Source organism: Gymnogyps californianus, chromosome 1 (assembly GCF_018139145.2).
Source record: "Gymnogyps californianus isolate 813 chromosome 1, ASM1813914v2, whole genome shotgun sequence".
NCBI lineage: Eukaryota > Metazoa > Chordata > Aves > Accipitriformes > Cathartidae > Gymnogyps > Gymnogyps californianus.
The window spans coordinates 132867941-132937851 of NC_059471.1; the positions used below are offsets into that span (position 1 = coordinate 132867941).

The 69911-nt window shown below is 42.9% G+C and overlaps 1 protein-coding gene across 1 annotated transcript; it reads right to left on the minus strand.

Annotated features, from left to right (window-relative positions):
• Window positions 1-2907: 2907 nt before the first annotated feature.
• On the minus strand, window positions 2908-50918 carry CLCN1 (chloride voltage-gated channel 1). The gene is made up of 24 exons (XM_050895489.1): window positions 50853-50918; window positions 44698-44940; window positions 37984-38137; window positions 37325-37456; window positions 35621-35749; window positions 35384-35517; window positions 34951-35028; window positions 30607-30685; window positions 27662-27787; window positions 22087-22171; window positions 19438-19539; window positions 16908-16992; window positions 16343-16492; window positions 13608-13677; window positions 11904-12014; window positions 11561-11774; window positions 10698-10831; window positions 9949-10175; window positions 9722-9827; window positions 7942-8024; window positions 7142-7180; window positions 6380-6484; window positions 3796-3882; window positions 2908-3306 (listed from the first exon to the last, which is right to left on the minus strand). Exons 1-24 carry the CDS (start codon window positions 50916-50918, stop codon window positions 2908-2910), a joined length of 3138 nt encoding a protein of 1045 aa, XP_050751446.1.
• Window positions 50919-69911: the final 18993 nt, after the last annotated feature.

Below are 69911 nucleotides of genomic sequence, written 5' to 3' on the forward strand. Positions count from 1 at the left end.
GGAAACATCTTCAGCCGTTGCAAACCATCTTTGCAGTATGTTTTTTGTCCCCTCCTGGCTCCCTATACACATTCATGTATGCATACTTTTTCCCAGGTGAGAAAATGGTGCAGATGGATGCTGCTTCTGCTCCAGGGGTAGGGGCATACCTAGAATGGATCTTGAGTAATGCCTCCAAAGAGCAGCAGTAACACCCACCTTTCAGCTTCCCCACAGCGAGCAGTCCGGCTCCTCATGGTAATTCTGGGACAGCTAAAGGCAATAGGAATGGAGAGAGATGTGTGTGTGCATGTGTGGGCACACATGTGTGTGCTCTTGTACTCTCAGGTGACAAACCTCAAGAAACTTTCCAGGTTAGCTTGTGTCATTTTTGTTCCAGCTTCACCTCCCCCAGCTCACAATCTGTCTGTCATGACTCACATGCTCTCTGGCTTTGATTTAGACTCCATCTGCTTTCTCAGCTAGTCAGATCCCAGTTCTTCTGTAACACACCGTAGAAGTGTGGGACTGGAGCAGAACATATATCTGTATTCAGGAGAGAGGAGCAGGAAGTGTATTGACTCCAGCCTCAAAGTTTCTCCTTGTCTCATTTGTCTCAGTGCAAGCATTTGGCTAAGCTGCAAAATGTAAGTCTGTACTTGCTAGTAATAAGGCTGGGGCTGACTTGGAGAAACTTGTGCTTCCTGAAGGTGTGTGGACCCTCAGATCAGATTTGGTCTCAAGAGTGTTGCCACTCACCGCACATTTATGGGTTTTTAAAAGGAAAGTCCTTTCTCCCCTGCTTATTTAAAGGACTATCACAGTTTCCTGAGAAAAAATAGCAGTTGTTTTGCCTCTTCTCTGCAGGCAGGGGAAGGTGACAAAAAGGTAGCAGGGAGGCTGTGTGCTAGTGCCTGGCAGCCAGAAATGTGCCACAACCCTCTGGTGGAGGCAAGCAGCAGATGTGCGCAAGAGACTTGCCCTCAGATCACCACTGTCTTCTCACAAGGACAGGGTGACCCTCAGAGGACTGAAGATCACTTAGGCAGGGAAAGGCTGTCCCCAGTTAGCTTATAGAGGGGGATCACGTGTCAAAGACAATACAGAGCTGGTAGGCTCTGAATTTCAAACAGCAAAAAAAAATCTCTCCCTCTTCAAGAGGCTAGCTGGGGAGATTTCTCTGTACTATAAGCTTGTCACAGACTCTCCCACCCATGAGCATCATCAGAGAGGAATTGGTGCAAGGTCAATCCTTGAAATTAAAGCCAGGAGGGAATCTTCCTAGGGAGACTGGGTTAGAGGTAATGGTATTTTTGACTTGCTCCTGACACAGCTTATGAAAAACCACCTGTTAAGGTGAAACTGGTCACTCTAAGTTAGATAATGCTTTACTAATATCAGGAAAGGGAATGTGGCCCAACATCCAGGAGAATACCCCCAAGAACATATTCTCAGAGCCTGCATTTCTTCTCTGTTGCTGGTACGTGGAAACACATCCAATAGCCTGCTTGGGACTGCATCGAAGTGCCGTGACACACCAAAAATATGATAGAAAGAGATGTAGAATGTTAGAGGAAAGCTACAGAGTACACAGAATTTGATTTTGCCTGTTTACTGAGAAAACCTCACAAGGACAGTGAGTTAAACAAAGCAGCATCTTATCTTTGGATGCTAAGGTTTTGCATGCATGACACGAACTGACAAGACATCTTTTTGCAAGATACAGATCAAGATCTGCTCCAGATTTAGAACTGGAATAGAGAGGGATGCTGCAGACAAGGGTTGAGGTCTCTGCTGTTAGTCACAACGGAGACAAGCTGGCAAAAGTGAGAGCTGGAATTCTCAGATCTGAGGTATGCAGAAATATGTGGAAAGTAGGCAGGGTAGAATTACCATGAAAGAAAGCAGGAGTTTTCAGAGACAAACATGTTTTCAAAGTGTAGAAAACATGGCTTCCCTCTGCTGTATTTCTTGGCAGCCTGCTAACACTCCATAATTTTTTTTTTTTGAGTTCTTATATTTTAAGACTATAACTTTGTAAAAATTATGAACAGTGATTCAGAGAGACAAACACAGGTATTTGAAATATAGGTGCATACATGCTGTTTTACTCCTCTTCCTCCAACACTGAGGATGCCCCCACTTAAGATTTTCCCATTCTATTTAAAAATTCCAGAGACGATGGGAAAACAAAGAGGCTTTCCTCCCTTCCAGTGCTTTTCTTAGAGCTGAATTCAAGACATGAGACATAGACCAAATATTTTCCTCCCATCTGTTTTTAGGGCACGGCTCAGCTAAACGACAGAGAAGCAGCTCCTAACTGCACCCCCATCCAGGAAAATCCCAGAGTAAAAATTGGGAAAAAGGAAAAATGTTCTACATGGGAATGTTGGGGGGGGGATGTGAGATAAGAGTTAGTGAAAAGGAGCTGCAGCAACGTGGACAGGACTGCAGTCAGAAGCAGCAATATGCTTCTAGGCTGGAGGTCTGGCTGTGTTTACACTGGTGCATGCAGGCCAGATGTGACTGGAAGGGTGACACAAATGGAGAATGAGAAGAGCTGCTCCTCCTCCACTTTCCACTTGGCAGACTGACCCAGAGCATCCTGACTGTGTCCAGCAGTATTCATGTCCTGTTACAATCCCTTCTGCTATGTTATTTAGACATGGCAGAAGCCTAAGCATTATGAGCCTGCCCTTAGCCACCTTGCAGTCCACACCTGACTCCTGCACACGCCTGTATAGTCCAACAGCCTAATAGTCTTCACACAGAAAGAACACAGCAGAAGAAAGGGTCAGTCCGATGCCCCTTCTCCCAGCTGAATCAATCCTCTGTGGGGATTGCAAAGAACATCCAAAAGCTTCTCTTTGAGGAGCAAACACAAGAAGACTGGCTCAACTGAAGAGTGTGGACTACTCCTCACACCAGCTATAAGGGGACATCCTCATCCTCATCTTCATCCTCATCCAGGTCAGTGGAGCGTAGGCTTATGTCCTTAAGGATGTCTGAGATGTTTTCAGCAACTGGCCCTGTCAGCTCCATCTCTTCCAACTCAGTATCAGTGGTATAAGTGGAGCACAGGACTTCCCCCTCTTCATGCAAGTGTGAGGGCTGGGGCGAGTGTGAGCAGGGAGGCAGTGGGCTCTCTGTGCCCAAGTCTGCTGCTTGCTGTGCTGCCACCATGCAGTTGTCCTGCCGGCTCCACACCTGAGTGGCCTGACTGGCCTTCTCACTGCTGATGGAAGTCCGGTTGGTGTCACGGAAACTGGCAAGGGGTGGGCGGAGGCGAACCCCAGAGCGTGTGGAGCCCTCTATTGCCTTCTGGAGCTATGAGAAGAGAAAAAGTTCAGGAAAAAATGGATGAAAGGGAGGTTGACCCAGCTCTACCCAGCAGAAGTTCATCTACTCTCCAGGGTAAAGGGATCGCAAATAGAGAGAGTCACAGCTCTACCTCTGGGGCCTGTGGAGATCATCTTTTACACTAGTGTTGTAATTTTTCATTCCACAGTAAATAACAAATTCCACACCACTTTCAGAGACAGTAATAGCCACTCAGTTAAGAGCCCTGTGTTCACGAAAAGGATGAACCATCTAACATCCCTGTAAACAACACCTGCTGCCTCCTCTGAAATACAGTCATCCATTCCTCTACAGGGCTTCCAAAGGGTTGACTCAGAATTCAACACTGGATTGAAAATGTAGCAATATCGCAGTTATATATATTCCCAGCTGGATCCTCCAGCACCTTTAAGTTATTGCAATGATCCACAGGACATTTGCAGTTGATTAGGAGGAGATGAAAGGATCTGTACTTACCTCTTCCAAAGCCAACACTCCCCTCAGCTTCCCCATACTGGTTACATAGGCATGGCTGAGACCCAGTAATGAGAACAATGTATGCGTCTATGAGCAAAAACACAAAAGACTATTTCAGGGACTTTGGAAACTGGTAACATGATACTTGGTGCTAGAGCTGGGACTTGGGATTTAGAAATGGGAATCACAAAGGTGCACAAGTCTGCAGTTATCCCAGTGAGAAACTACCTCTTCCCTTCCCCTTTTGTAGCTAGCAAATACTACCCTTTGGTTCTTCTGCTGTGCAGCCGTAGTTGGGAGTGTGTTGATGATGGAGAGCACATTCTCAAGGTCACTCTCATCCTGCATCAGGCAAACAGATTCACATGGAACACCCTGTGTATTTGGGGACTTATGCAGTTCCTGTTTCATTTTGGTGCTGGAAATTAAACTATCATATAGTAATATGCAAAGTCAGAACCTGCTTAGGTTATTTATTCCAGTGCTTTCCTTAACAGTGATTTCTTTTTTCCTGTTCCAGAATATTTCCTGTCAAAACTTAAGCTTGTTGCTGCTTATCCAGTGCAGTGGGAACACTGAGAACATGTGTCGTGGTTTAACCCCAGCCGGCAGCTAAGCACCACGCAGCCGCTTGCTCACTGCCCCCCACCCTGGGATGGGGAGAGAATCAGGAAAAAAACTCGTGAGTTGAGATAAAGACAGTTTAATAGGACAGAAAGGAATGAAAAACAATGATAATGATAATAATAATAATATGACAATAGCAATACTAAAAGAATTAAACTATACAAAGTAAGTGGTGCACAATGCAATTGCTCACCACTCATTGACCGATGCCCAGTTAGTTCCCGAGCCGCGATCCCCCCTCCCAGTTAACTCCCCCAGTTTATATACTGGGCATGATGTCATATGGTATGGAATAGCTCTTTGGCCAATTTGGGTCAGCTGTCCTGATGGTGTCCCCTCCCAGCTTCTTGTGCCCCTCCAGCCTTCTTGCTGCCTGGGCACGAGAAGCTGAAAAATCCTTGACTTAGTATAAACACTACTTAGCAACAACTAAAAACATCGGTGTGTTATCAACATTCTTTTCCTACTAAATCCAAAACACAGCACTATACCAGCTACTAGGAAGAAAATTAACTCTGTCCTAGCCGAAACCAGGACAACATGTTACTCCCTTTCTCTTACAAAGCCTTCTTAGAAGGACAGACATCACACTGTTATCAGTCTTCTTTTCTTCAGCCTAAATATACCCCATTATTTCACTGCTCTGCATAGATCAGGCTTTCTAAAACTTTCAGCATTCTCAGTGGTCATCTGTGGCTTATTTCCAACCTCCAAGTTCTTTAAGCTGAACTCTAGCTGGACTTTACCTGTGGCCTTACATGAAGTCATTCTTTCACAGCTAGTGTTTGCCTTTTTTTTAACATCACATGAGATATTGAATGTCATGTTCAACTGTAAACTACGGAAAATCTCATTGCTCAGGAACAAGACATTTTACCCTAATATAAAAGAAAATCAGACTGGTTAAATACAATTTGATCATGATAAGCTGTGATATTCTTGCCATTGTCAGTAGTCTCACATTTAGCTCTAACTATGCATACCTCAGATAGTTTGATTATTTATTCCTGCATTTTTGTGCATCCAAGTTAAGTTGCCTTGTCTGTTATTTCAGAGTTTCTCATTTGCTCTTTTTTACGAGAGGTATGAAACTTTCCCCACTTGCAGTCTTCAGGTATAATTTCTTGTAACCTGTATATTCTCAAAGATAAATGCTAGTGGTTTCAGATTACTTCAGCCAGCCCTTTAGAAAACACCAAACTCATCTTAAGTATATGCTAACCTGTTCTTATTTTGCTCAAGGCTGAGATCTTACCCCTTTGGTAACAGTAATTAATTAATTTTATGCAAGGCATATGCTGACTGTTCACATTAAATGAATACTGATAAAAACATGCACTGTGCACTTTTGCTTCAGTAGACTGCTTTCCCTTTCCATTGAGTGAAAGCCCAGTCCTCTCTTACTCCTGATAGACAATGATTGCTTTTATCCCCAGTCATCCTGTGCTAACTCTAGAAGTTATATGGTCCAGCTTCCTCTCTCCTTGTCCTTCAGTTCAATGAAGAGCCTATGATATAGGGTAGTTTCAAGCAACTCCTCTTCTCATGCACTGAGGCAGACTCTACATCCTGACAGAAACACTCTGAGAAATCCAGGAGTACTCATTCCAGTGCTGCACACTGACAAAGCAGAGTGTAAATCTCATTGTAATGCCCCCAGCAGCAAGGCATACAATGGTTCTGTTAATGTAGTGGCTGAAAAATCCTATGTGGTGTCCAAAAGCTGTTTTAATAAATGCACTCAGACTTCTTATCATGTAGCCTTTTATTTTGCAAGAGATTGGAGGTACACGCAGAAGGTTATAGGAACAAACTGACTTCTGTAGCTGGATGTGGAAGTAGCTGGTGATAGTAGTTGTAGGTGAAGACAAGGAGAAGAAATAAGTAATAGACTAGACTTGCAATGATAGACAAGGTGGAGAAAAACAGTGTATGCCTCAGAGACATCTGCACCCACCTTGTGCAGGGAAGTTCTCTCCACCAGTTGGAAAGGGGAAGGGTCTATGCGGCAGCTGTCAAAGCACACATTCTTGTTCAGCTCCTCCTGTTCCCAAGCATCTATCTGACACAGGAAAGAAGAGGAATCACTCTTACAGTAATCAGCAGTGTTGCTGTCTTGTGTACCCAAACCAGTCCCATTCTCCTGTTAATGCTTCTTCCTTCCTATGTAGATCATTCATCTTGCCCATTATATCACACCCCTCAGGTTTCCCATCCCTTCCTTGCCAGATGTCGAGTCCCTATGGAAACAGAGCAATTCCAGTACCTCAGAGGTTTTCTGAGAAGGTGAGGTTTTGCTCCTTCCTGCTTAAAGAGGGAGTGAACATCTTAGCTTTCCTTTCTGAGTGCATCTTCCCCTTGTCATTGCAAGATAATTGTTCCTTTGTGTAAAAAATGAAGGAATAACATAGACCCACAGAAAGATTCAGGTGAGGGGGGACCTGTGGAGGTCTCTAGTCCAAAAACCTGCTCACAGCAGGCCTGACTTCAGAGCTAGATCAGATTAGTTAGAGCCTTACTCAGCACATCTAGCAGAACAATCTCTTCTCTTCTTGGGTGAGCCTTGCCCACTATGCAACTCTAAGAAGAAAATGGCTTTACCTATGGCTTTATATGGCAATCACTGAGGTTGTCAGAGTTCAGGAAGCATTGCAAGTGATAGGAAATGGGCAAAAGAAGCACTCAATTAACCTCACTCCCTTTCTGCACCCATTCTTACCTCTTCTGGCCTCATTGTGTCAATGACTTGAACCGGCTCCTGTAGGAGAAAACACTGTTCAGGACAAACAAAGAATGCACAGTTTCACAGAGTACAGAAAGAAAACATTTGCACAGCCTCCTCACCCCATGTGGTTCCCTTTTTGTTCCAAATAATAGTATATTACTAAGTGTTTAGATTTTCTTTGTACTCATACACTATAAGGTGTACTCTGTACTTGCTGTGCTTCCCTTGCCAATGAAGATTGACTATGGAATGCTGGTGGAGCAATTCAGGTGCCTAAACATGGTCATCTAGTACCGCTTTAGATGCTCTCAGATATCCCACATGGGGTCCAACCACTGCCCTAGAGTGGATGGGTCTCCCATAGGCTCTGTATGATATCCACCAACCCTGTGCAGATATGGCAGATACCCAAGGACATCTAACGTGGCACAAGGCAAAAGCATTTTTTCATTTTTATCTGGCCAAAACTGTTTGCCAAATGGAATAGGACTGCACTTTATTCCAGGTTAGCCAAAATAGCATTAAGTTATTCACTGAGAAAAAGATGCCCACACTCAGTCATGATGGTAGCCTTGACACCTGAGCACTGATGGCTCTTTAGGAAGATGCACACTCCTTTACAGTAATCACACCCCTTCTCCTTGGAGAGAGTTCCCCACTGATGCTGTCAGAGTTCAGGACCATAAGTATGTCCACGCTTTGGCCAAATGCTGAATGGCTCTGAGTAGTAGGTTCTATTTCCGTTGCATTCCCTTCCCTCTTCAGGGTATTACTAGGCTCTCTGTATCCCTAACCTGGACAGCACTCTCTGTTTCAAGTGGACGGTTGTAATGGCACAAGAGCTGCTGGATCAGTTGCCTCAAACTCCTGAAATTGCCTGAAGGATGAAAACAAACACATGGATAAGAGAGAAGAACAAGTGAGAGACAAAAATACAAAGCCCCATGCCTATCTCCTTGCCCAAGGCAGGCTGGGAAATAATATGAGGGACATAGTAGATGGTATATGACAGGGCCGAGCCAGTCACAATCTAGCATTCAGTTTGTAAAATGGTGTCTGGCACATGCCAGAATAAATATTCCCATGCAAATCTTTTCCTCAAGGAGAGGAAACAAACCATTACAAAGTAGCCCTTGCAGATAATAGATCAGTGTCCCTGAAGAAAAAAACCTCAAAACCCAGAAGCAAGACTACTAGCACAGCAAACAATCTGATAGGGATAAAATGCTGTGACGAGAGGTTTCTGCAGTCCACAAAGAGAATGTGGTTTGGAGGATGAGTATGGAAAGGGGAGGCGAGAATTTGGAAATTACTTCAAAGACAAAACATATGAACAGCCTGAATGTGACAAGTACAAAGGGGTGAGAAGTCCATGGGTTGTGCCAGCAGTGTAATGGTGGGAATGAAAAAGACTGCAGAATTATTCTTCCAGGCAGGATAGTCAGGAATTAGCAAAGAGAAGGAGATAGGTTTTGGTGCTGTTGTGAAGCAAACGAGGCTGTGGAGGAAGGGTGGTCAGAAACAATGATGACAGCTGTGAGCCAAACTAAAAATTATGGCAGGGAAAGCCTCATGAAGTCACCCCTGCTCCACTTCCTCTTGTCACTCCTGGATCACTCAGTACTAGCTTCACATAAAACGTCTCACACACTGTCCTTGTTTTGATGTGATTCTTTTTCTGCTTTGGTAAGGAAGGTGGGTGGCTGTCCCACCACTCTACTGCCCTGGAAGCATAAAGTGGATTTTCCTATGCCTTAGAGGTTTAGTCATACATGAGTGGCGTTAAGGAAATAGAATGTGCTATATGCTATATTACATGCTAAACTTTGGGTGCCTAAAAGCACGAGGCAGAGCCCTATCCTCTATACTCAATTCTCAAGATTGGGCTGCACCTCTGTGAGTAAGATTACTCACTCTGTGAGTGAGTAATCACTCTCTGCATATTTCAAGACACATAAAGGAAAAAAAAAAACCCACCATCATGCGTCAAATATACATGATATACAAATCAGAAATGAGCTATGAGTACAGTCTTGGAAGGAAAGCTAATATAGGCTAGGGTGGCACACAAAGAACACAATACATCAGTATTTATCCATCATATTAATGTAGCTGAATCAAAGAGATGTGTGTGCAAGGGAGGAGCTGTTCAGTTTTGGAGATGGCTGAGCAACAGCCTAAGATACTCAAAAAACAAGTACAGATGTTTAGCTCTTAGGCTGCTTTTCTCACGGAAATTCATTCACGGGGTGAAGAAGACAAGAGATGGGACCCTTCCATGCAGACTCTCCAGGAAATGTCCGAGGAGATGTTATTGCAAAGGATGGAGTGGGGAGTACTGACAGAGAGCGAGCAGCCTGAGTGGGCCTACTTTTGCCATGCTCTCACAAACAGAAGATATTTCCAGGTATGTTACACTAATGTTGAGGTGCACTAACAAAGGACCTTTAATACAGGAACAGCAGAGAAAGCTCCTTCTCTCAGTCTCTGGGAAATCAGCACCTCACACAATTAGCATGAAAGCTTCCATGAGCTGGCTAGGATGTGACTGAGGTATGCCAGAAGTTACCATACCTGTGAGTTGCTGTGGCTCCAAAGTTTCACGTATTTGTTTAAGAGGACTTGTCGGGCCATTGGGCTCCTCTGGGTAACTGGGAGTGGGACTTGGGGGCCGAGGCAGCTGTTACGGAAAGGAGAGAAAATAAAGTCCACCCTGTGTCATTTCTTTCTCAGCCTCTCCAAATGCCTTACTGCTTCTTAAGCAGTCTCTGTGTTGCAGTCTCTCCACTTCTCTCCCTCACCTCTCCCTTCTCATCTGTATCCTCATCCTCATCAACATAAGCAAAAGATTCATGCTTCAGCTTTGGCAGGCTTGCCCACGGTCCCTTGCTGTGCCCATCGTAGGGTGCCTCAGACAGCTTCTGCTGCATTTCTCTGTTGAGGAGCCGTCGCCGTTCTGGGCTTAGATGTCTCTCGAGGAGAGCCTGCAGTTCAGATCGCTCTACAGACCCCAGAAGAATCATGGTCTCTGCATAACACAGAGCAGAGAAGCCATTAAGCCACTTCAAGGTTTTGAATGTCCCTTGCCACACACTGCCCCTTCCTCCCTCCAACCTCTTCAAAGTGCTTGGACTCGTACTATCCAGAGCTATAGAAGAGTCATTGACCAGACTGGCTAGTTCCTGCTAATACACTGTGGGGCTGTGGGAAGCTCACCATCCCTGAGTTGTGCCACTCCTCAGCACCACATCAGAAGCAGGCTCTTTACTTATGCAAGATCCCTCCCTCTTGTCACAGTTCAGTCCACAAACTTCCCACACACCTCCCGTATGTGCTATATCTGCTTCACTGCCCACACTCCAGCTTACCTGTCTGACCAGCTGAAACAGCCTTCTCTCATACATCATCCATAGTGGATGATTTTTAGGATGATTTTTTTATGTAGTGGGTCACACTGCCTCCTTCACAGCATGTAATTTGAAAGCTAGTTTCTTTGGCTCTTTAAGCTGAGACAGTCTTCAGGAAGGACCAGTTTCTCCACATGGCTTACCTGGTGAGTCCACCAAAGGCAAAGTCTTAACAGTGGTGCTTTGGAGCAGAGTTTGCAATTCTCGGTATTTACAGTTGGAGGAGACGAATTTCACATCTTGGACCATAATATCCTCAACAAAAATATTGTATTTGCTGTGAATTTATGGACAATAAGGGGAAGAGTTAACATACAAAAAATGTCTAGCAGATAAATTCCTTAAAGAAATCTATAAATGACCACTTTTTTAAAAAGTGTTCTCAATACAGTTGCTAAATAATCTTCTGTGAGAGTAACCAAAGAGGACTTTCCAACAGGATCAACACACATTAACTGGATTTTCATTACAGTTGTATTCTACTCCATTACTCCTCACCATAAAAATACACATATATATACACATATATGTATAGATGTTTTATATATACATACCTATGTATATTATATATACTAGAGAGAGGAAGACGTATATGAATAACTGAATTTTGTTTTAAGCAAAATATCCAAATAAAATGATATTTCAAACATTTGCTGGAGAAAAAAATCCAAACTCCACTGAATTCAGAAAAAAATGGAAATGAGTCACTGATTTTTAAATTTTTAAACTGAAACAATTTGGCAATATTAATACAAATTCAGTAACATTGCAGATTATTCAAACCTGTGCTTTCAGTGAAAAAAAGAAGAGGACTTTTCTCCACTTCCGTGTGTGAACCCTAGTTCTACTCCACCACTTGTTTTTTCTTGCTGCAGGCCTATTCTGCCTTTTTATTTTCTTTGTAGTACTATCCCCTTCTCATGACCTTTTATTCTCCCATGGTCTCATCCTCTTCTGCTTTATTTTTTTGCCACTTTCCACCTCCACCTCTGTTTTACTACTATACCTTATGTGATTCCAGCCCAGGTCTGGCAGGTAGGGCAACTTCTTCACCTGGATGATGCTATCATAGAGGCTGGGCTGCAGACTCTGGGCCACCATGTTGGCAAGAATGACAGCCACCATCATGGGGAGGATGTGAGAGATCTGACCTGTCAGCTCGAAGCAAATCACAGCAGTGGAGACAGTGTGGCTCACTGCTCCTGTTAGAGCTGCTGCACCTTTCCCAGGTAGGGTGGAAAAGGAATAGGGAGAGAAGATGACTGTCATATAGAAACAGCATGTCATGTCAACCAGGAAAGTCATGGGGATGGGACCAGGAGAAGAAAAAGACAGACATGGAGACTCACCAATGACAGCATACCCTCCAGGTAAGATCTGATAAACAATACCATCAAAGAGGATCCCGCTGGGAAAAAGTGATGCCATGATTTCCCCAATAAGACGCCCAAATGCAGCACCTGGAAAATATCACTGACAATTATGGAATTAACATCTAAGGAACACCCAGTCTGTGCTGTGCAGCTGTACTGGGCAATCACTTGCGTATTTTCTAACAGAAACAAAATCAAAACTTAGATTAAAATGACACTGGGGACTAAAGAGTAGTTCTCAGTTACAAAATATAGAAGTTAGACTCCAAGAGGAAAAAAAGGTACTAAGATATGTAAATACAGTTGACCCCTCATTCTTCCACTTAGGCACACCAGGCACAGTGGTATTTGTGATTCCCAGGTAGGAGGAAATATTTTCAGAATATGTACAATGTCAGTCCAGCTCACAGTTGAGGCCCTTCACACACTCAGTCTATGAAAGTCCAAACACTAGAATCACAGCTTACAGAAGAGTTAATGTGGGAAGGGACTTTTGGAGGTCTTGTTCTGACCCCTGCTCCCACAGGGCTAATTTAAAAGGGAGATCAAGTCACCCAGGGCCTTGTCCAGGCAGGCTTTAAAAGCCTGCAAGAATGGAGATTCTCCAGCCTTTCTGAGCACTTTAACCAAGGAAACAATTTTTTTCTTATGTCCCATCAGAATTTCTCCTGTTGCAACTTGTGCCTTTACCTCCTATTTACTGTATGTCTCTAAGAGGAGTCTTTCTATCCTCTCTATCCCCTGCTGCATTAGGTGGTGAAGGCTGCAGTTAGATCCCCTCTTGGCCTCCTCTTCTGCAGGCTGAACAAGCCCAACTTCTTCGGGCTCTCCTTGTTTGTTTTGTGCTCCAGCTCCCCAACAATGTCAGTGGCCTCCACTGGACTCATTGCACTTTGTCAAAATCTCTTGTATTGGTGGACACAAAATGGCACAATATTCCAGAATTGTGTCCAAAATGCTGAAGGCAGAGAAATAACCAATTTCTTTGCCTTGCTGGCTAGGCTTTTCCTAATACAGCCTTGTTTATGGTTAGCCTTCATCACTGCAAGGGCATGCTACTGACTCATGGTCAGTTGCTGCCTGCCAGAACCCCGAGGTCCTTAGCACACACCATTTCATTTAAGAGCTCTGGGTACTTAATACTGAACTTCATGAGCTTGTATGCTTTAGTCTAACATAGCCTCTCTTTCTTAACATTAGCATCATATTCTTTTTATTTTTTGGTCTTGGAATTAAAACCAGTTAAAAAAAAATAAACTCCCGTATGTTACCATATTTCAGTCAGAAGAATGAATAAGAGGTGGAATACATTGTAGGTACTAGTTTTGAGGTTATCTCTTCTAGTTGGCCTTCAGGGGTGATAATACTAACTGTAGGATGAAAGTTTCTCTGTAGGTGAAGAGGCAGAGAAATTAGAAGGCCAGCATGCCTCCCCGCAGTGTGGCTTTCCTTATGTAAAAGGACAGGGATTTCCTCCTCAGTGTTTGGATTTGGGGGGTGGGAAAATGACAAAAGCAGAGACTTAGAGGCTGGTATATGGACTGTTAACCGAGCTTGTCATAGACATCAAGTGATGACTCCTCATCCACTAGAAGAAACGTACCGGGTTCGTATGCAATGTCACTCTTATCCTCTCCACCTGTCAGACCTATATGGCTGCAACACAAAATTGAAACTCACCTAGAACAAAAACAGGCATGAAGCCGCCACAGGGGATTGGCATTGTGGTAGCAATGACAGACATCCAGAACTAGAACAGAGGCAGAGGGTGTGGTTGTTACTGAGCAGCAATAGCATTTCCTGCAGCCCCACTCTACCGCCCAGCCTGTGAATCCATGAAGAGACACATTCTGAGGGATCTGGCAGTTCAGCCAGAAGCTGAAGGGTGAAGGGGCTGTGGGGTGTGAAGGGAAGCTGGAGGAACTCTGGCAACACACCAACACTGACGCAAAGGACCTCTGGGCAACTGCTGTGGTGGCAGGGAAGCTGAATCACCAAGGGGACAGATGAACATGAGAACTCCTTTGCCTTGGACCTCAGAAGTTGAGATTTCCTACTGCTCCAAACAGCTTAGCTTTTCATAGAACAAGGTTGTCAAAATTTCATAGAACAAGGTTGTCAAAATTTCACAGACTCAGAAAGATTTCAGTGCGAAAGGAACTCTCCCCCAACTCCCAGCTCCTAGAAGGGCTAATTCCTAAGTTAGATCAGGTTGCTCAGGGCCTTACCCAGGTGAATTCTGAACATTTTGAAGGGTGGAGATTCCCCAGATTTTCTGGGCATTTGTGCCACTGCTGACCCACACTCAGGGGAGAATTTTTTCCTGAAGTCCAACTGTCATAAGTTTCCTTTATTCTAGCTTGTGTCTGTTGCCTCTTGTCCTATCGCTATGTTGGGCAAAATGATGAAATCCGTCCTGGTACTGCTAAGACCAATTCAAATGCTGACTTAGCCCAGCACATATAGACTTCTTCGGGAGGCAACAGCCTAATCTTACAAACACCTCAAAGGCCAATACGCTCAGACTTTCTCAGGCAATATGACAAGAAATTTCCACAGTTGAGGGAAACACAGAAAATGCTGCTGTTTCAAAAACTTGTACAAAGAAGTGTACTGGCAAGATGTTCCTTGCTGCAGCAGTATCATCCACAGGAGAGAGACAACCATGGTCCAGCACGTCAAGAGCAATACTTGCAGGTATTTCAGGACCATATTCTCCTCAGAGTGGGCAAATCCTTCCTGTTCAAGGTCCACCTTTGAGGAGGTGATGCCTCTGCAGATATTGTTGTAGCTGTAGACAGATCAGATACTAATCTGTAGACAGTTTGGTGAGAGGATATCCACCCAAGACAGCTTTTCTGCTGTAACTCTCAGGATGGTTGGCATAAAAGGGAAAACGAAGCCACGATATAGCCTGCCATTTAGGAAAGCCCTCTACAAAGGTAACAAAGAGCCAACAGATCAGCATTTCTCAGCCCATGGTAGAGGAGCATGGTGTGAGGATAGGCTGGACCATCAATTTGATACTAGCTGCTGTTGTTCCTTCCATAAGCCATTTGAATATTCCAGAAGAGAAGTTCCTGGCTGGCTACAGAGGCCAGCAAGCTGCAGAAGTGAAGTACTGCTAGCTAAGCTCTGTCTTTGCAGTACCAAACCCAGGCCAAATACAGCTGAGAATTGGGACTATAGTGCAGTGGCGAATCAGGCCAAGTCTTTGCCCAGAGTTGAAACAGCAGTTTCTTTTCTATGGGCTCTATCCCAACTCTGAATATATCCAGAAGAAAATAAACTGCTTGGAGCAGTTATCTAGTGAGTTGAGAAACCCTTTATTTAATGGAACAAGGCCAATGAATCTACTGTTTGAGGATACAGCTCTTCCAAAGGAGAACAGATGGATTCAGGATAGATACACCATGTAGTCCCTCCCTCTTTTATTCAAGTAAATGAGACTTTATCTGCTTGGTACACTATAATCAGAATTACTACAGAAGCAGAACCCTTAACTGCCTGTCAAAAATTCGATACAGTATTTTACTTTAGGTGGAATCAGCTGTGTCAATCAATCATTGATGTCCATTCCTGATCTCCTGAAATGCTCAACTGATATTGCAAGGTGGCCTCAGCTCTTTTGCTTCTTTGCTACAAAAAAAATCACCATTTCTATGATATTTTTACCCTTTTATTGCCCCCCCCCCCCAACCTCTTTCTTGCTATTTGTATTTTGAACACTGGAATATAATGTTTTCTTCTTTCAAATCTCTTCTCTTGCTCTGTCATGTATCAGTTACACAGCTGATGCTTTCAGAGGCTGAACAGTTGCAACTTCCACAGACCATGTCAGCTCAGAACCTTTAATCTGCTGTTGCTTTCTGAGAAGTGAGCAAAACTGTTTTCAGCTGCATTTCTCCATCAAGTTATGGTACTGCTAACAAATCCTTGAGCCTCACGCAACTATAGATTGTGCTTGCATATTCTTATTTGTCTCCTATCTGTAGTCAGGAATATCAAGTAGGCTGTATCAGACTTTACTTAGACCAAATATAAATTATCTGAGAGCTTTTTACTCAATTATTTATTTTTGTGGAACTTGAGAAATCTTTCCTGATGTAGTCCTCTCTACCAACTACTACACAGTGGGCACCAAAGGTCATTCAGCAGGATGCATGAGGAAGATGACCTAGGGAGCAGTGAAGGACATCACTATATTAAGGCCAGGAGACTATTCCCTAATGATTTTGGTAATCTTGTATTCAAGGTGGGCAAACATCACATCAAAAGATGTAAGATCTCATTGCAGTTGTAGTGCTTCATTCAATACCCAGCAACTCCTCATTGACAGTTCACAAACTATTTTGCAAAGGATCAAGAACATTCACTCTGAGTGGAGAAGGGTTATGGTGAGCTGGGTTTCCTACCTTCATGAGGAAGAAGAGCAGGATGATGATGAAGACGCTGACTTTAGGATGGATCCAGGCAGCAGATTTCCCTAGGATCTGAGGGTCCCCTGTGTATTTTGCCCAGGTATAGTTATCAAAGAGAGAGCTGATGGCTTCCCGTGGCATCAACTAAACAGCAAAAAAACAGGCATAAGCCATAAGATTAGACGGAGTAAATATTCTACCTCTGTTCCAATAAAGTGGAGGAGATTTTTACTTCAGTAATTCATGATTATGAGACTTAATTGACATTTTTAATCTTCAGGAAGAGAGACGGGACTTTACCTAAACTAGTGAAAGGATAACTACTTTTACACATGGGGTAACATCTTCCTTATTACTTGCTTAGGAGAGTGGACCTTTTTCAAGTTTTATATGAAGGAGACAGCAGAGATCATGAGTCTCAGAATATAGTCCCTCCTCAGTCCAAACTCCTCCCATATCTTTCTTCCCGTTTCCATGACATAAGGTTATTGAGACACAGGATAAAGGGAGACTGTTCTGCAGAATTGCACAGAATTGCAAATACACATCCCGCTCTCACCTCTCCTGCCATGAACTGCCCAAATCCGGGAGGAAAGGTCACAGTTGCTATAAGGAAGGTTATAACCCCAGGGTATATGAGGCGGCTGAAAAGAAAGAAAAGTTTATTAAAATATAACTTCACATTCTTTTCTTGTAGCACTATCACTTCAGGACTATGAATGCTGTTTCTGTGACAGCTCTCTGCCACATCTGTATCCATTGCTTTGGACTTCTGTTCCTGGCAATTTAGTGCCGTGCTGCACTGATCATCATCATTCATTGTCATGATTTAACCCCAGCCAGCAACTAAGCACCACGCAGCCGCTTCCCCCTCCCCCCTCCCAGTGGGGTGGGGAGGAGAAGGGGGAAAAAAAAAAAAGTAAAACTTGTGGGTTGAGATAAGAACAGTTTAATAACTAAGGTAAAATAAAACACACTACTAACTAACAACAGCAACAATAATATAATAATAATAATAATATAATAATAATAATAATAATGAAAAGGAATATAACAAAAAAAAAGAAATAACACCCAAGAGAAGACAAGTGATGCACAACGCAATTGCTCACCACCCGCTGACCAATGCCCGAGCAGCAATCCGCTCCTCCCGGCCAGCACCCCCTGCTTTGTATACTGGGCATGACATTCTATGGTATGGAATATCCCTTTGGCTAGTTCAGGTCAGCTGCCCGGCTATGCTCCCTCCCAGCTTCTTGTGCACCTGCTTGCTGGCAGAGCATGGGAGACTGAAAAATCCTTGACTTAGGATAAGCGCTCCTTAGCAACAACTAAAACATCAGTGTGTTATCAACATTATTCTCACACTAAATCCAAAACACAGCACTGTACCAACTACTAAGAAGAAAATTAACTCTATCCCACCCGAAACCAGGACATTCATAGAGAGTTCAACTGTCAGCAAAGCCATTTTTCCCATCAGAATTAATGTAATGGGAGGGATGGAGGGAGAAAGGGATGTACAAAATGCACAAACTTGAATACGCGAGGGGAATGTGTATTTACAATGATGTGTTGACCTATTGTCAAAAGCCAGCACCTCCTCTGTTTGTCCTGATTATGCCAGTCTTGCTTCTTCATCCCCCATGCAATGTATCCTGTCCTAGCGTATTTAAATGTAGGGTTTTTTTCATACATTTGTGCATGCATCCCCCATTGCATTAATTCTTAGGAGAAAAGCTGCTTTTCTTTCCATTGAATTGCTGACCATCACAATTTTTGGGAAGGTGTCCTTGGTGGCCAGTGGGTCTAGCTGTGCTGGGCCAGTGGGGCATAGCTGGACAGCAGGCTAAAGCCATCTGTGTTTTCCTGCTGCTGTGTCCAATCCCAGGATGGGTTTCTGGGTACACTGTGACACTTCACGTGCACTAAGACAACATGAGTCTAAGCTGCCTCCGCATGCTGGACTAATCCTGTCAGGTTTAGTCCCCTGACAAATTACTGTGTTCCCTACAGGAAGTTCTGGCTGAGATGCTGTGGTATTTAGGAAGACAAAATATAACCTTTAATTTCTTCCAGTCTAAGGACCCACAAAATTCTGAGAAATTAGTCAAAAGTTTAAAGTAAATTCCTGCTTTTCAGGCTTTGCTCCACTTATCTATTAACTTTGTTTGATGGCTCTGCTGGTGCTTGTGGGTAATGCTACATAATGAAGAAGGACAATTTTTCTTCCACATAATAAATTAAGTTAGTTTGAACTTCTTTTTAACTAGTGGTTTTCTTCTGCTCAGATCTGCAACTTGCTAAGAATGTAGGTCCTCCACACCTCTCAACTTAAAAAATTCTCATAGCATCAGATTTCTTCTGTAAAGAGACTGAAGACATTAACAGTTAGCCTCCTTTTCTTCTTTGGGTTATAACTTCGGAGGTTATAACTTTATTAGAGAGGGAAAAAAAAGTATCTTTAAGTGCCCTGTAAAACCTTTATTGCTAAGATTTGTATTTTGTTTTGCATTTCTCTTCCATGCTGCAATTCACACCATTTGGTTACTATCAGTTTCAGCTTTTGGTTCGTAAGTATGCAGTAATTGCAATACTGCAGTACATTCTTTACATTTTTGTCTACATTTTGATTAAAAAAAATGTACATTTTAAAGACATAGTTAGATTTCAGTTGTATTTAATTTTCTTAAAGTATAAATGATGTTGAATTTATTTTTTACAGATTCTAAAAAAATAAACAGAAGCCGCATGACCTTAAGAAGCATGATCATTGATTTTCTAATTAAAAACATCTTCTGTCCAACTAATAGTTTTCCTTGTCCTCTTAATGAATATTACAGAGTCTCCCTTCTATAATCAAGAAGCTATTTGAAACTATTAGGGCTGATCAAGAAGAAAATCCAGTGCAGAGCAAATCCTCTTGATGTTTGCAGATATCTTACTCTCATATAATTTCAGTTTCTCATATTTTTACCATCTTACACTTGAAATAGTTCTACTAGCTTCCAGAAAGCATTTGTTACTATCCAATACCAGTAGGGCATAAAAATCTGGTCCCTAAAGAGAGTATCTTCAAAGGCACTCACTATTTGGTGAGAAACTGGCTCAGAGCTGTATGACGCCGGATGCATAGGACCACTTGGCGATTGAGATAAACGAAAAATGCTCCAAGGAATCCAGAACATATCCTAAAGTGGAGAAAAAGAAATAAAATCATACCAAACAACAGATAATACACAAACCATCAACCAAGAAAATGAGTTTAAGTGTTTTTCATCTTCAGCTGTTTATAAAGTCTTTTAAATGTCACCTAGAGGGTTACTCCCATAGCAACTCACTTAAAGACATTGACTCCTTGATGAAAGGGGAGAGATTATTTTGGACCTCTTTGTCACACACACTGCCATTTTACCACTTAAATTTTCTCTTGCTTAGAGGGGGAAATCTCATCTATAAAAATCTATAAAATAATCTATAAAAATAATCTATAAAAAGGGACTGACAGATCTCAGTGGGGGCTGGCAAAGAGCAACTGGGCAAAGACCAGTATTGTCAGAACTTAGACATCAGACTGGAACAGGAAATAGTAAAAATGAAGGGAGTTTAACTCTGATTCAGCAAAACTATACACCTACATCAAATATTAAAAGTAATAGCAACTCTTGTGCCTAAAGTGAAGTATGTCATCTCTATGATCCTAATCACTTAGGCCTATGTTCCTGATCCTAATAAAGCCAAAAAAAGTATAGTTGTCTAAGGCCTGGCCTTGATCCTTATGCTCTGTAGCTTAATGAGACCTGGATAAATAGGGCCTAATACTCAAAGGTGGAGTAAAAAAAAAGAGTGAAAAAAGAGTGCATTTAGAATTGGTAAGGGGAAGTACTATTTTATGTGGCAAATAATTAACCCACAGAATACTGAGGATAAACAGATAACATTTTCATTCTATTAATTTTTAAAATTAATGGAATTTTCCTTTGTTATATGTTATGCAGGCTTTTGCCAAGTCTTGTTCAAAGATTAATTTAGCTCACTTAAAAAGTTATATGTTGAAAAAATCCTGCTTGATCATTTAAAAATTGCATAGAAACAAGTTTAAACTAAATCTAAAGCTCTTCACAGACAAACATGTCCAATGAGCTTCTCTTAAATATTTTAAGCCAGCACTGTTTAGCACTACTGTTAAAATAGACCAGTCCCTTAGGCAATATAAGCCTAAGGGCTGCATAGTGAACTGAACTTCTTTATAATATTTTATATTAAAAAATAGATGCCTCCATTCCTGTCTATCAATTTGTCAATAAAAGTGCTCCTCCTGTATATATTTTGCAAATTAACAACATTTTCTGACACAGAAGAACAAGATCTACCTGTTGATAGTGCTTGGGCTGGCTCAGGTTTTTTGTCCTGCCTGAAAGTGAAGAAATATGTTGGATAGAAAGAGTTCAACTTCTTTGAGACTTAATGTTAAGAGAATTTGGAGCATTCCAAGTTGGCATCAGGACTTTATCCAAGACTATCCAAGTCTTTAGCTTTTTTTTAAAAAAATACCATGTTGGACACCCAGGCATTTGAAAGCATTTCACAGTTGTCATATACTCCTTTCCTAGCCTATGTGCAATACTGAAAAAAACCCAGTTCTGACAACTCTGTTCAAAACACAATGACAAGAAGTTTTGCATTCTATCAATCAGCTGTAAATCATAAGGATTACCTTTTTCCTTGCCAATCTAAACAAATAGATTCCCCCAAGTTCAGCACACAACTCTATTCAAGGAGAAGAACAAAGTGGATACATATTACTAGCAAAAGCCCCTGTATATTCGTAGTTTTTCAACATATCTGATGTCTTCAAAAAATCCCACTTGAGTTCAAGCGGTTCAAGTAAATTAATATGAGGGCAGCCTACTAAAACCCCAAATATATTTCTGGTCTTGGATCCAGATCTTGCAACAGAATATGTTCACAATGCCAGCACAGGTGTTTGTTCCTACAGTGTATTCCCTTCACTACTGCTCTGCAGTGATTTCCCTGGAGCCTCTCTCAAGCTCTAACCCAAGACTTTTCCTCACAGCAATTCCAAACACGTTTTCTCTAGTATTTCCTAATTCTCTTCTCATTTTTCTTAAGTTCCTTCTTTCATTTCCCAAAATTTCCTCCACAAATGAAACCAACTCAGATATCTGCATAAATAAAATAAAACTCACATTCATCTTAATAAATTAACTGTTGTTCTCACTGAACCCAATTACGGTTCAGTTACCCTTGCCACCATGTCGAGTGTACCAACCTCTCTTGAAAAGGATAACCATTCTGACCTTGTAAAAGGGAAACTTCCTGGTTAAATCTTTTGTCCGATTTTTGTCAAGTGAAAAGGCCATACTTGTTGGGTCAGTTCATTTGGGGATGCTATCAAAACGGTTAAAGGGCCATTCAGTAAATCTATACCCAGAACCTAGACCAAGTTAGACTTACTTGTTTTTCCAGAACTTAATTTCTGAAAAAGATATATGGAAAGGAAATAACAAACAGCTTGATAATACCCACATTTCCTTCCTTACACATTGTGCTACATGGGCACCATTTCTAAAGGAGGAATCCCAACAAGCAGAGGCCTTATTTGTGACAATCAAAATGTCTAAGAGAGATGTATGTAACTGTTTTGTAAAAGAATTCCTAACAGAGCTCACATGATAACCTTTGTAGAGCAAGGAGCCAGGTTCCCGAGAACTTACCCTATTACAGCAAATGCTGGCAGCTCTTGCAGATCAAAGGGAAAATCCATGCGAAAGTTCGTTCTGAACAGGGCTGTGATGGTGACTGTGAGAGAAGAAAGAGGTAGAGGAAGAAAGGGAATAATGAGGTGAGAAGTTAAATGCCATAAAAGCTAGGGGTAGGGACAGGGGAGCTAGTTTATACATGTTCCTATGTGGTTTCATGACGTTATATACAATATTACAGATTGGCAGACTGCTCTGATTTTAGTAGTGCCTATTTTTGAGCACTTGCAACCCTAGCACTCTAGATGGTATAGGTTTGTTTTCAGAGAATGTATATATTTTTTTAGCTACAATCCCAGATTTTTTAAGGGTTTCCTTTTCTTTCTTTTCTTCTACCATCCATTCTCTGGAAAATAAAAACTCTTCCCACTATACTCACTGACTCTGAAAACTCTTTGCCAAGACAGGCAGTGCTTACATATCTGGAGAAGCTGTGTCACACACAGTTGTGATTGCCTTCTAGAAACAAAACTCAGATCCTCTCTGAAGTTATACCTGCAAAATTTTTGACTGGTACCAAAAGAATGAGTGTCTTCTTAGAAATCAGAGATGGAAAATATCAGCTAAGCCCCATCTTCTCCAGCTCACCTCTCCTAGTAGTGTTGCACTGCTACAATGACTCAGATGTTGAAATCTGTCCTGCTTTTACCTGGAGGTACCTAATTGTGTGGAAACAGTAAATATCTGTATGCCAACAGGTGAAGTACAAATTAGCAATCGAGTGCAGAGTGGAAATGCAGCTGAATGAGGATGGATATAAATCCCAACTTGCCCTGGATGAAGGAATTATTTGCACAATGAGGAAAGAAAAGAAGTAGTGAAAAATCTAGCATTATATGATAATTACAGGAGGCATTAATTACTGGTTAATTGGTCAGACAGGACTAGGTTTAAAGCAATGATTTAATCAGATCTCTGTGGGTTACATTACCTAAGATAGCTAAGCCTGTCTAACCACATGCTACTATCCAAAATGGGAAGATCTTTTACTCCCTGCCTCTTCATCCCGTTCCTTCCCTCCCAGCTGCACTGTTCTCCCCTCCCGTCAGGCCCACTCCAACACATGCCAAAGTCTTCACTGAGTTCTTTCACCTCATTAAAACCTACCAGAAAACCTATCATCTGCTCTTTTCCTGGATTAGTCCTCTGCCAGGGAAGTGGATTGAATGGAGGGTCCAACGAACACAGAGATAGTACAAGTGAGGGGTAGAAGAACAGTCAGGGACGGAAGATGGTGAAAAGCAGGATGGCCTCTTTTTTGTTAGATCAGCCCAAGAAAGGGATCATCTCAATTTAGTTTTGGGAAACAGATAGTCCAAGCCACTAAATGACAGTGCATTAAAAGTATAGTAGGGCTCCCTTTCAAAGAGTTTTGCCACAGGATGGCAAAGATGACCAGAGCAAAGGGAAACAGTCACAGCACTTAGTCTGAGTCTTTCTAGGTTCCCTCTCTACTCCCACAAGACAGAAAGAGATTCCTACAGAAAGATTCATCCCACCTATCTTCATCCTCTTTCCTGAGTGACTAAGCCATCCTGAAACTGAATGGCTAAGCCCTTTTCTCTCCATTGGCTACAAATGCTACTAGTTTAGAGTAGCTGTCCAACTCTTACAAGGTGAAAGTTAAAAGAAGTAAAAAGAAATGAAAAAGTTTAGTTAATGGGAAAGTCTACTTAAAAAAGCTTTGAAAATAACACTGAGCCATGTGTAGAAGTGATCAGAAGGAGCAGGAGGAAAGCAAGGTGTAAAACACTATGGCAAATAAGATGAAGGCTCAGGACATGGTAAAACAGAAATCCTGCAAATTGCAGAACTCCAGTTTTCCATGATTAGCAAACGGGGGCCTAAGTTGTAGCAGCCAACCAGAGTGGGTTAGATGTTATTTGGAAAGTACAGATGATGGTGTAAAGCCCGCCGACAAAGCCATCAGTATCCAGAAACCAGCAAAGATTTTGTGGGTCTAAGAAAGAAAAGAATTTTGGTGAGATGCTACACAACTTGCATCTGTCTACTCTGATGTGATTGCTTCCCTACCTGCTACTTCCTGGTAGCAATGGTGCAGCTTGGAGGTAAAAAATGACAATAAAAGAGGTGTTAAACAAGCTGCAGACTTAAAAGTCACTAAGATCTGAGGCAGATTAGGAATGAGGTGTTTGAGCTATTTAAAAAAAGAATTCACCTTCTCTAATGAGCATCAGGGCTTCCAGGGACTGCAGGGGGACCGATGGGTAGCATATGTGTTTATGAAGGTTGTGGAGCAATGTGGTGAAGTGCAAAGAGAGCTGTGCATTAGGACCTGGCAAATTGGTAAAATATGTATAGATTTTAAAAGCAAGCACAACCCTGGAAATACCTGTTATGAACCTCAAAGCCAAGGAAAAAACCCAGAAAGATAATTCAAATTAATAAAAACTTTGTGATGTGGAATTTTTTTAACAAAACAGTAAAACCAGATTAAGGGGAATGGTATTTATTTAGATTATTAAGAGGTCCCACACGAGGCTGTGGAGCCTCATGTAGAGGTCCACTGATCAAACAGCAAAAGGGAAAATATTATCATGGATCAGAAGCTAGCTCAGAGAGAGGAAAAAAGTGAGTTTATCACATCAGACATGTAATGATACATATCATAGTACACATGCAGCAGGAGTTGCTAATTGTTGTCTTGGGGCCCTGTGGTGTTGAATGGATTTCTTCAGAGGTCAATATTGGAGCTGATTGTGTTTAACATCTGCATCAAGGACCAAGATGATAGGATGGAACTCACTCATCAGTGACCATACTGAACTGGAGAGGGAGAGGAGGAGGTGGTTTGTCACCTGGGGAGGGCTTCACTCAGAGTGGCCTTCACAAACTGGAGGAGTTGACCAGTAGGAACATCATAAATTCAACAAAAAGACAAATATTTAGTCCTGCACCTGGAATGGCAGGTGTGTCAGTACAGCCTGGGGGCCTAGTGAACAGGAAAAGCTCTGCTCTCATGCCAGAGGGTGCTGTTGGATACGGTTGAGGGTGGTGATTATTTCCTTCTATACAGCACTGATGAAGCCACATCTAGAAAACCCGGTACAAATGAAATGTTAAAAAACTGGGGAGAGTCCCGTGGTGAGCCCCAAGATGGTCCAGGGCATGAGCACAGGGAGAGGCTGCAGGAACTAGGTCTACTCAGCCTGGAAATGAGAAGGCCCAAGGGGTTTCTAACAGCAGTCTCCCCTACCTCATGGGGAAGTTGTAAAGACACAGTGAAAGAAAAAGAGGCAATGGGCACAACTTCCAACAAAGGAATTTTGTCTACATATAATGAGCAAATGCTTCTTTTTGGGGAGGTGGTTCAGCACTGAAACAGATGCCCAGAGAGGCAGTGGAAAGTTGTCCCTGCTGTAAGCAGGAGTTTGGAGTAGAGACCTCCAGGGTTCTTTTCCAAACTAAGCCTTTCTATGATGCTATGATTCAGAATTTTCTGTGGAAGACAGCAAAAACTGCATATGATACTGAATCAGTTTACCCTGGTTGGAAGCAGAGAGGACTGCATAAGAAAGGCAATGTTCTGTGTTGATGAATGCAAAGTAATACAGTGGGGGAAGATTATTGGTACATTAGAAAGGAATCTAATTTAACAATAGTATTTCAAGAAAGAGAGTTGGATCAGTGTAGACAGCTCTAAGAAAATGGTCTTTTTACCTTTTTCCTAACTGCAGCTGCTAGAAATGTGCAAAAGCTGCATAAAAATGGTATGATAATGCACAGTATTGCATTGCAATATTGTAATGCCTTCCAATAGATCCATGCAATAACCACACCTGCTTGGAACTCTGATCATTTTATCTCAAAAATATTCAGGAAGAAGATGGCAAATGCTGCCTAAGCAGAAAAGTTAGTTCATCTATTATGTATGAATTTGCAATAGTTCACGTTTCACATGAACGTTACAGGTAGATGCACATAGTGCACAGTTTCTTCCACTTTCAAGCACATTAATCTACCTCATACAAAGGCTTTCTTACTGGGTGATAATAGTAGCCATACAGGAAACTAGCACAAAGACATCCGCTTATCTACTGAGTGCATAACTTCTGGGAGTAGACAAGACTTGAGAGATTGTGAAGACATCAGAGAGGGGGCCTAAGAAAAACCCTTGCAGGCAAAGACTGAAAAGACCAGGCTTTTAACTTTCAGAAGGAAATGAGCAAGAAAAGACATGAAAGATAAGTTAGAGCAGGCATGATAAAAGATCATAAAATAATGAATGACTTAGCTACACAAAAGTTTCTAGTTCCTTAATACAAGGACAAGGAGACTGGCAACACAGACAAAGAAAATTCAGAGCTATGAAAAGGAACTGTTTTTCATAGACAATTGGATCATGGAACTTTTTAACCCAGACAGTCAACGAAGCAGAATGTAAGGAGCTGTTAATGTGGGTATTAAAGCTGTCTGGATGATTTTGAAGAAGGGACAGTAATTAAGATGTTTCAGGATTAAGCTAATTTCTAATGATTTGGGAGATCAGCAAGGGAGCTAGAGTAGATAAAGTGAAGGATAGGACATTATCTCCTGTCATCTGTCTTCAAATTTCTTCTATTTTCCTCTGGAAAGAACAGAAAGATGTGGTTTTTGTGACAAATCTGATTGTTGAATACCCCTCAATATGAGGCAGTGTTTCACAAACAAAGATGTAGTCACTTTCTACATTCAAGCAGAAAGTGTAGTCACTTTCTATATTCAAGAGAATATTCAAGCCAAATAATGTTTTAGCACAAAAAAAATCCAACCCTGTGAAGTCAAGAGAGACATACGTTATAGCAGTTTTAAGTAAGGGAACGCCCACATGGAGCTCAAATCAATAAAACAGGTATAACTGTAAGAATAAAAGATAAAGGCATTATAAGCAACAAGTTTACAAAGAAATGGCAGCCTTCCACATCAGCTGGAACTCCGTTCCCATAGTATCTGAAATACTCCTCTGAACAAGCTTGTCCTGTGCTATTTCTGTCTGCACAAATGTTGGACTCATACTTTTCAGTTACTTGAGACAGTTATTTTTTCAAGACCTTCAGTCAGACCCTACCAATCCTGTAAAATGTAATCATTTTATCATCTCAGTTTTCTAGACTATTTGGTTTTTATGCTTCTAGTCAAGAGATGACAAAAGCAGACCATGGCATTTCCAGCAGATCATGGCAGCATACACTGTAGTATCTATTACATCCTCTGTAATGGGATACCTCTATGTTTGCAGCCTTGACGTTATGCTGAGTAGAGGCAAAAATCCCACCTCAGGGGCCCTCTTACTTGCCCAGGACTCATATTAATTTTTCGGTCACATCCCCAGCACACCTAGGAATAGGTTGGGTTATACAACTGATGACATAAGATACTTCCCTTTCTCTTTCCTTCTGTACTGCTGGAAGTCATGTCATGGCAGAAGTTTCAAACATCGTACAAGGTTGTGGTTTTGAGGAAGATGGAAAATAATAAATTAATAGAGCAACTTTTTACAAAGAGAGAGTAGGAATGGCTCTTAGCTTACCTGCATCCTTGTTCCAAACAGCAAGGACTCGGAAAACAAAGGCACTAAACGTAGCTGCAAAGAAACCTCTCCAATAATTGCGCACAGCAAAGTAAGTGGAAGTGACCTCAATGCTGAAAAGGACCCCTAGAAAGAGTTGGAAAGGGAGCAAAGTTAAAATCAGAAGTGTAATGTTAGAAGCATGAGAGAGGCTTCTAAATAGTCTTCTAGAGCAGTGGTCTCCACACTTCTTTGATTGCACACCCCTACCAATAAAAGATTTTTGAGCATGTACCCCGCCAATATATGTGTATTTATTTAAAAATTATATACATGTACTACTGTACTAATATAGTACATACAATACAAAACATACACAAAAAATAGAAATTAAAAAAGGATGAGATAAAGATGAAATAAACAAAATTTTAAAAAGAATTTGTCTTATTAATAGAACAAAAAAAATTTGTTCTCACTAAATATTGATATTCTTTATTTTTTAAAATCTTGGTTTAACACTTGGTGATACAGTGATTCAAAGGTCTGGTTCTATGTTCAGTTTATTTGATAGTTGGTCTTAATGGATGTCACAGCTGAAAAAGATATCTCACAAAGATACATACATCCAAATGCAAGAAATGCATTGTTGGCTGTGCTTACTACATCATGATAGTATTTTTTCAATCCCATCCACCACTTATGCAAAGATTTTTGTTGAAAGTTTGATAGTAAATTTCCATCTTCCCTGATGTCAATCAGTTGTTCTTGCAAACTAATCAGGTGTTGAATTTTTATATCCTTAACAAATGGGTTCAAGACCCAATGAAACTCTTAAACTGGAAGATTTTTAAACAGGTTAGAAATTTCTGTTTCCAAGTTTTTTAAGTGTACATGTATGAGAGTTTTTGTAGGTGACACACATTGTATTTGGCAACAAATTCACAAAATCTCCACAAGTTTCCTTTGAAAAGCAGTTACTTTCTCACCCACTGTTAGAACATCACTTTCACCTTGAAGGGATACGTCAAGCATGTTTATTTCTTCGAAAATAACTGCTAGGTAGCATGCTACTGACAGACGCTTGTCATCACAGAAAAGATCAGCAAATTCAGAACACTTGTCTTTTTGTAAAAGAAAAATGTGTAACTGGTCTTTAAATTCAACACCTCTTTTAAAAAAGCCCATTGTCACGAGATAACCAGCAAACGTCTGTATGATACAAAGGATTCTCATGGTCACTCCCCATCTCATTATGAAGTACTGTAAAGATTCTACTGTTTCAAGGTCTTGTTTTTATGAAATTAACCACATCGATGACATCCTGTAGCACTTTGTGCATGCCTGGCTCCCATTTCTTTGCTGCAATAGCTTGCCTGTGAACAACACAGTGAATGAATTTCACGTGTGGTGCCATCTATGTAACCTTACCACGCAATCCTTTTCTTACGCCAGTCAAAGCAGCTGCCGCACCGGTCGTTACACTTGCACAGCTTTTCCAGAAAATCTTTTTATTAAAGAAGTAATTTACTGTTGAGAATATAGGTTCTCTGGTAGATCTTTCCTTTAGTGGCTCACAGAAAGTAGTTCTTCATGTATTTCACTATCGAAACAGAATCTAGCAAATATCATAAGCTGAGACATGTTAGAAACATCTGTACTTTCATTCAGCTGCACAGCAAGCCTCTCACACCGTGTAATTTGTACTGATACTTGTTTCTTCAAACCTTCAGCAATGTTTTCTATGCGTCTTCCAACAGTGTTTGCTGACAAAGGAATGCATTTTAGTTTGCCGCCGTATCGCTTTCTGCGTATTATTGCAGCCATTTTTACTGTGGCAGGAAGAACAAGTGTTTTCCCAGTGGTATGTGGCTTTTTGTCTTTTGCTATGAAGCAAGAAACCTCAAAGGAGGCTTCTAAACATTCATCATTAAGTTCAGTGAAATTTTGTAAATTACTGGATTGAATATCACACAGTTTGAAACCGCTGAAAAGAATGTAGAGGTTTGTCTTCATGTTCTGGATGCTTAGTTTTTAAATGTCTTGCTAATTCTGATGGCGTCATAGTGTCATTAGCTATCTTCTCAAAGCACAATATACACTTAGGGTGAGGTTCATCGTTAATGATAGCAGATGTAAATCCATATTTAAAATAGCCTTTGATAATTTTGATTTATTTTGGCCAACTTCTTGTCACACCTGATTAGCTGGTCATTGTTTGTACCTCGTAATGTGGCTGATTAAGAGCCTGTACTAGGAGCAGGAGAAGTGTCAGCTCTGCCGTCTTCTTGTCATTCGTCTGTGCTCGCATTATTAGTATTATCTTCAATCCGCGGTCTCTTTGCAGGAATCTTTTTAAGCCACTTATCCATTTTGTGAGTGTTAGTTTAGTTAACACTAGATAATTTAATCCATAAATCCACTTAAGTGGGCACACCTTGATTGCAATACATTGCAATATGCTGAAAGTGAGCAAATGACTGAGGGCACCACTGTCAACCCTCCGCGTTGTGAACAACTCTACACCCAGGACACCTCATGCACTGTATGTGACAAGTGGCCATCTGACATATGGACTGAGTGAGGGCACCACTGCCAATATGTATACTGAATATTAGTAAAGCTCAATTTATTTCATTTTTTTTTAGATTTAAAAAAAATAGAAATTCTAATATTTCCCTCCCACAACCCAATGGATCATCTTGTGCACCCCCTGGGGTATGCACACCCCAATTTGGAGACCACTGTTCTAGAAACACTTCCCCTCTTGCCTCCAGAAGGCTGACAACATGGGGAAAAAAAGACTGTGTCAGAGATGCTGGGGAGGTTAGGTAATGCTAAAGGTAAGCTTCTTTGTTCAAAGTAGATGGCAGATCAAAAATATGGTGCAGGAAAGGGGGAGAGGAGAAGAGGACTAGGCAGGAGAGGACTTAGGTACCTGAGAAAAAGGAAACAGAACAGCCACTTGCCTCCAAGTGGTGTCCCAAAGCAGCAGCCGACCCCCACAGCGCAACCCACAGTCAGGACATCCGTGTAATAATATGGCTGCTACTGGTGAAAGAGACAAAGAGAGACAGACAAACAGAAGAAAGAAGTAAAGAAAGCAGAGAGTGAGTAACAGAATTAGCAGGTATGGCTACATGCTGTCACCCAGCTCTGTCACCAGTCTCAGAGCTATAGCTATATTTATCTTACTTCTCCCTTCTGGATGGCTTCAAAATATTCAAAAGACAAGACCTGGCACAAGACAGGCATATACCTGGAATCCCATCTTCAAGACACATGGAGAAGGCAGCATCTCATCTTTTATTGAAACATGCATATTCTGTCACTGTAGAAGAAATGTCTCATAGAAAATCCTCCAGAGGGTGGAGGGCACATAAGTATGTTTTACTCCATCTCTTTTACTTTGGCAGGGAATCTCAGGATGCACGTGCCACAGCGTGCATCAAAAAACCCACCCTGTGAGTCTGTGTGCACAAGGCAAAAGCATGTCCAGAACCGAGTGTGGACAGATGCTGAAGGTCCTGTCACCCTGGGTAGGTAAGTGTGTAACAGATCACCTAGTAAAGCATTGTGCTGTCCTGGTGAAAACAATCATGATAATAAAGGGAAATGGAAGGTATAAAAGGTAGAGTCTCTCCTGAGACAGTTTTGGAAGACATAGAGCTGTGGAAAGGGAGAAAATACTTTTCCACTCTTTCTCCAAGATTTGGCCCTGAAGTGCCTAAGAATGGTGAAAGGTGAGCAGATAGATAGGTTTTATTTTATTTTATTTTGTCTAAATCCTAGGTGGTGTATAATACACCAGTGTTAAAAGCCTGTGTATTTGGTACTTTCTACTATCATGTGTTCCCAAAGTATCCTGTTAGATCTCCCACGAGAGTTTTAAGAAAGGGTGGTCCTGTGTTATGGTGGGAATCTGAGCGGCCAGGCTGAGTTCTAAACATAAATTCCTGTTTACCTGAGCAGGTGTTTGATAGAGCCTCAACCGAAAGGTGTCTCAAGGCTATCTCTGCACAACCCAACAAAAAAGGGCCATGGACCATTCCCTGACGCAGAACAATGTGTCTATATCCACAGCTTTGTCCTAGGTAACTTCTGGGCCCTATTAGTGCCCCTGCGGCCTTAAGACATAATCACATCCACAACAGGGATGGGGTTCAGTTCAAAGTGTCTGGAATAGTGGGAGGGTTGTGTTATAGGCCACCAGCATGGTGATTAACAGCTTGAAACTGACAGTACATGCGACATGGCTACAGTATGGCAAGACGTAATTAGAGTTGTTTGAAGGTGCAACGCCTGATGGGACAGTGTTGAAGAACAGTATGAGACAGAGAGACCTATAGCAACCACTGAGAACAGCCTGTGGCATATGGCATCTCCCAGGACCCAGCACTGCATCAGAGTGCTGGTGCTGTGTAGCAGCATAGGAGTAGCCAGACAGACCAAAACAAACAGACAAACAGAGTACCAGAGTGCACTCAGAAAAAGTAGGCTGGGCACCTTTTGCTTGTCAAGGGCTAAATGGGCTTTTCAAATCCATTTTGAGGGCTCCTCATTAATACACAGGGTGGCGTTCAGCAGCAACAACACTAAGAAGTTATACACCATGGGCAAAATGATGTGAAGTTGCAGGCTATATCCTGGACTAAGGTCAGCTAAAGATTACGTGACTCCCAGGTAATGGAAATCACATTTGGCAACTTGGTGTGAATCCATAAGAGGAACCCAACTAGGGCTACAAAAGCCATGATAACTTTCAGTTTGTTCCCATACTACAATGTTATCACAGACTCACAGCAAGTTTTAGTCTGGAAGGTACCTCTGAACGCTTCTTCTCCAACTTGTTTTTTTACCTTTAAGAGAGATACCATTCTCCTGTATACTACCAATGGTTCCACCTGACTGTGATCTAATCCTTGGTTCTGAACCTGCTTTCTCTCAAGGTTTTTGGCAGACTTACAAGTTTTGCCTTGAAGCCTCAGGCTTCAGCTCAGGCTGTCTCCCAACTTGCTGTATTGCCCACAAACACACAGCGCTCAGCCTCTCTGTTGCTGAACCTGATTTTCTTCCTGGCACATCTTTTCTCAAGTTTCAACTGAAGAACCTCTAATTTGTAGCTGACAAACTACGTACCTTCCTTTTTTTTAATAGCAAACCAGAGTAAAGATCATTATTATTGTTGATACAAGACCATGTTACATTTGTCAGCTAACTCACTCATCCATTTGAAGACTAACAGGAAAGTAGTTCATGGAAGAAATAAAGCCAACTTAGAAAAAACATCACATTTCAAAACCTCCTTAAACTTCTGGGCACAATAACTATGGAGAGAGGTTCAGGGCACTGCGTGGGGGGAAAGTGAAATGAAGGCACAACAAAGAATGGAGAACATTTTAAGACAAATTATTTATGAATATATTTCCACTGTTTTAGGAAGAAGTTACCATGTGCCTCTGGCACATGTGCTGTTTAAGGAAATTCCGTGAATCAGAAGACTAGTACAAATGTGAGGGGGTAGAGATAAATTTCCACATTTCTCCTCACAGCGGGATCATAGAAAGGTGCGAAGGGACCACTGGAGGTGTCTCCTCCACCTCCCTGCTCAGAGTTGTGCTAATTCCAAGGCTAGATCAGGTTCTTGTCCAGGTGAGTCCCGAACATCTCCAAGGGTGGAGATTCCCTGGACCCTCTGGGTATCTGTGCCAGTGCTGAACCACCCTTGGGGGAGGGGAACATATTTTCCTTATACACAGTCAGAATTTCCCTTATTGCAAGTTGTGCCTGTTGCCTCTTGCACTGTGCCACTCTGAAAAGAGCCTGGATCAATCTTTGCTAAAATGCCCCTTTAGGTGGTTGATAACATCAGTTAGACCATCCCCCTTTAGCCTTTTCTCCTTTAGGCTGAGCAAACCCAGCTTCCTCAGCTTCTCCTCATATACTGTTACTCCAACCTCCCAACCATCTTCCTGGCCCTTCGCATCTCTCTTATATGGGGAGCCCAAAACTTTACACACTGATATTTCTGTTCTCCAGTCCACTGATGAAGTATTCATATAGTAGTTTCCTGTTCACATTATCACTTCCTGTCATATTTGCCATCACCTCCTGCCCTTAGATGTTGCTACTCCTTACTTGAAGTTTTTTTTTTAACTTCTGTTCTCTACTCAATCCTTATTGTTTTTGTGGACAGCCCTTGGTGTGCTCCAGGTTGAACAATGTCCATGGCAGGCAGGGACTGAACAAGCTGCATCATTAGAAATCAGCACATTAATAGGTGTCACTTTTCGTATAACCTTCCCTTTCTTTCACTGCCACCAGTTACACACAAAAAGAAAGAACTCATGTTGCTAGAGTGGAGAGGTATCTGTGGAGAACTTTTCCTGAGAGCAGGAAATCTCACAGCAAGAGGCTGAATGAGTTGTACATTAAATGTCACATATAGGAAGACACTTGCCTCCAAGAGGAGCCCCGAAGCAACATCCAACTCCAACTGCGCAAGCCGCCACCAGGAGGTCGAACTGCCTATGCACATTCTGGAACAGAGAGTGCAGCCAGAGAAGGGCATGCTGGGGTTAGAGGGAGCAAAGCCAGGGGGTTAGGATCCAGAACAATGAAACAAAGCAACAGCCAGCAGCAGATCCAGCCATTGCTATTACAAATAGCAGGCTCTACACACTTTAGTGCAGTCTTTAGTACTGTCAGCTGGTCTTCAACAGTGACATCTGGTCCTTATGCACAGGCAGGATCTACTCAAGTAGAACAGCACCTCCCATTGTTGTATTACACAGCCAGTTTCTGCTAAGAGCCTGTACGTAAAGCAGTTCCTACATTTAGCTATATATGCAGTTAATAGATTTTTTTATACAACTAGTCAACACAGTGATCAGCCTGCAGAGGCTGTTCTGCAACAGCAAAAGCCTAGAGACAGTGTCAGTGTCTACAATTAGCAATGCTGTATAAATTTGGCTTAAAGACAAATTGATCTTTGTCTGCGGATATACTTTTTTATACAGACAATGATCACAGTGCAAAGCTATCAGCATCATGAGATTGAAAACTTGTCAAATGCATATTCCTAACCAGCCTCTGTGTAATTGGTAGGTAACATTGGTGGTCCTGCACAGTTATGTGACTGTATATCTGGCCTCCCACTACCATTTTCTTTCGCTTGCATTGTACTGCTCTATAGCAGTACAGTCAACTTCAATCCATATGTTTCCTCTGTGTTTTGTGGCCTACCAATACTATCCTATGTGTCTTAGGAGTTCAACCTGTGGAAGAGCTGTATGCAGAGACATGTGCCTTACCTCATACACACCACAGAAGATTGACATGAACTTGCTGAGTACCGCAGCACAGATACTGGCAATATGCACAAAAGGACCCTGCAAGAGAAGAGGAGGCGGAAATCAGAGAGGGTTACCCTCTGGTTACTGACAACCATTTAGCCATTGCAGATCTCATAATTTCTCTTTGGCCATCTCAGCCAGTCCTCCGATCTTCTTTTTTCTTCCCTCTCAAAGACTACCTGACTTGAATTCTTTGATGTTTTCTATATCAAGCCTTTCAAAGTGGAAGGAAAATGGCCAATGGAAGATAAATGTTGCTGCAAAGAGCAGAGCTTTGAGAAGAGGAATGGTGGCAAAAGAAAGAAAACATTTATAGACTCTTCTTCCACAGACAACTCCTCCCACCTGCCAGACCCTGGCTACTACTGCACATGAAAACAGCAATATTTACCTCTTTCCCCACAGGCATGCCACTTCCAAGCCCAGCTGTGAGGCCCACAACTTTGGCCACAAAAGCTTTGAGAGTGAGATATTCCTTGAGGACCACTCCCCTCATAATCGTCTTCAGCTCTGGGATCCCAGACCCTAAAAACAACAGCAAAGCAGGCGATGAACGAAACCCGCAGGCAAATGGAATAAGAAAAATGAGACAGACAGAAACAGATCTTGCCATGCCTTCTGCCCTCACCAACAGCCTGCGGAGAGACGAGGTGGCAGAAAATGGCCGCAAACAGAATAAGAACAAGTGGGTATGTGACCCATGCCAGATACTGCATAGGAACATTCGGGTGCAGCTCTCTGTACATCCACTTGTAGGCTGTAGACAGACAAACAAAGAAGTTGTCAGTAACCACAGCTGCTCCAAACAGGTTGGTAAACATCAAAGAATCACACACTTGCTAAACCTGCACATACTAAATCTCCCTGAGAAATGCTATTCTAAGTCCTCATTTTCTAAGACAAGCCTTGTTGCATTTTGAGTACGAGTTCCCAAATAAAACAGGCATTCTGCAGGAATGGATAGAAGTGGCTCTCTGTTGTTAGACACTATTAATACCTGTGCCCAAATGTGGTGTAAGAAGAGGGGTATTACATGCAGTTGTGAAGATGAATCACTGTACAGGGTCTTTTTATTTGTCAGCCTGAGGGCTTTATGTGGGTCCTGAAGGACAATAAAGTGGTCCACCAATAGCTAGTGCCCTCTCCTCCCTCTGATTTATGAAAAATCATTCCTTCATAAAAACTAGCTTAAAAGGTCTGATTATGATTTGCCTTTTAGAGCAGCAGCATGAAGAGAGCTGTGCCAACTGTTAAAACAGCAGTGGTACCATTGCTCAGCCAGGTACAACAGCACGAGCTGCTGAGAATCCAAACAGAACTGCAGCTCCTGTGCAGTTCATCTTCTTTGCCTGAGCTGGCTCCCCACACAGCAGGAGGCTGAGACTTGGTGGAGGGAAAGAAAAAAAACCCCAAAGGACTCAGCTGCAGGGAGTATAAAGGACAGGGGCTCTCTGAGACTGGTAGGGCAAGCCAGACACCTAGTAGATGGGGAAGCTCTAGAGGGAGGAACACTGGGCTGAAGGAATATTGGGAGCTTTGAGGAACTGCAGTGTCTGATGGACATCAGCAGCCAGGAGCGCTGAGAGGAAAGGGTTGGTATGTGTGTGCAGGTCAGGATTGGGACATTGAGGGTAAGGACAAAAGAACAGTGCAGTTAACAGGATGTGGGCAATGCTGTGTGTGCATGTGTGCACTAAGATGGAGGGCAGGGGGACTGAAAGATTTTGTAATTGTTATAGCTGGCAAAGGGGAGAGGGACAACAGGAAAAATGCAGGGAAGGGATATAAGACAGTGATTAAGAGATCTTTGTGAAAAGAGCCAAAGGAGAAAGCACTATGTGGCCAGGTAGTGGGAAACTGCAGGACACTGTATAAATAAAAATTGGAAATAACAAAATAAGGTAAAAAGCAGAAACACTGTCAGGAGGGCATCTGAGAGCCCCTCCCCTCCCCATCCCCCATGTGCTCAATATTCTTGGCGAGGATGGGAACCAGTATAATAGGAAGGGCCACAGTACCGCTTCCCTGTGTCCCTACATATTCAAGGGAGCCTGAGGCAAAGGGAGTCAAAATAATGGTTTGTCTTTGACTCCTCATACACCTATCCTTTGTTTCTGCCCACTTACTTCCAAATTTTTCCCTGCCATCCCTTTAAAGAACCTCTCCCTAGTTAACCTTTTCTCTACTATGTTGCAACTACTTCAAACTTCCCAGGCAGCAAGGGGTGAGGATGGGACACTGATGTTAAAGGAGGAGGAACATCGGTCACTGGGCTTTGTAAAACATTCGTATCATTTACAGTGTGCTTTTGCAACACCTGAATGGGACCCACCCTGTAGGCTCTTCGCACTGGCATAATCCATTCCCCAGCTCACCAACGCCATGACCAGACCCAACAGAACCAAGAAAATCCAGTCCTCTCCAAGCTTCTTGGTAACATATTTCTGGATGCGTCTAGCACAGTCTGTGGAGGGAAGAGTGAACCAGAAAAACTGAGGGAACATAGATGAAGCCTGTGTCTGTCTCTCCTCTCCTATGCTGAGAACCGACTACAATAAGGATTTATTTGGAAGCATCATGGGCTTCACGTTGAAGGACTGGTACCCATCCCTCTCTTACACAGTCCTGCAAAATCTTATGTAGTTTCAAAAAAAAAAGGGGGGACGACACGACACGCAGCAGAATTTAACATCTTGTGCACTAGCAGCAAAAATCTGATACAATAAAGTCCTTTTCCTCCTGTTACAGAGATCTGTTGTGGAAAAAATGATTAACTTGGGACTGGTCTTTTTTTCCAAACAGATCTTGGCTCTTCCTAGGATGAAAGCTCACATGAAAAAGTCTTTTTGATCCACTGTGATTCCTTTTCCTTTCTTCCCTGCTTCTTCCCAGTCACAATTTTCTTGTCTTTTTGCCTTGCTTAAATTCCATCTCTCTGGCTGGCCTACCCGACATCTGGTCATAGGGTAATGAAAGATGAATTGTCCCTACCTTGACATTTGGAATAGTGCTCTTCTTTGATCTCTACTTGACTCTCACGTTTCAGGGGTCTTTCATTGTTCTTTTGGGCCTGCTTCTTATTCAGTAGTTTTGCTGCTTCCTTCTCTGCAAAGTCAGTTATCTGGTCTGTGTATTGGCCATAAAGCTGGAGGAGCAGAAAGCAAGAGACATGAAAAGGAAAAGATAAGGCAAATGCTCCTTCACAAATAGCATTAAAGATGAAAAGGCAGATCTAGTAACAGTTCGAGGTGCAGACCCAAATGTACCCAAGCAGGGAGACAGAGACACAGAAACTCTCAGACAGATGCAGCTCATCTTTTTTTTTCTTTTTCCTTTCTGGTTCCCTCTTCTCAATCTCTCCAAAATCTTTTCATCTCCTTTTTGGGGGTACAAGATATGCTCATGGAATATTAATTGCTTTCTAACATCCTGAGAAAGAGCTGGCTGTGGTGTGAAGAGATTGAGCAGGCTTTCTGGAGGTACAAAAGAAGGTCAAAGTAGTTCACATGAGGCTGCCACCCTCAGGGCTGTCTCATAGATTTCAGCAGTGCTGTAAAACATCTCTGAAGGTTTCAAGAGGTATTACACTATCAAGCAGGCTGCAGGAATGTCCTGCATCTGTTTCTCCTGCTGCCAAGGAATGCTTAACAGGGCACACAGCCACTGATGGTGCCTGTGGAGGAAAAGAAGCAGCATCAGCTCAGAAATATCACAGCGTACTGCACATCTCCCATTATTTACCCAAATCATCATGCTAAGTCCTCACATATCTCCAATTCTTCTGAATTTCCTAACTACTTAATCTAGTCTTTGTCTTCAGATACTAATCTTGAAATGCGATTGGTTATATGCAATTCACAACTAGCTACATGTGCTTACCAATGACATTTCATACATGGATCTGTAGTAAACTTGGCAGTTGTGCCATCTTGTCAACACCAAGATCTCAAGGGAGCTTGAAGGATCCTGACTGTGCCCTCCTGTTTCTCAGATTCCCTGAAGAGCAGCTATCCTACCTCACTCCTTCAGAGTATAGGTGGGGAAGGTGTGCATTTCAGAAGCAGAGAATAAGCCTCTCCTCACATGTCCTTCAATGAACTAGCTTTGGCTTTACTTGAGGTCAGGTTACCACCTGATGCATGGCCTGTGATCTTGGCACTTCCCACCTGCGAGAAGGTGACCCTTTGCTTCCTCCCCAGCACAACATCTGCTTCTCTAAGATCTTCTGAGTGGCAGGAGGAGAGTGAGCAATGCTCTGATCAGCAAAATCAGACACTTCAGCTGGAGAATGACAAGACATATGAGAGATATAAAGCACTACCACGCGCTTAGGAGACATTTCTATTTGACAGCTTTGTGTGTCCTCCTTTTGAAGTGACACAGGAGATGTTGCTCCTATTCCCTTGAGATCCAATAGATTCAGAGACTCACAGAAAGATTTATACTGGAAAGCACCTCTGGAGGTTTCTAGTCCAAGCCTCTGCTCACAGCATGTGAACTCCAAAGCCAGATCAGGCTGCTGAAGACTGTCCAGGCAACTCCTAAGCATTTCCAAGGGTGGAAATTCCCCAGCTTCTCTGAGCACCTGTTTCAGTGCTCTGCCAATTCATATTTCCACATCACAAATATGACTGAAGGTTCTAAGTAGTTTATTTATTTGCATATATTCCTCAAGCGACACTTGAACCATATGCAGTAGCTCCCTTCGAAAACCCTGGTGTTTTTTTCACAGAACACACATCTAGGCTTTTTTAAATCACCCTGTTCTTAAGGTGGCTTACCTGCTGTCTCTTAAACAAATTGATCCTATCTGAATATCTGAAAGTAGTCTTCCATGCATCACTGTATTGGAAGCTGACAAATTTTATGTAATTGTTAACAATTACAACACACTCTAGGCAAATTAAGCAATGCAGACTTTTTGCAGTGAGGAATGGCCATGCTTTGACCCCCATAATACAGACAGAACAGTGAAACATCAGGCTGAAGAACTTCATATACAAGGTAAGCTGTCACATACAGAATACAGTCCTAAATAGCAGACTGCTCCTTTTTTCTCTCACTGTGTCTATTTCAGCCAGAAATGCCAAGTACTAGCAGATTTTAGACAAATGCATCTTCACATCACCTCAGCTAATGTTTCATTGCCTTTACATGGTCATGAGGGATGGGTTTATATCAAATACAGCTTAATCCAAACTATGAACTCAAACCCGTGCCAAGTATGATGTTCATATTAGAGCCTTCCATCTGCCCAGATGGAACAGCATGACAGTATAACAGTATGGGTGGTAAAAGTCATCATGTGGTATCCTAGTTCACTGCTTCTATCTGGATGGAAAATGGTGCACTCAGGATGTGGGAAAAAAGGAGTTAGTCTCCAGACACAAAAATGAAGGTTCTGTCCTGGAGAACAAGTTAGTCTCAACTCACTTAAAGAATGCTCCATACACATGCTTTGCTTCTCCAGGACTCTGGCACTCTTTAAAATGGTAGGAGATTGTGGGACAGAGAAAGAATCTGGAAATCAGAGGATGACGTTAAAGTAAAATTAGGTTAGGCAAGAAATATCCACTCCATTAGAAGACATGTAAAACTAAAAATATAACACAGTAGGACTTAGACTGTTCCTTCTTCTGATGCTCCCTCTCTAATACAAGGAACACAGTTTCTGAGCACCAGCAAAACTGGAGAGAATTTTAAAAGATATCAATTACCACCTAAAGGCTTGAGCCAGAAAAGGTACTATCATGCCTAGCTTGGCTAAATGCTGAGTGAGAACATGATAATGGTGCAAAAACAGCTGAAGGTATAAATACCGCTAAAGGGGGGGTGGGGGGAACCCAAAAAACATCCAGGGAGAAAGCACAGCCAGGGTAAAGTTCATTTTCAGGGAGCAAGCATTTATTAATGTTTAACTGTAAATCAGCAGGGTTTGTCTTTCCAAAAAAGATGGGGAAGTTTCACTGCTTAAGTAATGGAGGAAAAGGTGAACAGAATCTCAGGGGAAAAATACGTACAGCACCACAATCTCAAGACTTTTCTGGGAGCTATTTTCTGAGAGCTCAGCACCTGCGTAAAACTGCCCTCCTCTCACAGTCCAAAGCCTAAGCTATCTCCCATGCCATTCAGACTGAACAATATGTTCTCTGCAGCATACTCCAGTCCCAAAATCCCTTCCCCCAGCACTGCCAGTGCATACTGTTTTTAATCTGCTGCTCCTGGCCATTGAGGCAGCCTTAGGCTCTACTGCTCATCCCTCTCACTCCCACCTTGTAGCCATCCTGCTATTCCTCAAATGATCTTCCTTAGGTTTTTTTTCTGATGGATCACAAAAGAGTAGCCATATTTGGTCTCAAAGGTGAAACGTCCCAAAACTCACTTCATAAGTGCATTTCAATGTCAGTAAAAAGTCTAGGCTCAAGACACAGAGCCAATGAGACACATGTGAGGGGTGGGGGGCAGCAACAAAATAATAGTTGTTCCTGAAGAACAGAAGGCAAAGGGGAGATCTAACAGCAGTCCCACCACCTGAAGAGAGAGGGGGGTTGGAGAGAAACATCAGAGCAAGACTTCTCGGAGGGGCACAGTGCAGGACAAAAGGAAAAAGGTGTAACCTGCAAGAAAGGAAAGTCCGTGCAAAAGGAAAACATGTCCCCATCCTCCCCCTCTTGAAGATGGTTCAGCACAGGAACAGGCGCCCAGACGGGCTGGGGAACCTTCAGTCTTGGAGATGTTCAGAACGTGCCTGGACAAGGCCCAGGACAACCTGACCTAGCTTTGGAGTCAGCGCTGCTGTGACCAGGGGCTTGGGCTAGAGACCTCCAGAGGACCCTCCCACCTACATCTTTCTGTGAGTCTGTTATTCTATATTACTGCATTGCCTAATTATTTATTACACATCCCTCCCACTACACCCATCTGTGTATTGCTGAGTGAGCTCTCTGCCATGAACACCCTTTTTATAACCACAAATAACACAGCTTCTAAATACTTCACCAGCTGTAGCTGCTTTCTCATGCAGAAAGAAAACAATACAAAATCCTACAGTGTATAAGAATGTATATTTTTATGAATGTATATTACATCATCTATCATATATCTACTGTTATCCTAATTGTCCAAAATTATGTATATATTACTATCATTATCCTACTACTATTATTATTTTATTATCTATTAACCACTATATGTTTTTTGACCATCAATTATCTGAAGGTCCCAGGCCAAAGACCAAGATTTTACTGTTCTGGGGCCTGTGTAAACCCAAACAAATCACAGAGTCAGTCTGAAATAGTTTCCAACCTACATATAAAACAGAAGGCAACAGCTCGCAAAAGAAAAGGGCACAACAGAATGAAAATCTCTCTCTGCCAACTGTTTTTTCACATGACAGTGGGGAAAGAAATCTTAATGGTTACTCTGCATGGAAAGGGATGAAAACATGTGCAGCAGGTTGTTTTTCATGCTAATAACGTAAGTGTGCATGTTTGTACAAGACGTACATTAGCATGCATATTTATACTTTTATCTGCATGTGCATGAAATGGGTAGCAAAACACACATATGCCCAGCAAGCCTGGTTTTGCCGGAATATGTCTGCATACAAAGTTTCATATGTAAACATACATGCACATGTGTACGTGATTGTTTATGTGAAGTATTTCTAGGGCATATTTTCCAGTAAATCTATAAATATGGCTGTCTGTTTTCTAGATTGCAAATTGTGTTGACAAATGCATGCTTGCCTGGGCACACTACTGCCTGAAGATATGCATGGGAATGCATTTGATGGCCTGCTTGTTTGTGTGTGAGGTTGTCTATCTACATGCATTGACCAGCATGCCTCTGGAGCTGAGAACAAAGACACTCCAGTGCCAGGCAGCAAGAGCACAGAGGTGGGTTGTATCGCCTCACTGCGTCTCACAGTTGTGAGAGTGGTTTTAGACGTGTGGGACTAGCATATCGGGTGGATACATGTGAACCGGGATGTTTTTGTGCATGGATGTACTTTACTGGAGAAACAGTTTGCATCCCACAGCTCCCCCCCGCCCTCAAGTCACTAAGGTTCACGTAGCACAAGGTGCATTTCCTTAACCCACCTCAGCTCTCCAGCCCTAGGCGTTGCTCCACTCGCACCCCACGGGGCAGGCGTGTGCCATTCTCCCAGCAGAGCCGTGACACTCACCCACGGCCAGCCGGACACTTGGGGACGGCTGATGGGGACGGGACGTCTCCTTCCCGCCAGCTGCTCCTGCCTCGGGCCCCGTCCGCCCCGGGGTCCGCTGTCCGCCCCGGGGTCCGCCGTCCGCCCCGGGTCGGGCTGTAGGGCTGGCGCTCGGCACCAGGCAGCGATTCAAAGGCTGAATCCCGGAGGAGCTCATCTCCACCTGGGCGCACGCACCTCTCCATCCCGTCCCACCCTGTGCTCACCCCGTTAGCGTGGCTGCTGCAGCCAAACCATTGCCTTGTGTTAGTGCAAATAAAGCATAACCTGCTCCAGTCAGACCTCTGTCCAGACACCTTCCCGTTTGGCCTGCTCCTTCCAAATCAGCCAGGGAGCGGTTTTGGAAGAGCTTAGTGTAGGAGACATTTGCAAACTCTCAGATTTTTTAGACAGTTTCAGAAGAGAAATTCCTGAATACGACCGTGGAACCGATTCTGTAATCTTTTGCAATGTGGCACATATAATCCTCACTGGAATGCTTATCTATTGGAAGAGATTTTCTTGGTGGCAAATATGGCTTTTTCCCTATCAGTGAATCACAGTCTTCAGATGATAACGAATGCATCCCCTCCCTCATCCCCCAATCATTCACTTAAGTATTCATGTAAGGGGAGTTGTATTCATGTAAGGAGAAACATCCACTTTGTATGAATTTCACATTCACATGCTCTCTCCTTCATCATTTGAACTGGATCCTTCATTGCTCTAAAGCCCTCTTATGTCAGCTTAGTCTGAGCAGAGTGGTAGGAAATAAGACACCAGGACTCTGCTGTAAAACCTCCCCTTTGCAGGAGGCTATCCCAAAAGGGGAGGTAGAGGAGATACAGAGGGTAATGGAACAAGAAGCCGTAACTGGAATACATCTATGTCCCAGATATTTTTCTGAATGCTGCTTGTATGAACCAGAGCAATAGTCAGGTCAAATTTAAGGGTTAGAAAATCTCTCACAGATCCCCTAAGAGCTACCAAAACTATCAATATACATGTATGGATCTATGACCATGAATGGCTTTTTGGTCAGCGAAAAGTCAGAACAGAGCTCTGCATGACTTTGTCTATGCAGCTGTGCAGACAGATACCCATCTATATACATCACTGTTCTCTTTGTTTTTATTCACTCTTCTGCTCTACTTAATATCACTGTGCAGCTGAAGGCAGTTGCAGTTTCTCTTTGCTGTTACAAATACATTAATGGTCTGGTTGATTTTCCCCATCCCAGCTTGCCCATTCTAACTCTCTTTGTGTCCGTGGCAGGTGAAAATTACCCCTGACTTGAAATGCTGATAGCACTCCTAGATGTAAGTACAACCGTAAAAGTCAATGCCTGACCTGGGAGTCAACAAGCAAAGCGGAGAGTTGGTAGGATTGGCAATGGACAGGGAAGTGTGCTCTACCAGCACCGTTCTGGGAGCCCCAAGAGCCTATGTGATCCCGGGGAGACCTGTGCTGCCACAAACGTCCCAGTTCTCCAGCCCTACCTGTGGGTAGCTGAGGGAGTTCTCCAGGTAGTGCAGGTCGTCCCCTGTCCCCCCGGCCTCGTGTCCTGCCTCCAAAGGTATCCCGTAACGGGTGCATTTCTCAAAGCAGACATAGTCGTATTGCGGTGTGCCCCCCCACAAAGCTGACTTCGATCTGGGTTCCTGCGTCATGGTCTCTGAGCTCTCCATGCCTCTACTCTTCCTCACGCTCAGTTGTAACGGAGCTGCCGCTCTGGGCCTTACCTAGAACCACCTCATGTTCTGGCTGAGAGCATGGCCTCCGCACTTTCTTCTGCTCCCTCCTTCCTTTCTTTCTCTCCTCAGACCACTCTGACTTGTCCTGTTCCTGCACTCACTTTCTCTCTGCCCCTCCTCCTCCTCGTGCCTCTCTCTCTTTCTCCTCTTCCTGCCCAAAGGCAGTGATTGCAGGGTTTAACTATATTTATAGCAACCTTCCTCTGCCACATGATTCCCCAGTGCTGTGTCTGATCTCAGCAAAAGGCACTAACTCTGCTGGGATTGAATATCAGGTGTGGGCAAGAGGGGAACTCCTGAAGGAGAGGGAAGGGGGAGGGGGGGAGGAGGAAAGAAGGCGGTAAGACAGACAGAGCTTGAAGTACAGAGACCGAAAGCAGACAGGAGGAAGCAGAAACTATTATCCAGGAGATCTCTTCTTTCACACCTCCCCATCCTGAGCAAGCCATATTTGCAATGAGAACAAAATTCAGTGGGTTTCCTTGTCCTCTCCCCAGATACCAGGTGTCCAAAAGACTGAGTGACAATCATAAAGATGCCAGCAACTATGGTGAGATAGAACAAGATGGGTGCACACTCAGTGTCCCAAGACAAATTTTCTAAGTAAGTCCATGGTCCACAAGAGAAGCAGCAAGCCCTAATGGAGAAGTCAGGCAACCCTGTAAACTGCTGAGCATTTCAGCTTAATCTCAGCCTTCCCATGTGCCCTTATGGGGAACACTTTACACTCTTTGAAGAATGTCACCAAACTGCTCTGTGGGTATTCAATTATGCAGAAATTTATTCTTCTTGATGCTCACTTTTCCACAGGCTAGAGCATTCAACAGCTTCTTCTCTCCACTCTGTCACTTGTTTCTCAGCCAGGCAAAAAAGCAATGAACTCAGCCAACACCAGTGAACTACCAGCCAGTGACAGGAATGAGAAGCATGTTCCAGCAACATGGTCTAGAGACACCTCCCAGTACTGTCAGTGTGCTGCCTGCAACCATATGTCTTTTGATGGCTATTAATCAACAAAGAGCAGTGAGTTCAAGATCCTAGAAATTGTGTACAAGAAAAGAAGACCCCACATGCCTCAAACACAGTCACTGAAGAGCTGCTATTAACTCCTTCTTCCTCATCTTGTACACTATCACCTCTCCAGAATAATGGTTTCCAAGCTTCTCACACTGCAGGATAAGAGATTTGCAGGCAGGATGGGGGGTGGGGGAGAGAGGCAAAACACCCTTCTTTTGGGTCCAGAACAGTAGCCTCATTATTTCATTTTGCAGACCCCTGTAAAACATTTCTCCTGGAGGCTCATTTTGCTTTTTCTCAGTCTGCATGGTCCTCGAGAGTGGGGTACAAAGAAAGTCTCCAAGAGGAAGAAACACTTGATTTCCTCCATAAACCACCTCCCCACCTCCTCCAATATTTCTGCTAACAATATCCATATGGATATCCATTAGCAGTAATATCCATATGGATATTGTTAGTCTGTACAACCCACACCTGGTGGCAGGCCAGGCAAGCGCTGAATATTTCCAAAAGCAATATCAGTACTGCCTCAAAACATATAGGCTTATCTGTTTCATTCTCACAAGCACTCACTTTACTGTCAATAAGCAATGTTTCCTGGAGGAAGACTGTGGCCCATCAGTAGGACAAAACCTGTAATGAACCACCTTAAAGAAGAGTTTCTAAGTGACCGTGTCTGGGAAATCAGCAAAGAACATTTGGATACCCTCATAGATTTCCATCATAAAGGCATTAACTGCTCCCAACCTATTGAGATGCTTTTGGAAGACCAGTGTCACTATGGCTTACATAAAAAATGATGCATAGCATATACTATATAGTGTATAAAATATTAAAAACTGTATAGAATGTAAGTGTACATCATATATAGGAAACCTAAAGACCAACCACAGTAAGCCCCAACAAACATCAAAGCTGTAATACAGCACCAGATCTTTAGTTACTATTACATTTACTGGAGGAGAACACTCATCACAGCCACTGGAGAAAACTAATGGGAACCTTTACTCAAAGGTGCACTCTTCTTGTTTTTCAAGAGGCACAAGAATAGCACATCAGAAATTGCTTCAGTATAAAAAAGAACTCCCTATTGCCAGCTAATCAAACTCTACTATCTGTCTTGTATGATACTGTTGTGGAATTTCCATGGAAAATAATTATACAATTATAGCCTAAAATAAGATGATCCTACCCTGAAAGGTTTTTTCCAAGAACCGTCCCTCTCAGCCTCCAAACTGGCCCCAGCCTCACTGACCTCATCAATAAAAGCATGAAGGACCCCAAGGCCAACATTCATCAAATGGCTCTAGATGCTACTCAAACAAGAAACCTTTACTATCCTCATGAAGAAGACAACCCACAAAAACCCTGCGCCCTCACTCATACGTTCCACAATGTAATACACCTCATCCAGTGCACCAAATGGTAGACTGATAACTATACAGATGAAACTGAAAAATCATTATGCACACAGTGGTACATATGTACACTCTAAGGACCTAGCTCTAAGGATAGCTGCAGCTAAGGACTTAGCATTTATCTAATTCCCAGTGGGAGACCACTTCTCATCACACAATCTCTCAACCTCTGATCTCTGTACCCAGATATTGCCTACCAAGCAAAAGACTGAGAACTGAAATTCACCATTCCAGTGCATGACAAAATATATGCCATCTGTAGAGATACTGAATTTATGTCACATTATTTCCTGTGTCCTGAACACTAATCTTATCATGCTCCACTTATAAATCACCGCTTTCCTTCTTTCCCCTAGGAGGAAAGCACTTTGTCATCTCTCTGGGCACTATTAACATCCTCTCTATTCCACAAGGTACCAATAATCTTTTGTCACAGCCTCGCTGACACTAGTCTAGTTAAATTCAAAGCAGCTACTCTCAACTTGTATTTGCTTTGAGATCTGCTGCTTCTATTTCAGACTCAAAGAAGAACTTGTAGACCCACCAGCTTGTCCACTTTTTCCAGCTGGCACAGCTGACCTAATGAAAGGTATTGTTCCAGCTCTACCCATTGTGTTGTCCATGTTTTCAGATCAGCAGAGTCCCAAAAGTACAGAATACTGAGCACACCCTGAAAAGATCTGGCTTTCTGCACTGCTGCTGCCCAGTAACTGCTGTCAAATCTCCCCTATCACTTTTCCTGTAATTTCCTGCCACAGTTCTTCTTTATATATTTTCTTTATTGCTTATCTGTCCTGCTTTCTACTACCAAGGCCTAGCTCTGCCCTTCTACCAGGACACAGCAATGTAGTACTGCTGTTGCTTGAGAGGTTACCAACATACTTGGAAGACTACCACAGAAGTGAAGGAAGATGTAAAAAAAAGAGGAAGATGTAATAACCATCTCGCACTAGTCACAAACACAGATGACCTGTATGTATGGCTTGACTCCTCAGGTGCACCTAAGCCTCTTGAAAGGGCTCACAAAAGTTTCTAGAGTGCCCCACAGCACACAAGAGAAAAGGTATACAACCTGCTCATACACCAGTTTTTTCTTTGCATATTACAGGCCCTAGAGGGACTCCAAAGTGTGTTTCTGTGGTACTTCCTTCAAGCAGGACATCTTCATGACAGATAAAACTACAGCTACAGCCCAAATTAGGGTCTTAGGTGAGGAAAAAGAAAGGAATAGAAGTTAGAAGAACTCTCACCCAAGATGGGTCTCTTCTCCAGTCAGCCATCTATCTTTCTCCCTCCTCTTCCCAGTTTTCTCTCAGGTCTCCCTTTCTCTGCCTTTATTTTTTTCTCCTGAATGCTTTTCAGGATGCAGAAATAGAATTCCTAGCCTTCCCATCCTACTGCCTTTATAGTGAAAGCTCTGATAGTATGGGGGGCGGGATGATTGAAGACTCGCACTTCTCTCATGGTCCTGTCCCAGGAGATTTATCACCTGAAATCCCAGTGCTATTAATCAACAGTGGCAAGCTTAATGTTGTTCCCTGTGCCCTGCCCACACAATTATCAGACATCATACTAACTTCTGAGCCTTCTGCTTATACTAGAGCTTTTTTTTTTTTGTTTCTGTAGCAGGTTCATCCTAAAAGATCTAGACCACTTCACGACCTCACTGTATACAAAACTTATGGCCCACCACCAGACTGCAGCCTCCTCTGGAATGAAACATAACGTATATTTTTCAGCTGCCACCAATACTGCATACACAGACATTATAGCAGATGGTGATGCAAAGCCCTGTACCGTCCCAGACTGAAAGGAGTTGAATTTGTGGAGGCAGAGTTATTGTTACTCAGAACCATGCATGCAGAATAGAAAAGCAGTCATTTAAGAATAAAGAAAAAATAATATTCTGTGTTTAAGAGAGCTCAGTCCAAGAGGTCCGTAAGGCTGTGAAGGAGATAATATAAAAGATAGGCTATGAGACAAAAGAAACTGTAAACGTGAAAGGGAAAAAGGGAGTTTTGAAGGAGGAAGAGGAGAAAGGTGACAAAAGGAGGACTACTTAACAGTAACAGAGGCTCTAAGAGATAAACACAGAGGCAATAAGAGACAAAGCACAGAAGGACATGAGGGGATGAGATGCAGGACAGGAAGAAGTCACAGCAAGTGTACTTTGCCTCAAGCAATCGCTTCAGATGGAGAAAAAAAGAGTGAAAAGGCAGGAAAAAGATTTCAGTAGACATAAGGCAATGTCTTGTAGATGGGAACAAGGTGCTTGAATGGGACATTTTATTAGACAAGATACCCATGGAGGCTTCAAAGAGCTACAGGAGGCAATTGGAGCTTTGTGAGAGAAAAAATGCTGTGAAAAGGGTTAGGAAGAAGGAGGGAGATGGGGAGAAAAGACAGCTTTTATAGTGAAAGAAAGAAATAGACCATGGACTGAGGCTCGAACAGTAGCAAAAGACAGAAATTTAAGCTGTGCAGGAGCACATTCTAAGCAAAGCTGAATATGGAGAGATGATGACAGAGAACTCTCAGACAACACTTAAAAGAAAGGTTGAGTTCACAGTAAAAAGAAAGAAAAAGTGCAGAAAGTTTAAGGGATTTCATCATGGAGAAATAACAAGATAATATGATGATATTCAGGAGGACATGTACTGACTAATACTAGACTGAATAGAGCAGAATTGACAGAAACAGGGCAGATTTTGAGAATTATCAGCTTTGGATAACTCAAGTAGGGAGATGATGATGTTACCAGAGGAGAGGCAGAATGGGAAAAAAAACATTGATCTCACAATTGAAAGCAGATTAATACTTATAGGAACACAGGGACATGAAGGAGCTATTGAAGTAGATGGTGGAATAGATGAACCTGGAAGGAAACTTGAACAGATCATGATATGACATGATGACATTGTGGTATGACATGATATGACAGTATGATATGCCATGACTTGGCAAAAAACAAATGAGCTTTAAAGGGGCAGGGTTATGTCCCAGTTCCAGAAACAACCCACTTTGTGAATTCACCCCAAAATCAAATGAAACAAAGCCATATCTATGTTGATGCTAGTACCTAAGGTAAATTACTTGTTAATTTGACGTTGTCTTATATCACAGTGTGGTAACAGTTTGGAACTGAGAGCAAAAAGAACAAGCAGAGAGAACTTAAACAAACCCAGCAGCAAGAGCAAGACACAGAAAATCAGAGGAAAGAGAAGACAGCAAAATTAGGTTTTATAAATGGATCCCAACTCATACAGAACTTTAAAGTGGATCTGACTAGATGTCCTGGTAAGCTCTCCGGTCAAGACCAGCAGGCTTCAAAACTCAAAATACAACAGTCTTCACTAGAATAAAAATAAGATTATTTCATTTTTTTAAACAGAGAAAACTTCAAGCATATAAGTGAGGAAGCACAGAAATAATTATATAGTTTATACACAACTCTCCCCCACCCACTGCGACCTTGGTTGCAATTAACTTGATGACCTTCTGAGCTGCTAAAATTTTGTGCTTACACTCCATTGCCTAGGAGATTGTTTCCGCACCTCCACAGCTTGGATGGCTCCTCCCTTACAGCTGCCCCTGTTCTTAAATTGCAACCCTCAACTCCCTCTGACTCTCTACCCTACAGCACCCTGTAGCTGCTATTAAATAATTTCTTCCTTTGCATGTGCTCAACGGCTTTCCAAAGGAAGAGGTGTCTTACTGGTGGGGTAGAGATCTGATTGTCTTGTCTTAGAATAAACTGAGAACAAATCAAATAGGCACAGTGTGTATACAAGTATCAAAAAGTTAAAGCAAAAAAAAAGAGATAAAAGGTAAAATCAGACTGCTGAGAGCCAGCAAACTTTTTGTAACTGTATTACGCATCCAAAAGCAGCTAAAGTCAATAAGAACTAGCAAACACTCAATGAACTGTTTGAAGTGGGTTCAGTGGATTTCTTATTTTCTAGGAGAATAATGTTGCATCACAAATATTCTCTGAAGTAATCAGCTTGAAGACATTTTTAGCAGAAGAGACTAAGGAACATCTAGAAAGTACAGATTCATCTCTAATGATCAAAACATATTAGGGATGCTTCTAAGCTTGTGAATTTGTTATTATTCCAGGACAGAGAATCTACAGACTCTCTGGGAAATTGCTCTTTACCTGTGTATCTAGATGATGATCTCTGATTCCAAATGGTGAATGTTCCCTAATAAGTCATCTGCACCATGACCTGTATTTTGTTGTCAGCTAAAACCATCCTTGAGAGATGGTAGGCAGTGCATAGTAGGTAATTTGTGCCTTTCTTCCCCTCCTCCCTGTAGATTGCTTATTGCACAGGTAAAATTAATAATTGCACAATCAATCTGTCAATCATGCAATTACACAGCAGCATGACTGACATCATGAGGGTGGAAAGAAAATGCAGTGATGAGCTGTGTAGAACTGGGCTGGCACAGGCTGTGCTAGGGCTCCTGGTTTTGTATTGGACTTGGCTAATTTCAAGAGAAGAATGCTGCCTCTTACGTAAGCCATGGCCAACTAGGAAAAAATGTGGTCATAGCTGAAAAGTTTAGGAGGAGGACTGGCTTATGAAGCAAAATTATTTGGACTGAGATGAAGAGGGAAGGTTTCAAGGAAGGTTTCATGCTAGGTGTATGCTTGAGCTGGGGTTGGACAAGAAGAAGGGACCTTGAGTATGGACAGATATCTGCAGGAGGCCATGGCTAGGATTAGAGGTATGCAAGAAAAGAAATAATTTATTTCATTTTCCTGATACATGTTCAACTTTCAAATGCTTGAAAAGTCACTTTGAAGCCCTAGAATCTATTGATCTCTCTGAGAGGGTGATCACACTACTGATTTAGGGGACTTAAGGAGCAGACTGGTTGAAAAGGACAGTCCTAATTTGTTATGTACTGGAACTAGTGATCAAGAAGCTTGATGCAACAAAAAATTATTTTTCAGCCAGCTCAGGTCTCCATTCCAGCTGATGCATGGCCACATGAACGTTAGAAAAGAAGGGGTCAGGAACACACCTAGAAATGAGGAAAGGGACTGTCTTTTCTGATTGCAGCAGAGACATAAGCTACCATAAATCTTTTCTCAGTAACACTTGGGTCTTGCTTACGTTTCAGACCTTCACCATTATTAGAGAAAATGCTATAAACTACTTACATGAACTCCATGGTTGCCGAGTACTAGTTGCTGACTGTACTAGTTTGTCCTGTCCTGTCTCAGCTAACTGAGATAAATGATGTCAATATAAAAGTTGTAGCACAGACATGTTATCACTACCATTAAACATTTTTTAAATACCTTATTTACTATCTTGTGCAGTTTTGACTAAGCTTCCTGTTTTCCTTCTCCTTCCCCCATCCAAATGCAGATACCCATACAAAAACACCTAACCCTCCTGCATAGCAGCAGTCTTGCCTGTTTCCCATAAAACAATCCCTGGTAGTAATATTAAAGAAAGATGAAGGTAAACAGAGGGAAGATAGTAGTTCTCTTGGCAGCCAGAATAATAAATCCATCACAAACAAGGGCAAAGCAATTCCCCTGTGGCAATAAACTTTCCTGTTATCACTGGCTGCTGATACAGGGATGACAGTGAGTCAGCATGACATTCACTGGACTCCCTCCCTCTTTTCTCAGCCCCCTGCTTTGACTTGTAGGAATGTGTTGGGGGAAGGGAAGAACTGTATCGAGCAAGTGCATCCAAGTTGAAGTACTGGGTCACACTTTGGCATGAAAGCTGCAGAAAGTCTTTTCTCTGTGGAACTCATTAAACTAAAGCTGCTGTATACTTACCAGCAAGAGCCAATTTTGACTGTCACGAGGGGAAAAAGGTGCAAAAAGTACCCCAGGGCCGTGAGGGAGCAACAATCTCCAGATGTCAAAGAGACAGGTAGCCTAGTATTTCAAGGACAAAATAAGTCAGCAAAAGAAAGTGCAGGAAGTGCCCCACAAATGGCATTGTGTACCAGGGCTGACATTTAATGTCCATGCCATCTAAAAATATTAAACGTGGAACAGGAATCCAGGGAGTGGCTGTAGATTGACATTAGAAGCTATTGACCAAAGTCAGGAGTGGTGGAGGGATAATACGCCAATGAAAAAGAAGGTGCAGGGGAAAAATGATGGGAACTGTTCTAACTTTCATGTAATTTCAGAACTAAAATAAGTTCTAGAAGCTGCTAACTCAGATTGTTTATGAGAAATTACTGATTTTTGGACGCCATGTTTGTATGTTTTATAATATTGCTCACAGTCTTGCTCATGTGCATTATTTGTTCAGAGTCAGCAAAAATCACTGCTGGTATTTGTGGTATCTTGTTCAGACACTGCCCTTGGTCTGCGATGTAACTCAATTTTTGCCTATCTGTATCATCAGAGTCATATTCTAGTCCACCAATAGTATTACGTCTAGAGCATATTTTGATAGGGATCAGCCAGAAAACAAAAAAAAAGCAGAGATGGTCCTTGTGAAATTTTTCAAATCCCACTCCCTCTGCTGCTCGTCCTTGCATCGGGGGAGAGTCGTTGCTCTCTGCCAGGTGCGCTGGCTGGGCTGGGCTGGGCTGGGCTGGGCTGGGGACCTTTACTTAGCAGGAGAGGGACAGAAATGTCCCAGTCCACAGGCTTTTAGGCACTACAAGGACTGTGGGCTCACACAAGTCTGCAGGCTCCTCAGACCCATCATGCTGAGGGACAAGCTGTGCCACCTGCTGAAGACTCATTGCTCTGGGAAGAAGATGCAGCTGACCCTTGTCATGGCAGATTACAACCTCATCTTCATCAGTGAGTGCCCTATTCAAGGAGGGAAGGGGACCCAGAGGGCAGAGTGCTTCCCTGTACCATGGGGACCACAGCTCTGGCTACAGAACTTGCTGACATACAGCACTGCTGGTACCACTGGCACCACCACTGCTGGCCAGCAGGTTCCTCACTCTTCTCTCTCCCTCCAAGTGAAACAGCTCAAAATCCCATCATTAAACCCCATGGGATGGAGGGAAGGTCTCTGTAGGGGCAAGGTATTCTCCTTGCTTTGGGCAGGAAGGTTCTCCATTGTGTTCCTGCAGGAGACCTTCACCTTGGCAATCTAACTGTACTTTGTGGCAGGACCACTTGGACAGACATGCCTGTCTATACAATTTCATACTGAGTTTTGCCACACTGATCATTACAACTCTGTCCTCTCTTGACCTATAGTCTTGAATGCTGAGGAACATGATCGTTGTACTAAATCAGCTGCTGCACATTCAGATCTGTGTGGAACTGCATTAATGGCTTTACTATCCGTGTTCTGATACCAGGTCTGCAATATCATTTTTATCAGGATGCCTTCCTCAGCAGTATCAGTCCACAGGCGTGTCTGGCCCTGGCTATGAATTTTCCTTCTGCCCTGCTCACAGAGCTCCATTGGAAATAAGAGGCAGGTATCATCAGGAACGCAGGAGGTCAGCACTCCCTAAAGGACAGCTGGTACCTCCTCCAAACAGATAATAGTGCTTTGTTCACCTATATCCAAGTGGAAGAGATCAGGCTGAGCCACTACTGACTAGACAGAATCTGCATCTTGCACTGGAACATCTCACAGACAGCCTCTGACACTGAACTCTTTTCCCTCCCAGACAACCATCCACTATCTGTGAGGGCTGCTGTCACTTCTTGCTGGCCTACTGGCCATTTTAACATGGGCATTGTAGGTCTGTGGAAAGACGGGGCCAAAGGCTTTGGGAAATGGTGTGCACCTGACTATCTTGCCACAGCTACACATAGAGATGGCTGCCAGCAGAAGGATGTGGCAACACGGCAGCTGTAACAAGAGGTTTTGGAGCTGGATAAGCGTTTGACTGTCTTGTGATCCACCTTTCTACAGTGAGTGTTGGGAGAAGTAGGATAAGCTGTAGGATTTGGAAGTTTGCTTGTCCTGGCATGTTTTTTTTCTGGTCATTCATGCAGCTCCTTTGGGAGACAGATCATACCACACATTTCCTCTACACCTTGGAGAAAAAGAAGGTTCTAGGAAGCATATCATCTGCATCCTGGCAGAGGACAGCACTCCTTTTGAGGATCTGAAGCAGATGAAAGAAGGACTGAGGGCTTTCTGTGTGGACCTGTTCTCTTTAGATACCAATATGGTGTCCTTCAGTAACCTCCATGTCTTCTGGAAATGTTTCATTTTTTTGGTCATGTCTCTTAATTGATTAAAAGGCTTCTTCATTTTTATGTGGTTTTCTGTTTGATCCATTCTAGTGGATTTTTTGACCCTTGTTGCTTCCACAGGGGTATTGACTCCAAGCACATTGTAGTCACTATGACATAGTGGTTTCAACTAAGAAGTTGAATTGTTTAGTGTGGTATCTAGTCATAATCTTTTGTGGACTTCCTAGCTGACTATTCCACAATCACCAATTTGTCTACTTCACATCCCAATGTGACATTTGCCCAGCCTATATGGGAGTCATTGCAGTTTTTTGTTACTGCTCTAGTTTCTGCCCTAGCTGGCTCTCTGATCTCAATCAACATATCACAGTGTTGCAATCTAGGTTCAGAAGGTGGTGATGCAGATCCAACACTATACACTTTCTATTTAGGTCTGAAATTTCAAACTATTTGGATGCTGAGTTCATTAGTTTGATCCAGGTTCTCATCAGCATATTGTACTACTCTATCACTAGTATGGTTTACCTTATCTTTCTGCATGTTTTGTATTCTGGTATTACAATTTCCCATTGATTGTCTGCCACAAAGTTTTTAATATGCCTGGTGTATCTCCTGTTAGGACATGAGATTGATCCTATATGTTGTTTTTCATAATTCTATCATTTCTGTAGAAGTAAGTATATCACTGCTTTGGATCTTGTTTTGGTACTCTATTTAAATTGAACCATATTTGCTTTCTATGTCTAATTTCATTGTTCACAGGCTCTGATCTGCCCTGCACTTGAGGATACAGAATTTTTGTAACTTTACTATCCTTCATAGAAACAACCTGAAGAAAATATGCTTTTGCACCTGTTATCTTCTCTTAAATCTTCAGTCTGAAAGTGTGCTGATAACCTTCTCAATGTTCAGCATCAGAAGCCTGATTCCTGCAGCTGGTCTGTTCCTCCTTTACAACAGTCCATAGCAAGAAGCTGTGTTACCAAACAACTTTCTCTTCCTTTCATGGGGTTTGAGCAACCATGTGACTGAGAGGTGACCCAGGTGGGTTGATGGAAAACTAATTGTTTTGATGGGTTAGATTTCTGTTCAATCAGTGGCCTGAGTTAATTCAACATTGCAGTCATGGGCATTAGATCCATCATGACAGCAGCAGTAGGAAAGCACGTCCAAGAACAGAGGGAAGAAAATAAGTCTGTCCCTTTTCACAGCTACCTGCCATTAGATCATATTATATTGTAAAACTTCACCCTGAAAAGCATACAGAGTCAGCTGATACACTGTTATGGAATCAGTTGTATCAGTCCCACAGTTCTCCACATTCAGTAGCAAAATGTCATCAGCTGATGATTGCTCATTCTCTTTAGACAAGATCTATTTACTACAAACCCAAACATACTGGTCTGGGAAAGTGGGGAGAAGGGGAGAGAAGCCTACACTCGTAAAAAGGGGTTGTGTTGGAAGTGGAAACAACTAGAGGTTCTGAAAGAGTCAAAAATCCTTGCGGAAGGATTTGGAAAAGGTGTGCCAGAGTATCTTAGGGTGTTTTGTTAATACATTATACTAACATTATACTATGTACTTGCTATATAAGGACATCACGTTCTATAAGGTATCAGGAGTTAGGTGGCTGAGTAGAATATAAAACAAACAAGACTGTAAGAAACAGCACATCAAGAAATAATAAGCAAGCTATACTCAGTGAATCTCTTGCTACCAACTGAGGATATACGAATTCCATCCCTTTCTTTCCCCGGACTGGCACTTTCGAAGGAAAAGGTCAATTGTCCAACCCCTGGCGTTCTGTTCCCTAAGATGCTGCTGAAATGAACGAGTGGGGCAGAGCTCACAAGGGTTGACCCAGTAGGGCACTTTGGGCAGTTGTTGGTACTGCCTCACAAGTTTAAACTGTTGTGATTCATGCTTCAAGGGTCATGTTTCTTTAATGTGGTTATGCCTGCGGGTAGCCTACGTAGCCTTTGAGCCGTTTCCCACAGTGATGGAACAGTAAAAGTAAAGAATAAGGGTGACATGGGGTAGCTCAGGGCTAGAACTGAATGGAGAGTGAAAGGTACTATGGGGAAGGACTACTTCTTGCAGATATTCTGACTCTCTCTTTCTGTGGGCTTGTGGTGAAGGGCTACTAGTCAGGCTGGAATAGGCCATGCTACCTGAGCCCTACGCAGAAGAGGCTGCCTGTCACACTGTGCACCTGCCTAATCAAAAGCCAGTAATGTATCAGACCTTGAACTTCTTAGCCTCTTCTTTGCAGCAAGGACACACTGCTGACTCATGTTCAACTTGGTGTCCACCAGGACCCCCAGGCCTCTTTCTGCCAAGCTGCTTTCCAGCCCATCAGTTCCCAGCATGTACTGGTGCATTGGATCATTCCTCCCCACGTGCAGGACTCTACATTTCCCTTCGCTGAACTTCGTGAGGTTCTTCTCTGCCCATTCCTCCAGCCTGTCAAGGTTCCTCTGAATGGCAGTGAAACCCTCTGGTGTATCAACTACTCATCCCACTTTTGTATTACCTGCAAATTTGCTGAAAGTTTACTCACTTCCATCATGTAGACAATTAATGAAGAGGATAAACAGTATTGGATCCAGTATTGACCCTTGGGGTACACTGCTAATAACTGGCCTCCAGCTGGCCTTTGTGCTACTGATCACAACCTTTTGAGCCCTGCAGTTCAGCCAGTTTTCAATCCACTTCGAGGTCCGCTTGTCTAGCCTGTACTTAATCAGCTTGCTATGAGGACGTTGTGGGAGACAGTGTCAAAAGCCTTGCTAAAGTAAAGATAAACAAAATCCACTGCTCTCCCTTCATCCACCAAGCTGTCAGCTGATTGCAGAAGGCTATCAGGTTGCTTAAGCATGATTTTTCCCTTATAAATCCATGCTGGCTACTCCAAATCACCTTCCTGTCCTTCATGTGTCTGGAGATGGTTCCCAAGATGAGTTGCTCCATCAGCTTTCTGGGGATTGAGGTGACATGGACCAGCCTGTAGTTTGCTGGACTTCTTGCCCTTTTTGAAGATAGGAGTGACATTTGTTTTCTTCCAGTCCTCAGGAACCACTCCCAGTCCCCATTACCTTTGAAAGATAATTGAGTGGCCTTGCAATGAAATTGACCAACTCCCTCAGCACTCGTGGGTGCATCCCATGAGGTTCCATGGACTTGTGTATGTCCAGTTTGTTTAAATGTTCCCTGACCTCATCCTCTTTCAATGAGGGTCCTTGCTCTTTGTCACCCAGTCCCTCGTCCCTTTAGCAGAGGGCCCACATTTTCCGTCGCCTTCGTTTTGCTGCCGGTATACATGTATAAGCCATTCTCGTTGCCCTTCATGTCCCTCACCAGATTAAACTCCAGATGAGCTTTGGCTTTTTTAACCTCATCCTTGCACACTTGGCCGGTGTTCCTGTATTCCTCCCAGGTCACACAACCCTGCTTACACCTTTTTATGTCTGAGTTTAGTCAGGAGCTCCTTGTTCATTCATGCAGGCCTCGTGCTGCCTTTGCTTGATTTCCTGCTCATCAGGATGGATCATTCCTGAGCTTGGAGGAGATGATTCCTGTACATCAACCAGCTCGCTTGGACCCCTCTTCTCTTCAGGGCCATATCCCATGGGATTCTTCCAAGTAGATCCCTGAAGAGCCAAAGACTGCTCTCCAGAACTCAAGGATTGTGATCTTGTTTTTAGTCCTTCTCCCTCCTCAGATCCTGAGGCTGTCCCAGACCTTCACACCCCCAACCAGTCCTTCCTTGTTTTTTATAAGTATGAGGTCCAGCAAAGCACCTCCCCTTGCTGTCTCTTTGATTATCTGTGTTAAGAACTTATTGTCAATGCACTCCAGAAACCTCCTGGATTGCTTGTGCCCTGCTGTGTTATTGCTCCAGCAGATTGCTTCCAGGGACTGTGAACATGAGGCTCTTTCAGTTGTCTGAAGAAAGTCTCATCTAATTCTTAAGTCTTTTTGCAGGACTGTGGTCTGTATCTAGGCTGACTACATACTCAAAAATGGATAGTTATTTTTCTGTAGCTGTTAAAAGCAGTAATTTCTCTTTAACAGTGAAATATTTTGTTAGCTTCTGTGAGTGATCTTCAGGCAATTTCTGTTCTCTTCAGTGTCCCAGTAGAGCTTTGGGTAGCTCCCAGTCTCAGGTTATAGACATCCATAGTCACTACAGTAGTTTACACAAGATCAAAAAATGTGTATGCTGGTCTATGCAGTTAAGACTAATTGGCCTAGCTTCAATCTGAAACAAACTTGAGGGTCTACAAGGTAATGTACTTAAACACTGTGTTTCCTCACATCATCAAATCAGAAAAGAACATACTGCATGTAATTTGTCAGAGTTTTTAGAGCTGCAGGTAATGGCTTTCTTGTGTCACTCACACTTGCATTAGCACTGTGCAATAAATACGGTGAAGATGCTTTGTATTCTTATGTACTTTTAGAATCTACTCTCAATGTCGATAGCTGATAGCCAAACATTCCTGTTCCATGACCTTTCATAAATATTTTGTGGAAATGGATGACGGTCAATCCCAACAGTCACTTGGTTCCTTTAAGGACACATAAGAATCAATTACTTCACCAGGAGGCAGGAATTTGTTGTAGAGATATATGGCTCAGTTTTAACAATGTGAGCAAATCCTTTAACCCTGCCTATATCCTTAGCAATGTCCAAAGATTGAAGTGTCTGTTGCAGTAACAACTTGTGGAGGATCTCTTTGCTACTCCTATGTTCAGTGTGGAGACTTGTACCATTATCAAATACAAAAGCATAGTATGTCTTCCTGTGCAAATAACCAGCAATGAAATCTGGTTCCCCAAGGAGTTCTAAGTCACTTAATAGTAAATGAAAACACTTTAAATAAGCAGGTTCTGACAAGGTAGTCTCCAACATTAATAGCCTATGTCTGTCCTCCCTCTGTGTTAACAAGGTGAGTTAACAGTTATCATTGTATCATGCAGGTATGTGGAAGCTGTTCTATCAATACTAACAGCAGCAACTTCAGCAGCAACTTCCTGCTACTTCACTAAAGCAAGCATTGACAAAATAACTTATTTTTATGTACTGTTTACCACCAGCTTCTCTCCAGCATGCCCAGGTTCTTTGCTGTGATTTTGTGGAGATTCACAACAGTAGCAGAGTTTACCTTGAGGATTTGTATTTGCTGTATATTTCTGTATTGACACATTATTTCTCATGTACTGTACTTTGTATGCCACCTGCTGTACAGCTTGGGCAGTAACCTCTATATTCCAGTTGCCCCTCTACTACCGTTGTTGACAATTTTACTAGCAACAGGTCTAACTTTTTGAAATATCAGGAATGCTAGTACATGGCCTTTCTGCCCCTGCCCCCCCCCAACTTGTCTGAAATAATCTAATCGGCTATACTGCCAAATTAGCAGGCAAGTATCAGCTGTCAAAACAATGATGTACTTTCTTTGTCCACGTAAAAATGCTGATAGCATGCAGCTACCCTATTAGGTTTCAAACAAATGTGGGATGCCCCCTTATGCCATTTACACACAAGCAGGTTATTTTACTTTTTACAGGACAAGATCAATGGCAAGGTTAGATTGATCAGCATGCTGCCAGCCCTTGGTATTTATTTGCTTGGACACGAGGTCTGTACAATTCGTCGGAAAGCTTAAATTTTATAGCATTATAAGTAAGGGACATGTAGCTGGACAAACTCACTGAAGTAAAAAGATATTCTTACTGCTACTGTGCTATAGTTGCAACACCTTTCTCAGCAATAGACAACTGCAGGGCTAAGAGACACCACCACTGCTGTTCAGCTAGCTCCTGGTGTGTGACATCTCCACTTTGTACCTGGATACCTCGGATTGTTTGGAAATAACATATTAAAACATATAATTCCGGACACCTTCACAACAGAACCCAGTACCTGAATGATGTTGGAAATGGGTGAAAAAAATATTTTTCTGCAAGTAGCAGAAAGGGTCCCTTGCAGCACCCTGCCAGGACGGTGCCGTCTAGGGTAAGGTGCCTGCAGGCAACCTGCACCTGTGAGGCTGCAACTGCTCCCATGGTTCAGTACAAGGCCAACATGGGCAACAGCCAGGTAAGGTAGTGCCAAGTGCCAGGCAAAGTCTTTGGTGCCGTTTCTGCTGCACATGTTACTGTTAAACTTTCTCCATGGGAAAAGCATTTAGGTCAGTAATAAACAGCACTGGTATGCAGCTGTGGGTGTCACATTCGGAAGTCTTGCCTGGGTTGTTGACTGGAGAGGCTGAAGGAGCTGGGTTTATTCACCCCGGAGAAGAGGAGGCTGATGGGGATCTATTTGCTGTCTGCCACTACCCAGAGGGAGCGTACAGACAAGACAGAGCCTGGCTCTTCTCAGAGAGGCACAGGGAAAGCACAAGAGGCAACAGCCATGACTTGCAACAAGGGAAATTAATGACCGAGCAGGGGGTTGGACTGGATACTGCCAGAGGTCCCTTCCCATCTAAATCTTTATGTGACTGTCTTTTTTTCACTTTGATAGAGGCAAAAACAAAATACTGGCAGACAAACTTCGATTATTAATAGAACTATGAGGACCAGGTCTGCTAGCAATAGAAACTGGAAATGAGAGAATTTTTTCAAGAAGCTACTAGGCCTCACAGTGGAGCTTATGGCCACAGCGAAATATATGAAAATTTCCTATCCCCATGTTTTAAACAGGTAGGGCAGCTCTGAACATCTCTCCCATACCATGAGGGACAGAGCACTACTCTGTTGTTCGGGGAAGAGGTTCTTGCATAAAGTATTTGCAAACAGGGTGAACAGGACAGTTATAAACAGTGCCTCATGATTTGTCCCTAGGGCCTGGCACTCTGGAGAACTAAATCTATACTTAAACCACCCTTCAACCTGCTCCTAATCCAGAATCAATGAATGCCATGTGTATTCCACCTTACTAAAATCTTAAAAATAAAATCCATATTACTTTAAGAAAAAGCTAGTTGTTAGTAGGCCTGTTCTCTTTTTTCTTTTCCTCAGCCTTCCTCCTGGCATGCCGGGTGGCATGGGAAACATGCTGATACTCACTGGGATTCTAAAACTGGCCCATCCCTCAGCTAGGAAAGGTCCAGGCACAATCCCACAGCAGAAAAGCAGGAGGTCTGTTTGCCCAGTGACTGGCTGATGGTTACAGAAGATGAGCACTACTATGTGTACATTTCAGGGGAATGCCTTTCAACTCCCCAGACATTTGTACCATGCAGCCAGGACAAGACCGTATCACTGATTTCTGCAGTGAATTTCTGACAAGGCAAGGTATTAGTTCTGTGATCCCACTAATGGGAAGTGGGGAGAGAAATCAATGTGGATCTTCAAATATGCCTATAGAACTGAGTCAGTAGACGCCAAAGCAAGGGGAAGTAGACAGCAAGGTGGATATGGTGGATAAGTGAACAGGAAGCCTTTAGCTTCAGTAGATACTAAATTCTAGTCTGACTTACGGGAAGATGGGCAATGGACCTCTTCTTTTCTCCTCTGTTAGTTTCAGCAGAGGCCAGCCTATGAGCCAACAAATACTGCCAGTATACAAAAGGTGACTCTCTCCCCCCAAAGACTGAATATGAGAAGCTAAAAATTGTTCCCTAATAGCAGTAGGTGATGCTCCTAAATGCCTGCACTTGTAATCAGACAGCAAGAAACTGAAGAATTCCTTTCTTTCTTTTCTATTGTCATTATCAGCAGCCTACATCTTGCCCTGTAGAGCTTGGCCCTGTATTCATCCGCATCTTTTGTCCTCTCCAGCTTTGGAATTAGCAATAGAAATCTGCACAAGTGATCTTTCTCATGACATCAGTTCTCCAGGTCTCTTCTGCCTTCTAACATTACTTTCTGTATGATTGACAACATCTTCAAAAAGAAAAAGAGGAGAGGGGAGCTGTGGAGAATCCCCCCACTGCCTTGGGACAGCACAGGGAAAGGGTCACATGGGATATTTTTAGAACAGAATCCAATGGCAGTGATGTGAGGAAGGCACAGAGAAAAACACAGCTGTGAAACCTAACACTTGGCTTCATCTATACTGAGAGCAGGAACAGCAGAGAAACAAACTGAGGAGACGCAGCAGAAGACAAGAGTGAGAAAAAGGTATGTGAGGATAACAAGAGTGGTAAAAGTGACAGAGGCAATGAACACCTGGGAAAGAAATGGCTAAAAGAGAATATGGGAGAGAAATGGCAAAAGACTGATCCAGGAGGAGAAAAATATAATAATGTGGCCATGTTATATAAATAAGCAGAGATACTTTAATCACAGAAGGGATCGAAGGACAAGAAATGGTCACCTGACTCATCAGCACGCTTATATAGATGATTTGTAGATCCAGCAACTAGCTGCTCTCAGTAACTAGCTGCTACTCTGCCTGTGATCCCTAAGGACTCAAGTATATATGGTCATTCTCAAAGAATTCCTAAATTTATAGCCACCTGTTTAATGAAATAGGTTGTAGTATAGTTGCTTCCTTATCATAAAGCTCATCAAGGATATGGGTGACTTGCATTCAATGAAAGAACTAAGCATTTTGGGTTTATCCATGCAGACACTTGAGAGATCAAACAGCTACCATTTATTACACAATCCTGGCCTGTCCAGAAGGCAAAAAAGCTCTCAATGACAAATATTTGGGATAAATTTATGAATAAATGAAGATCATGCAGTACATTGTCTTCCCTTCTCTCTTGAATAGCTATTTACTAATGTACAAATATTTTATCAAAGACTTGCCTTAGCTCAAGTTATACAGATTATGCTCTTTGAACTCAAGAAGTCCAATACTTGTGTCTTCCCACAAGCATTCAACAAAACTGTCACTAGTTTAAATACTCTGACTAGTCTAGTTCTAAACTAAAGAATCTAAAACTGAAAATTCTAGAGATTCATGAGTTTGTTACAGTTACAGAAGAAATATAGCCATTTTCCCCAAGTAGTATACTCGCTATTTCTGCATCTTTTGCTGTCTCATGCTCTCTTCTTTACCACTGCTTTTGTTGAAGTTTGTAGTATTTCCTTACAGTTCAGTACCTCATGCAATTTGATCAGCTCAGAAACCAACTCAGTTTGAATTTTTGATGTCAGAACCCAACTCTTGCTCTCCCTCCACAAACCTGACATGTTTGTATACTGTGCAAACAGGCCACTGCAATCCCATTATGTCGTATATTAGGCCCAGTCTCAATGCTCTGGTGTTGGTGCTACTCGATCCTGACACTGAGGATGCTACTTTTTTGTATTGGACTACAGAAAGCCAGGCCAACAGAGATGAAATAATTCATAATCCAGTGTTTCCACTGTAATGATTGGCTCCTTCAGCAATGTTAATACTTGACAAGTGACAAATAGCGTTGTTAGTAAAATACTGTTGAGCTGAGGGCATGTGCTTGTGATGTGCCTATGATGTGGAGCACTAAGAAATTTCATTCATTACATAAGTCTGGATTTGAAATCAAGCTTTCAGTCATAAAGGGCTATATGGTCACACTAAAGATCATACAATTCTTCATTCATCTGTAAGGCACTACATCATACACAAGAGCAGGGCTCAGCAGCAGAAAATGTTGGACTGAAAGCTACTCTCCTGGTCTTCACCTCAGCTTTCTGTTCCCAAAGGCAACCATACATTTCCCTTAGTAAACTAGGTGTTCTAGCTTCTATAAAAAGTCTCTCCATCTTTCTTTGCAGTAGCTCAAAGAAGATGAGATTTATGTTTTCCTCAGCCCCAACACAGTCTTATTTGTCTCCAAACACTGCTACCAAAACTTTGCATGCTCAGGTACAAACAGGCCACCAGTCATTTTTAGAGGCTGGGATTCCATTCATGCTGTTCCTTAGGCAATATCTGGAGTGTATGACGCCAATTCTCACTTCAGTGACCAAAGGAAGTGACTTTTTAGGTACAGTACAAACTGCTACCTCAGCTTGTCCAGAGAAGTGTGAGGACTCATGAGATGCAATAAATCTTAGTTCTCCTAGTTGGCAATAATCTCTTAAAGTAGATAAACCAGAAAGTGGGGCAACAGCCTGCATCCAAATACCTATAAAACAAAGCAGTGCAAGACCCCACTGGGATGTGCCCAAAAGATGCCATAGAGCAACATGCTCTGTGCTCTCACAGCACCCGTTAGCACCCAGCACAACAGAATCCTAAACACATCTTCTGGGACCTGTAACGAAGGGCAGGGAAAGGTTTCAGTGCCTTATCTGTGGTTGTCTAGAAAAAGGAAACCCATTCACAACCAGCAGTTGCATTTCTGTACAGCTCTGCAGACTAGGCATCCCTACAGACTCAGCCCTGAGTCTCTCCAGCATTATTTTCCTTGTCTGGTGAATTCAGTGATGTAAATTTTTCACCCATGGGGATTAGGAACAGTTCCCATTTTCATACAGAGAAAAGGAGAATATGGCCTCATTCCCTCTTGGAGGAAGACACTACTGGGGCATGTGCTAAGGCAGAACTCTTGACAGATTCTTCCTAATGCAAACAGGGAAGGATATTTGTAGGCAAAGAAAGTGTTCAGCTCCTTAAGCAGAGAAGGGAACAGCTATCACGTAGGAAACATTCTGTCCTCCTGCAGGTATTGTACTCACCAGAGTTTGTTGGTATCGGAACGCTTTTGTGGGAGAGGCATCCCCAGTCATATCCCTAGAGACAACGTCCTGTGGAGTAGGGGTTGTTCAGGGCAATGTCTTCCTGTCTGCTCTCCACAGCAAAATCACGGAGTGAAACAGACGCAAGGCTTCAGCTAAAATCCCACAGAGCACCCTGAGAGAGAAGGTTACTGGTGAGGGAAAGACAGAGAGGGAGAGTGTAACCAGAGACTCCCTGCCCCCTCCTGTTCAGTTTGTGCTTGGACACAGCAGCCGCTTCCCTGCTTTAATATCTCTGTGCTGCCCTGGCACCAGGACAGCTCAGTAAATTAACAGGAGGTAAGGTTTCCCTCTCCTCTCTCAGGCAGTATCATTCTTCACTGCATTTGGAAGGGGTCAACAGTGGGACCATAGAAAGAATGGGGGCTGATGACAGAGAGAGACTAGGGAAGAAGAGGATGGAAATAAAAGATTACCAAATTAGAGACAGGAGAATCATCCTGCAACTTGAGCAGGATTATTCCTACAACCTGTTTCAGGGACAACTTTGTTAAGTGTCAGCATCTGAGAGGGCAAGTTCTCCTAGCAGGCCTTGGAAGACTATTCTGTATACAAATTACATGGTGTCCTCATATCTAACATAATTTTCTTAAAGCATATGCATGATTGCTGATTCCCTGGCCACAATACCTCACCACAAATAAACAGCCTTCCTCACAGTCTTTGTACCTTCATGAACCTTCATCCACTAGCATAACCAACACTCAGTATCTTTTTCATACAGAATCACAGAATGGTTGAGGTTGGAAGGGACATCTGGAGGTCACTTGGTCCAACTCCCCTGCTCAAGCAGGGCCACCTAGAACCAGTTGCCTAAGACCATGTCCAGATGGCTTTTGAGTATCTCCAAGAATGGAGACTCTGCAACCTCTCTGGGCAACCTGCTCCAGTGCTCGGTCACCCTCACAGTAAAACTGTGTTTCCTGATGTTCAGATGGAGCCGCCTGTGTTTCAGTTGTGCCCATTGCCTCTTGTCCTGTCACTGGGCACCACTGAGAAGAGCCTGGCTCCATCCTCTTTGCACCCCTCCCTTCAGGTATTCGTATGCATTGAAAAGCCCTGAGCCTTTTCTTCTCCAGGCTGAACAGTCCCAGCTCTCTCAGCCTTTCCTCATATGTGGGGTCCTCCAGTCCCTTCATCATCTTTGTGGCGCGTTGTTGGACTCTCTCCAGTATGTCCGTATCTCTCTTGTAGAGAGGAGCTCAGAACTGGACACAGGACTCCAGATGCAGCCTTGCCAGAGCTGAGTAGAAGGGAAGGATCACCTCCCTTGACCTGCTGGCAACATTCCTCCTAATGCAGCCTGGGATACCATTAGCCTTGTTTGCTACAAAGGCACGTTGCTGGCTCATGTTCAACTTGGTGTCCACCAGAACCCCCAAGTCCTTTTCTGCCAAGCTGCTTCCTAGCTGGGTGGCCCCCAGCATATATTGGTGCATAGGGTTGCTCCTCCCCAGGTGCAGGACTCTGCATTTCTTGTTGAACTTCATGAGGTTGACTTCATGAGGTTTCAACTCTTAATGATTCTTTTTTCCATTTTCTTTCTCATTTTTTCCCATCATCCTCAGAAGTGAATTTCAAGTTTTGAAACATTTTGTGATAGACAGGTACACCAAAAGAATGCATATTCTAACATCTAAATATATGTGATTTCATTCCTGAGAACTATCTCGAAAAGATCTCACATTTTCCTCTTGTGTTAATGGTGGGATTTTTTTCTTAATCTCTGACTAGAAATGATATGGGAATATAGAAGACAACAAAAAAGCTATGCTTAACCAAATTTGTTATACCTAAAACCAGTCAAAGCAGCTCAACAGCACAGTCAGGAGGGGTTCGTGGGATGTTGAGGATCCTGGAACATCAGTAGGGGTGCAAAGTAGGGAGGTCCTGCCTCCTGCCCTTCTGTGTGTTCTGGGCCTTTGCCATGAGAAAAGCAAGGAGGAACTAACAGGGTGGAAAGGGCAAAATCAGGGTGCTGCTCTGGGCTACTGCCTTGAGAAGCAGAGCACTGAGCAGCCGTGGTAACTGTCATGTCCTCAGCTGAGTCGTAGCTACTATCTACTGTATCCTGAGGCAGCAGCAAGCCCAGAGGTCTGTGGGGAATGGAGCAGATAATACCGGCCACAGCTCTTTTTGCAGACACCTGCTGGTTTTTTTCCTCTGTTATCTGTAAAGCTTTTCAATCAGGGAAATTGATAAATTCTATATCTAGGCAAAGCAGACAATTACTCAGGGCAACATCATGACTTCCTAAGCTGTTTCTCTCACTAAATAAAGATGGGTTATGTAAGGGTATGTGAAAGCATCTCCTTTATTAAGGCTATCCAGTCAAGGACCTTTTCAATGCAGAAGGTGATGATAAAGAAAGTGGGAAACTACAAACAAAACTACACAGAGACCCAAACCTGAGAGACAACGGATAACAGAGATCACGCAAAAGACCAAATGTCTCCAGTCACTATTTGATGGGCCATTAAGGAACTACAGGCCAGCCTGGACTTTGTAACTAATAAGAAGAGGGAAACTAGAGGAACTTAAGGATTTGAGATATTTGAACTGGGTCTGTGGGACTATGCAAAACTTGTTAAGGAAAAGTGTTGCGGGGGAACAAAGTGGGGAACAGACGGAAAGGGGCTGGTTTTGTGAAATCCAAGGCTGGTCAGTGTGCTTGTCTGACTAAGCGCTGCTCCTGATCACCAGAGTCTGTCCTATCTTCTCATTAAATCCTTTCTTAACTGTCTTTCCAAGAAATCTCACTATCCCATGTACGTGAGTGCCGTAAAGTTGAGGTGCCAGCAACTGGTAAGACTGGCATGAGTGAATTTGGGGTCAGCAACTGCAGTCAGACCAGGGGTGCAGGGGCTCTGGGGCCAGCAACTGGAGCAAGTGGGGTCTCCACATCAGTAGCTGGAGCAGCCATAGCTCTCTGGATCACCTCATTGGGTGCCCAGAGTGTTAGCTACAGTTCAGACCTGTGTGAGGGGACTTGGTGCCAGCAACTGGAGTCAGACCAGGGGTGTAGGCACCGCACACCTGTGACATCAGCAACAGGAGTGGGTGAGTGTCTGCTCCAGCCTCTTGGATGGGACCAGTGTGTGTCCTGGGTGCAGCTGCTGAGGGTACCAGCATGAGCAAGGCAAGGTGTGGGGGCTCAGTGCCAGCAGCTGGAGAACTGTGGGTCACAGCCCTTGTGCTGGGTGCCAGCTGCTGGGGGGAGTGTCTGTATCTTCCACAAACCTTGGATGCGTGCATGTAATTTGGTGGCAAACTTCAATTTGGGCTAACCAGCAAGCAGGAGGCCCTGGGTCCAGTCAGGGGTATTAGGTACTCAGTGGGACCCATGAGTGTGGTGTGAGCACGTGCACTAACTAGCAGATAGCAGACTCACGGAGCAGACAAGAAGGCCCAAGATCTGGGCAGGAGTATGGGAGAGGCAGAGGGGCCATGCTCTCTGGGTACTCAATGGATCCATGAATGTGCTTGTGAATCTAGAGAGTGGGTGTATGAGTGCTTTCTCTACTGAACTTCAATCCTTACCAGCCGAAGAGGAGAAAGGGGAGGTGGCTGTCTGTATTTATGCTTTGAGTCCTAGTAGCACTGAAGCTAGGTGCTGCTGAAGGCAGTGTCTTATCTGTTGCAGTCTGTGTAGCCGGCCATGTCAGCAT

Excerpts from the sequence above, each read along its gene's own strand:
- CLCN1 (XM_050895489.1), bottom strand. The coding sequence starts at position 50,918 with ATGGAGTGTAAGCACAAAATTTTAGCAGCTCAGAAGGTCATCAAGTTA. Across the intron at positions 16,993-19,437 it reads AGCCAGTTTCTCACCAAATA|CCGCCTCATATACCCTGGGG; the intron begins GTGAGTGCCTTT and ends CTTTCTTTTCAG. Across the intron at positions 9,828-9,948 it reads ATACAGATGAGAAGGGAGAG|CTGCCTCGGCCCCCAAGTCC; the intron begins GTGAGGGAGAGA and ends TTTCCGTAACAG.